This window comes from Crinia signifera, chromosome 1 (genome assembly GCF_055691185.1).
Source record: "Crinia signifera chromosome 1, ASM5569118v1, whole genome shotgun sequence".
In the NCBI taxonomy this organism is placed as follows: Eukaryota; Metazoa; Chordata; class Amphibia; order Anura; family Myobatrachidae; genus Crinia; species Crinia signifera.
The window spans coordinates 318,482,022-318,554,110 of record NC_139217.1 but is presented as its reverse complement, the minus strand read 5'-3'; the positions used below and the strand labels follow the sequence as shown (position 1 = coordinate 318,554,110).

The 72,089-nt window shown below is 44.0% G+C and overlaps 1 protein-coding gene across 1 annotated transcript; it reads left to right on the top strand.

The window, feature by feature from the left end:
- The first annotated feature begins 15,833 nt into the window (after nucleotides 1-15,833).
- LOC146029312 (cryptic protein-like) lies at nucleotides 15,834-32,964 on the top strand. Its single transcript, XM_083158346.1, has 6 exons — nucleotides 15,834-16,080; nucleotides 24,908-24,954; nucleotides 25,599-25,775; nucleotides 28,068-28,182; nucleotides 29,976-30,088; nucleotides 32,814-32,964. Exons 1-6 carry the CDS (start codon nucleotides 16,058-16,060, stop codon nucleotides 32,936-32,938), a joined length of 600 nt encoding a protein of 199 aa, XP_083014472.1. The 5' UTR covers nucleotides 15,834-16,057; the 3' UTR covers nucleotides 32,939-32,964.
- Nucleotides 32,965-72,089: the final 39,125 nt, after the last annotated feature.

Sequence of the window (72,089 nt, the reverse complement as noted above, 5' to 3'; positions counted from 1 at the left end):
TATAAACACAAGGGGAATTGAACAGCCACAAACTCCCTAGTAAAAATCATCCATCAATTGTTTTACGACTTCCCGGTTCTTTGACTCCCTAAGGCTGACTTCCATGCTGTAACAAATGGTCCCACATGTAGCTCATGACACCTATTTTGGCTTTGCTTGTATCAATGTGCTGAGTTACCTCTGGCACATAAGAGAAGATGAAAAGGCTTTTTTTAAGCTGAGTACATTTAAGAATGTATTTAAAAGGACAGAAAGATCTATTGGAACAAGAATGGCAGTCTCTCTATTGACAAGGAGCTGTTTAACTTGCCTGGCTGCCATCTGTGACACAGTAATGGTCATTCGGTTTGTCTCTGCTGTGACGGCTGTGTACCTCTGAGGGCTAAGCATTAAATTCTGTTAGACTTGTGTTACTTTGTTACACGTTTGCTGTATTTTCTTTATTGGACTTCTGTTAAATAATTCTTTCAGAATCTTAATATAAGATGATTCTGTGTGCCCTGGTCTACACAAATGTTAACATGTGCAACATGAGATGAGGTAGACAGAAGTCCTAAATAAAATGTATATACACAATGACAATTCTATTTTCTTTGCTGGAGAACTGTTTCATTGTATTTACAGTAAAGCTATTTTACAAGTGAAGCACATAGAAACACATATAAGCACTATAGTCTCTATTTATGGAAATTGCAGTGTATATTCTTCTAATACACTGAGAATCAGAGACATTTTTATAAAGTAGCATTTGTCCTGTGACCACAAGCATACGCTCCACCTGTACTGTTTTAGTGGGTAGTGTGCCGTTGCTTTATGGTCTATACCGGCCAAAATAGAGTCTATAACAGGTGCAGTCTCTTCTGATTGGTATAGATTTCTATAGCAGCGCTGTGAGTTCCTACCTCTTTTCCCATGGGCAAGACCCCTTTCCCAATCTGTACTGGTTTTAATATCAGAGATGTTGGAAGTTATGCACCAGGGCAGGATAGCGTGGGAGGAGTGGCTGTTCTAAAAGTGACTTGTCTGCATTTGAAAGATTAAGTGGTCTACAATGTGGAGAGAGAAAATAGTGGACAAAGATAAAATACAGAGAGAAAAAATGTAACATGGCAGTTAGGGGCTGATTGGCTGGTACTTTATTTATGTCCACTTTAACTCTCACCAAGGCTAAGTACATAGTTCCCCAAAATCTCAAGTACTAGTCTCATACATTTACTGAAAACACTGACATTTCTTTTTCTCTAACGTCAGTAAGTCTTAAATATTAATTCACAGGATTTAACCCAAGATCTAGCCAAAAATGTAATCCAGGTTTAACCAAAAATCAGTTTAATGGTGCCCATACACTTATGCGATTGGATGCGATGGGACATTGCACTGCACACGATGTTGCATGCTGTCTGTGGTGCCACATAGTGTGCTGGAAGAGTGCGGGCGGCGGAGTAGCGTAGCGATGTGAAATGCAGCAAAATCAGTGGCGGGGTAGCGGCGGCGGCGGCAGAATTTGAAAAAAATTTAAAACACTGGGCAGCCCTCTGATTGGCTGAGAGAACTCTCTCTCGACCAATCAGAAAGCTGCCCAGTGTTTTAAACTGTTTTTTCAAATTCTTACGATGCTGCTACCCCTGCCACCACCAGTGCTCATTAACAGCTCTACGCTACATCAACAGGTGCCGACAGTGCTCCCTTCGGCAGCCTCTCTGAGGGGTAGATTTATTATAGCAGCGCCTATCGCGCCGCTATAACAGTTCCTGCTTCGCCTCATTAGCGAGGCGAAGCAGGAGGGGACACCGACAAGATCTACTAAGATCTTGCCGCCGGAGCGGGGGAGCGCTAACTCCCCCCTCCGGCGATGTCCCCTCAAGCTGACAGCACGTCAGTTAACACTGACGCGCTGTCTGCTTCTCCCCGGCCGGCTGGACTGCGCATGCGCGGGATAGCGCTACTCACGCGAGATCCCAGCGCAGCTCAGAGCCAGCAGCAGGGACAGCGCTGTCCCTGCTGTAGACATAGGGCATCGCCGCCTGCAGCTGTCGAAGTCGATAGCTGCAGGCGGCGGAACGGTCAGCGATGCTGACCGTTCATAAATTAGATATGCAGTATGCGCCCTGTACTAAAACTAGTACATGCGCTATGACGCCGTCCCCCCACCGCCGCCGTTACTGCACCGTGTGATAGATCAGGGGAAGCGCTATCCCCTGCCATAAGGCACGGGGATAGCGCATATACCCCTGATCGTCAGATCATAAATCTACCCCTCAAATCCCGACATCTGCTGAAAGTGCTCCCTTCACCCACTGTTCACTGTTTGCATTTGAGCGATTGCATGTGGTTAAAAACCACATGCGATCCCTCCTGTGAGTCGATAGATATTATGTGCAGCACTATTCAATCTTTCGATGCAACATTCGACTGGCGGGCCTGCAAACTGCATAGTATGGGACACAAAATGTGCATACAACATTTGATTTATCAAACAAATGTAGTTGAGATGGAATGATTGTAAGCAATATCTCATAAGGGTTCATCTAGATCTAACTATAATACTACAGTAGCTCAAATTCAAAATGTTGAAAATGTGATAATCCCTTACAGAGATTTACTCTACAAAACTGGAATTATACTTTTGGAAAATTGACATAAGATTAGCCTTATGTTTTGCCCTTGATCCATTAATGGGTTTAAACAGGCTGCTGTTAACACACTTACATCTGCTTAAACCAAAGTAGCACAGGTCTAAATGGAAGAAATAACTCAGCCCTTTTGGTATACAGCAGTGGTTCTCAAATTGTGGCTTGCGACCCCAAAGTTGGTCACAACCATCGCAGCAAGGGGTCGTGACTCCATGCTGTGCATGTGCAGAATTGGTCTTGCAATGTTGGGGTCTGTGCATGTGCAAAACGGCTCAGCTATTTAATAGTGTGCAGATCCGGACCCGCACGGACGTCCTGAATCCGAATCCGGATCCAGGACGTCCGCGGACTCCCGCGCAGGCCCGGATCCGAAATCGAGGCCCGACGTCACGTTGGTGACGTCGGATTCTCGCGAGATCCGGATCCCTTAAAAGCCGGGACCCGCCGCCGCCATCTTCATTCTGTGGGGAGACGCAGAGCAGGGAGCAGTGCTGCCAGAGAGGGGGGTTTTTTCCTTTATTGCTGGAGCATTGTGTTTTGTGTGTCACTGTGCTGCTGCTACAGAGCTGCTGCTACAGAGTACAGAGTCAGACAGAGGGGGTTTAATAATTTTTATTGTGCTGCCGGAGAGTGGTTTTTTTTCCTATATTGCTGGAGCATTGTGTTGTGTCACTGTGCTGCTGCTACAGAGTACAGACAGAGGGGGTTTAATAATTTTTATTGTGCTGCCGGAGAGGGTTTTTTTTTTCTATATTGCTGGAGCGTTGTGTTGTGTCACTGTGCTGCTGCTACAGAGTACTACAGACAGAGGGGGTTTAATTTTTATTGTGCTGCCGGAGAGGGGTTTTTGTGCTGCCTGGCTACCTGTTATACGGTAGTAAACACCTACCAGGCAGTCACCTCTGTTGTTGCCAGTGCCACTACCTAGTACCTACCTCTCAAAGTATATAAAAAAAAATAAAAAAAAAAATAAAAAATATATAAAAATATAAAAAAAATAATTATAAGTTGTTGTTGTTGCTGACACCACTGGCTGCCGTTAGATATCGCAGTAATTAAATTTTTAACTCCGGTTTGCTGACGCCACTTGTTGTGTTACCTACCAGTATATCGCAGTATATACACAAAATAAATATTGTATCTTGCTGCTGTTGTCACTGGCTAGTGACAACCAGCTGATATCTCGGTATCCAGTTTTCTGACACCGCTGCCTACCGGTAGATATCGCAGTAAATAACTCCGGTTTGCTGACGCCACTTGTTGTGTTACCTATCAGTATATCGCAGTATATACACAAAATAAATATTGTATCTTGCTGCTGTTGTCACTGGCTAGTGACAACCAGCTGATATCTCGGTATCCAGTTTGCTGACACCGCTGCCTACCGTTAGATATCGCAGTAAATAACTCCGGTTTGCTGACGCCACTTGTTGTGTTACCTACCAGTATATCGCAGTATATACACAAAATAAATATTGTATCTTGCTGCTGTTGTCACTGGCTAGTGACAACCAGCTGATATCTCGGTATCCAGTTTGCTGACACCGCTGCCTACCGGTAGATATCGCAGTAAATAACTCCGGTTTGCTGACGCCACTTGTTGTGTTACCTACCAGTATATCGCAGTATATACACAAAATAAATATTGTATCTTGCTGCTGTTGTCACTGGCTAGTGACAACCAGCTGATATCTCGGTATCCAGTTTGCTGACACCGCTGCCTACCGGTAGATATCGCAGTAAATAACTCCGGTTTGCTGACGCCACTTGTGTTACCTACCAGTATATCGCAGTATATACACAAAATAAATATTGTATCTTGCTGCTGTTGTCACTGGCTAGTGACAACCAGCTGATATCTCGGTATCCAGTTTGCTGACACCGCTGCCTACCGTTAGATATCGCAGTAAATAACTCCGGTTTGCTGACGCCACTTGTTGTGTTACCTACCAGTATATCGCAGTATATACACAAAATAAATATTGTATCTTGCTGCTGTTGTCACTGGCTAGTGACAACCAGCTGATATCTCGGTATCCAGTTTGCTGACACCGCTGCCTACCGGTAGATATCGCAGTAAATAACTCCGGTTTGCTGACGCCACTTGTTGTGTTACCTACCAGTATATCGCAGTATATACACAAAATAAATATTGTATCTTGCTGCTGTTGTCACTGGCTAGTGACAACCAGCTGATATCTCGGTATCCAGTTTGCTGACACCGCTGCCTACCGGTAGATATCGCAGTAAATAACTCCGGTTTGCTGACGCCACTTGTGTTACCTACCAGTATATCGCAGTATATACACAAAATAAATATTGTATCTTGCTGCTGTTGTCACTGGCTAGTGACAACCAGCTGATATCTCGGTATCCAGTTTGCTGACACCGCTGCCTACCGTTAGATATCGCAGTAAATAACTCCGGTTTGCTGACGCCACTTGTTGTGTTACCTACCAGTATATCGCAGTATATACACAAAATAAATATTGTATCTTGCTGCTGTTGTCACTGGCTAGTGACAACCAGCTGATATCTCGGTATCCAGTTTTCTGACACCGCTGCCTACCGTTAGATATCGCAGTAAATAACTCCGGTTTGCTGACGCCACTTGTTGTGTTACCTACCAGTATATCGTAGTATATACACAAAATAAATATTGTATCTTGCTGCTGTTGTCACTGGCTAGTGACAACCAGCTGATATCTCGGTATCCAGTTTGCTGACACCGCTGCCTACCGTTAGATATCTAAAATATGGAGGATAAAAAAATAGGAAAAGATGAGGAGCCGCTTCATCGTGCTTCTGAAGCTGATGCCACTAGTCATCATGACATAGACGATGAAATGCCATCAACGTCGTCTGCCAAGGCCGATGCCCAGTGTCAAAGTAGAGGGCATGTAAAATCCAAAAAGCCAAAGTTGAGTAAAAGGCCCTTAAAAAGAAAAAGCAAATCATTGGAGGAGAAACGTAAAGTTGCCAGTGTGCCATTTACAACACGGAGTGGCAAGGAACGGCTACGGCCATGGCCTATGTTCATGACTAGTGGCTCAGCTTCAGAAGATGATCAAAGTCCTCCTCCTCCTCCTCCTTCTCCCACTTTAAAATTTAAGAGAGTTAAGCTGTCACCAACAAGAATCCAGCAAACAACTCTGCCTTCCAAAGAAGACATGGTATCACAAATCCCAGCGGAGAGTCCAAGGGTGTTGGTGGTTGCGATGCCTGACCTTCCCATCACTGTACGGGAAGAGGAGGCTCCTTTCAGCATTCGCAGCACACCCTCTGCATGTGCTGGAAGGATCACAGACAGTGCAGTTGCAGATGTCGATAATGAAGGTGTCAGTGTTGTACACCAGGAGGAGGATATTGATGAAGCTGGTGCTGAGGGAGAAATTGACGAGGAGGACGATGCTGATGTGGTTTGCTTAAATGAGGCACCGGGCAAGACAGTTGTTGTCCGTGAGATTCCAAAGGGCATCACCATGCCTGGACAGAAGACCAATAAATCCACCTCTTCGGTCTGGAATTATTTTTATCCCAAACCGTCCAACAATTGTTTTGCCATATGTAGCTTATGCAAAGCTCAAATAAGCAGGGGTAAGGACGTTTCCCACCTAGGGACATCCTCCCTTCTACGTCACTTGAAGAGCGTTCATAAGTTGCTGTTTAGTTCAGAAACTGTGGCTAAGAATGTACACAGTCCAGGGACAACTAAATCCCTTTGTCCTGTTGTGTCCACGTGCCCAACCACACCGCAAAGTCCCTCCTCGTCAATTTCATCCTCAATGAGGATTGGGAGTAGTCCTATAGGCCATGTTACTTGCCTGACTGACTCCTCTCCTATCCGGGATTCTTCTGGAGGATCCTGCATTGCTACGCCTCCTACTGCTGCCGCTGCTGCTGTTGCTGCTGGGAGTCGTTCATCATCCCGGAGGGGAAGTCGGAACACTTCTTTCACTAAGCAATTGACTGTCCAACAGTCCTTTGCCATGAAGATGAAGTATGACAGCAGTCATCCAATGGCAAAGCGGGTAACTGAGGCCTTAGCAGATCTGATTGTATTAGATGTGCTTCCGGTGTCCATAACTGCTGGAATAGGATTTAGACGATTGATGGACTTAGTGTGTCCCCGTTACAAAATACCGTCAAGATTCCACTTCGCTAGACAGGCGATACCGAAGCTGTACAGTGAAGTGCATAAAAGTGTTCCCAGTGCCCTGAAAAATGCGGTCATACCCACTGTCCACTTAACAACGGACATGTGGACAAGTGGAAAAGGGCAGACTAGGGATTACATGACCGTGACAGCCCACTGGGTAGATGAATCGCCTTGTCCAGCAGCAACAACAGCAGCAGCACCAGTAGTAGGACCTAGGAAATGCCAGCTCCTTCCTAGGCAGGCTACGTTGTGTGTAACCGCTTTCCGTAAGAGGCACACCGCCGATAACCTCTTACAGAAACTGAGGGTAATCATTGGGCAATGGCTTACCCCTCTTAGACTCTCCTGGGGATTTGTGGTGTCAGACAATGCCAGCAATATCGTGCGGGCATTAAAGCAGGGCAAATTCCAGCATGTGTCCTGTTTTGCTCACACGATAAATTTGGTGGTCCAGAGTTTTCTAAGAGACAACAGAGCTGTGCAGGAGACTCTTTCGGTGGCCCGAAAAATTTCTGGCCACTTTCGGCATTCGGCGGCTGCATGCCAAAGACTGGAGCGGCAGCAAACACTGTTGAACCTGCCCCTCCATCAGCTGAAGCAAGAGGTTGTAACGCGGTGGAACTCAACCCTCTATATGCTTCAGAGGATGGAGGAGCAGCAAAGGGCCATTCAAGCCTATACATCCACCTATGACATAGGCAAAGGAGGGGGTATGCACCTGACTCAAGCACAGTGGAGAATGATTTCAGTGTTGTGCAAGATTCTCCAACCCTTCGAACTTGCCACACGTGAAGTCAGTTCAGACACTGCCAGCTTGAGTCAGGTCATTCCCCTCATCAGGCTTTTGCAGAAACAGTTGGAGAAAGTGAAGGAGGAGCTGAGACGGAGCGAGTCCTCTAAGCATGTGGGACTTGTGGATAAAGTCCTTCATACGCTTTGCCAGGATTCGAGGGTGGTACAAATGTTGAAATCAGAGGAGTACATTTTGGCCACCGTGCTCGATCCTCGGTTTAAAGCCTACGTGGTGTCACTCTTTCCGGCGGACACAAGCCTGCAGAAGTGCAAAGAACTGCTGGTGAGAAAACTGTCATCTTCTGAAGTGGAAAGTGACTCAGCAGCACCTTCTCCTTCATTTTCTCCAGCAACTGGTTCTGCCAGGAAACAACTGCGATTTCCTAAACCCCCCGCTGGTGGTGATAAAGGACCAAGTTTGGACATTTGGTCTGGGCTGAAGGACCTTCCAACAATTTCTGACATGTCTACTGCCACTGCCTATGATGCTATCACCATTGACAGAATGGTGGAGGATTATATGGGTGACAGCACCCAAGTAGGCATGTCAGAGAGTCCTTACCAGTACTGGCAGAAAAAAAAGGAAATTTGGAAGCCCCTGTACAAACTGGCTCTATATTACCTCAGTTGCCCTTCCTCCAGTGTGTACTCCGAAAGAGTTTTTAGTGCAGCTGGGAACCTTGTCAGCAATAAGCGTAGGAGGTTGCTTCCAAATAATGTGGAGAAGATGATGTTCATAAAAATGAATTATCAATTCTACGAGAAAGACCAGCGTCCACAAAGTACACAGGAACCTGTGGTGGTGGATTCCAGCGGGGACGAATTAATACTCTGTGAGGGTGAGGAAGAACAAGATACTGATGGTGGTGAGGAATTGCTGGATGAGGATGAGGACGACCTTTTGCCTCTGTAGAGCCAGTTTGTGCAGGGACATATTAAATGGCAGCTTGTGATGTGGGGGCCCAAACGAACCAATCATTTCAGCCACAGTCGTGTGGCAGACCCTGTGGCTGAAATGATTGCTTTGTTAAAGTGTGCGTGTCCTGTTTACACAACATAAGGGTGGGTGGGAGGGCCCAAGGACAATTCCATCTTGCACCTCTTTTTTTCTTTTGAATTATGTGCTCTTTGGGGTCTAGTTTGGGTGGGAGGGCCCAAGGACAATTCCATCTTGCACCTCTTTTTTTCTTTTGAATTATGTGCTCTTTGGGGCCTAGTTTGGGTGGGAGGGCCCAAGGACAATTCCATCTTGCACCTCTTTTTTTCTTTTGAATTATGTGCTCTTTGGGGCCTAGTTTGGGTGGGAGGGCCCAAGGACAATTCCATCTTGCACCTCTTTTTTTCTTTTGAATTATGTGCTCTTTGGGGCCTAGTTTGGGTGGGAGGGCCAAAGGACAATTCCATCTTGCACCTCTTTTTTTCTTTTGAATTATGTGCTCTTTGGGGCCTAGTTTGGGTGGGAGGGCCCAAGGACAATTCCATCTTGCACCTCTTTTTTTCTTTTGAATTATGTGCTCTTTGGGGCCTAGTTTGGGTGGGAGGGCCCAAGGACAATTCCATCTTGCACCTCTTTTTTTCTTTTGAATTATGTGCTCTTTGGGGCCTAATTTTTCTATCTGCCACTGCAGTGCCACTCCTAGATGGGCCACGTGTTTGTGCCGCCCATTTGTCTTGCTTATCATAGTCATCCAGCTACCTCGGTGCAACATTTTGGCCTAAAAACAATATTGTGAGGTGTGAGGTGTTCAGAATAGACTGTAAATGAGTGGAGAAGAAAGCTATTGGGGTTAATAATAGCATAGGAGCAAAAAAACACCTAAATTATGCGATTTTAACCATTTTTATGCTTTTTTCAAAAAAATCAGAACCCAAAACCCAAAACCTTTAGGGGGTGTTTTGGCAAAACCCATTAGAACCCAAAACCTGAAGGTAATCAGAACCCAAAACCCAAAACGCGAAAAAGTGTCCGGTGCACATCACTAGTTTTTAGTACCCCAGCCCCCCAGTCTTAATCCAGCTCTGGTAGAACGGTTTTTGCAATATTGGGGTCTGTGCATGTGCAGAATGGGTGTTGCAATTTTGGATTATGGGATCTGTGTATATGTAGAACAGGTTTTGCATGTCAGGTCTGTGCATGTGCAGAATTGATCTTGCAATGTCAGGACTGTGCATGTGTAAAACGAGTCTTGCAATATTTGGTTTGTGCATGTGCAGAACAGATCTTGCAATGTCACTCACAGCCCCCTGTAAGCTACAGCATGATTGACATGCTGCAGCAATTAGTATGGTGGAGCAGGGTGGCACTCAGTGCCTGCTTAACCAACAGGCTGAACCTGTTTAACCTGCAGCCTAGGACACCATCTCATGCTTGTTTTCCAATGTACTATGGGAGGCAAAGTTCATGAAGTGACTGCCATATGGCTATGCCAATGTAACTTAGGCCCTTATTCTGATCAGTGCGGCCGGATCCGAATATGCGGCCAGGACCGTGCGTGCGAAACCCCGCCTTCCATACGGATCGCCAACTCCGTCCGTACGCCGTAAGAAGCTGGCCGAACGGACCGCACATGTATTTTTCATGGAATACGCCTCCTCCATCTCAGGGAACCTCCCCCATCAGTCGATGGTCGCAGAGCATTGAATGCAGGACCGAGTGGTCCGCCAGCTCCCGCAACCTCAGACCACACGGACATTTTTCCGTGCAAAAGCAGGGATCTGGGCGGGCAGCTGACATCCGGCGATGTCATATGTCCGCCCCCTACACGTGCGTCACGGCCGCATTACCATACGTACGCACAGCGTTTTCATGGGAACGCCCATGAAACGCGGGGCGTATGCATATGGTAATGAGCCCAAATAGCCCTTCACGCCCCTCTCCACCCCCTGTTCGGAGTGTTCACATTTCATGCGGGATTTGGCCGTACGCCCCGCTCGCACATGCGCAGAGACGCCTCTGCACATGCGCAGACACAAAACATCGGCGGGCCGAACGCACGCGGATATTACCGCACCAACCAGAATAAGGGCCTTAGTGATGGAACCATTCATATATGTACATTGTGGTACAGTGCCCTCTGGGCAGCCTAAAGCCAAAGACTCCTTCTTCTAATGCCATAAGAATTAGATCTTACATGCCAGTTGAATAACCTTCAATAAATGCACATGCATACACGTTTGTTTAGCATCATTATAAGGGGAGTTACATGTGTATTAGCCTAGGGCACCTGGAACTTGCAATCAGGTCCTACTGGCACTCGCCAACTTTCTTCAAAACAGGGGCACGCTGCACCTGTTTTGAAGACGTGCTGGGTCTAGGATCGGGTATGGGTCATTGGGTCAACCAATATTAGGTCAACGTGCATTGGGTCGACCACTGAAGGTTGACACATGAAATAGGTCTACATGGCTAAGGTTGACATGGTTGGAAGGTCGACACAAGCATTAGGTTGACAATGGCTAGGTCGACAGTGAAACTGTCTACGAGAATTTTTTCTTTTGTCCCGGATGTCGACATGGTTGACATGGACACCATCAAAGTGTACTGCAAAGAGGGGACCTTGCATGGCTCTCTGCACTTGCCGTGCTTCAGGTACGGTAACTGTCTGTTTTCGGCACACTATTATATTCTATAGTGAATGGTGGGGCAGGATATACCGCCTGTCAGCACATTTCGGCTCTAAAAATAGAGAAAAACCCATGACCTTTGACTGTCGACCTAATGCTTCCAACCATGTCGAGCTTAGCCATGTCGACCTATTTCATGTGTTGACCTAAGCTGTGTCGACCTTCAGTGGTCAACCCAATGCATGTCAACCTTATATGTGTTGACCTGGAATTGCATAGCCGCTTAGTTGCAGCTATGCGATTCCATACAAACATGGTGCCCAATTCAGACCTGAGCGCACAGTTGCAAATTCACACAGCAGTCAATTATCGATACACTGCACATGCCATGACGTGTGGCCAATTTAAAGTCATTTGTTGGTGAGCCTGTTACGAAGAGTTTTGGACATATTCACATAATTGCGAATGGATGTGTAGCAATACACATCCATGCACACAGCCTGCACATTAATTCACAAGGTGTGATTTCACTCTAGCGGGACAATGGCTTAACTGAACTTTGGCCGATGCAAATTCACGCCTGTATCGTGCCCATGAACTAACCAAAATTCAGAGAATGAGTAAGTGGTGTGGGTAGATAAACACTATGGCCAGTATTCAATGCCTCTGATTCGCCATATTTTCTGGGGAATCAGGCAATTCGCCGGGTTTACAGGGAATATTTTCACAGGAAAAACAATTCGCCCTATTCAATGGACACAATTCTCTGCAAATGAAGAGCGAATGTCTGGCGATTCTCTGTTTGTGATTCTCCGCGATTCGCCAGTGGTTTTCAATGGGGTTTTTAGTGGAATTCGCCGAGAGTGTATTCAATGCTGAAGTGGAGAACTGCTTTCTCCAGTGATTTTCCCCGGATTCTCCATTTTACATTCGTCATCTTTTTCTGGAGAACTGGAATGTGATCTTTGAAAATAAATCGTTTTTTATTTTTATTTTGGTGTCAAAAAATCAGATTTTTTTTCTGTGAAGAGGCATGCTATTTTTATTCATGTGTTTGCTGCACATGAATATATTTTAATTTTTTTTTTTTTTAAACAATATATATATATTTTTTGGTACTTGTTTCCTAGCACGGCCACACCGATTTACATCGGGGTGGTCGTGTCGGAAAAATCGGGTCGATCGCATCGCATGCGATTTGGTCGCATGCGATGCGATCGACGCGACCGACCGATTTTAGACCCGATTTTTTTATTGAATGAAATGTAAATCGGGTCCCTGGGACCCGATTTTACATTGGATTCAATGTAAAATATTCCCAACCCCCCCAAATTTAACGGCGTACACCCCACCCCACGATAGACACCAACCGGAAGCGTGGCGAGCGCAGCGAGCCCGCGAGGGGCGGCGGTGCGCGTCCTCCGACCTTTTCATTCCCCTACTATCCACGTCGGCGTGGAGTTGAGAATAGAATAGTGTGGCGAGCGCAGCGAGCCACCGAGCCCGAAGCGTGGCGAGGGGACGCGTATACCTGTGAAGTTATACACGTCCCCTCGTGAGGCTCGCTGCGCTCGCCACGCTTCGGGCTCGGTGGCTCGCTGCGCTCGCCACACTATTCTATTCTCAACTCCACGCCGACCTGGATAGTAGGGGAATGAAAAGGTCGGAGGACGCGCACCGCCGCCCCTCGCGGGCTCGCTGCGCTCGCCACGCTTCGGGTTGGCGTCTATCGTGGGGTGACGACGGGGACATCTATAATGTGAAATGGGTCATATTGGCCCATTTCACATTTTTCACATTTTTTCAAGATTTCAATGTTAAAAAATATTTTAACATTGAAGCCTATGGAAAAATCGGGGGCATCGCGTCGGGACCAATGTTAATGGTCCCGACCGACGCAATGCCCCCGATATTTTACCTTTCCCGACACAATTTCAATGTTAAAATATTTTTTAACATTGAAGCCTATGGAAATATCGGGGGCATCGCGTCGGTCGCGTCGGGACCAATGTTAATGGTCCCGACCGACGCGATGCCCCCGATATTGTGTCCTAGCCGGCAAAATGGACCTGATTTCAAAGGAAATCGGGTCCATCGTATGGATCGTGTACCTTAACTTAAAGGTACACGATCCATAAGATTGTGGCCGTGTTAGGAAACAAGTACCTTTTTTTTTTTTACACATTCACCAGCAGGGGGCCGAGCCGGGAGCCGCTCATTAATATTCATATATTCACTGCACACTCGTCCCGATCATTACACATGCACGATCGGGACCAGTGTGTAGCGGCTCCCTAACACAGCCCCCTGCCAGCTCTGGGGGCTCTCCCTCTGTCCCCCACAGCCCTCCTTCACATCCGCAGTGTCCGGCGCAGGCAGGGAGGCTTCCATCTCCCTGCCTGCAGCCGTCCCCCAGCTCCCCGGCGGCATTCGCCGGGGGGTTAAAATTTGCCGCCAGGGGCAGAGAGCCCCTGAGGCATTTGAATAGGGAGAACGGGCGGCTGCCCGGCGAATCTCCCTACAGGGAGAATTGGGGAGAAAGTGCAGCGAATCCTACACAGGATTCGCTGCAGCTCCCCAGAGATAGCATTGAATACCTGCCTATGAATCCGCTGTGATCAGCTTGGACAGTTAGAAATAATTTATTAATCATTCTTTATATGCCTTGATAGCATAAGCATACTGTATACAAGCTTTTTCACAGACACTTAATGCACCATGAACATGCCTGGATTTATTCTAGAAAAGTGTCACTTGGATTAACATTAAAAATAAGTTGTCTCTATTTTTTGAAGGGGTCCATCTCATATACACTATGCAGTTACCCCAGGTAAATCCTTTTATCCCGGATGTGTAATAAAATGAAACAGACATTCTACATACAGTATACAATACAGTAAAAAAGCAGTGGGACTGTGACATAAAACAGAAAATGTATAAAATAACTGTAAAGTTCGTGGGCTCCTCTAACAATCTGGGCACAACAATAGGGAATAATTGAATCAGCTGTACTGTAGTCTGTTCTGCCCCTGGTACAATCCCACTGACATGTCCCTGTGACTTCTACACAGGCAGCAATAATATACACTGTTCAGCCATCAAAGCAGGAACCTGTACAGAGAAACAACATATTAAATACTTATATTGTTTTTTTGTGTGTTTTTTTTTTTTTTACAGAAACTTGATTTACTTAATATGATAGTAGGTAATATAATTTATAAATGATAAAAAAAATGCAAGGATAATTGTAAAATCATCTTTTTAATGTTGTTAGCAGAATGCTACATTCAGCACAGTTAGCATTCTATCACTCACTCCCATGCCAAAAACACAGATCATTATTTGCTTGTGTACCCAACGGCTCCAGCCATTTTGTAGTAAACAACTACAGTAAAAAAAAAGTAACAAACACGTAACCAAGGTAACACACTAAGCTTCAAATGTACCAATCAATTGTAATTGTCTGGATATTTAGAAGAGGGGAAAATCTTTACCATTGTTGAAATACACATCCCCTTCCTTAAATATTTGTATACTGAGAAAAGTCAAACGATAGGCACAAACATACTCTTGTAGTGGAAGAGATACAGTCCTTAATATGTACTATAATCAGTCATGGAATTAAGGTCACATATATTCTGGGTTTCCAAAACCACATGGAATGAGACCAAATTCACATTTTGCCACATGGAATGTGACAAAATTCACATTCTGACACAATGCATGAGTAGAAAAATAACATTGTCACACAGTATGAGACAAAATTCACATTATGCCACAAAGTGGGGGAAATTTACTAAGGTGTGTATTCTATTTCACATGTGCTGTTGCTATGGGCAACCAATCATAATCTACTTATTTATTTAGCACCCTCTAGAAGATAGTAGACAGGATCTGATTGGTTGCCCAAAGCAAGATAACATGTGAAGTAGAATAAATATCTTAGTAAATTTCCCCCCGTACTGAATGTGCCAAAATTTACATTCCGCCACATGGAATGAGCCGAAATTCACATTTTGCCAGATGGAATTAGACAGAATTCACATTCTACCACACAGCATGAGCAAAAATTCACATTATGCCACACACAGTATGAGCCGAAATTCACATTTTGCCACAACGAATGTGCCAAAATTCACATTTTCCCACTTGGAATGACCTGAAATTCATATTTTGCCACACGAAATGAGCAGAATTCCACATTATGCCACACAGAATGGTGCAAAAAAAAAAAGAGTGATCTCAAATAGGTCTGAGACACAACAGACAAATAATTTGTTATCTGCAGAGAATCCAAACTGCGAAGTATGCCTTGTGCGAACCTGGTACTGCCAAGCATCATAAGGCAAAAGTATGCAGAATGCATAAGAGAACGTACCATCCTTTATTAATGATTTTGAGTGTTGATTTGACTTTAGACAGTGTCATATAACTAACATTGACTAATTGGGTTACATTGAAAAGACAGCACCATATTACACATTTTCTGGGAATACCAACTTACTGGACATCATTACCAATGCGCAGCACAGAGGTAATCTGTTTACATGGTTTACACAAATTGAAATCCCTGTGTGGCCTGCTCCACCTATTGCTAATTAAATGTTGGGAGGAGCAAGGAGTGCAGGGGACATGAGGGATATTTTCACTTGGGCCAGTGACCAAACAGGAGATTACCTTAAAGCTGTACTGCATGTAAATGTATGCGATGGAGATAAAGGAAATATTCTTTTTTTTATCAATCGGACTTAAAGATCCCTACATTGCAAGGCCTAACAACAACATGGATTAGCTCTAACAAATTGGAATAGCTACAGAGAAACTTTTATCTCTAGTTATTTGTATTGACTGGAAATCAGCACTGTGAGAGCCACAGGGAATTTCTCATCAAGATTTAGCTAACAGGAAAATGTACTGGAGAAAACATGTGAGGTAAGAGTTTACTTTCTATTTCGACCTAAGGCAATACAAATCAATGTTCATTAATCATATGTTTTACTAATAAAAATGTAATTACTTTCTACAGTATATGTTGATATAAGGCCATGCTCCTATTTTAACAAGGTTATAAGCATTTTTGGGAAATTATTATTACTAACATTTACTTACATACTGCAAGCATATTTGTTGTGCTCTACAGTTGATGAAACAACAATGTAGTCATTTTTCACACACAGGATTCGTGCACGGGTCCGTCCCAGGTGCAAGCTGGCATTTGCAAAGTGAGCACTCCACAGATACTCGGCAATAAGCTGGGTGGCTGACGTCAGAAAGCGGGCTGGGGAGGAGGCATTATATATATATATATATATTTTGAACGGTACCCGGGTTGCTCAACCTGGGTAACCCGTTCTTACTGCACAGCAAACCAGGTCCCTTATTTTAACCAGGGTTTTTGCATAATGCCAGAACAAACAAACCAACGTATTTCATAAACAGTCCCTAGGAGTCAATTTCTCAAAAATAATTCTATGTACAGTTTTATTATATGTATAGATAAATAAACCCAACTGCCTACTTTGCGGTTTCTATTTGGCACAATACTAATTTAACGAGGCACATGTTATCTTTTAGAACACAGCAAGGCATACAGTAAGATTTTGTGCAGCTCAAAAAAAAATTTTTTTTAAACTGTGGGAATCTACAGATTTGTATGTCAATTGCTACATTGAAAATGTCAATTTCCAATTAGGCACACAGATAGAGGCCTGAGCAGAGCCTAGAACGCGGCCAGGAAGAAGCAAGGAATGATTTGGTATTGATGTTTGCTGAGACAAAATTACTCTGTTAAGCGGGTGGATAAAAACAATTAACTTTTCTGCCAAATCAACTGTGTTGTGCTCTCATGCTAATACTAATTGTTTCAGAGTTTGCTACAACAGTGTGTTAAGAGCCACGCTTTCTGATGGAGTTTTGCAATGACCTGTAAATATAGCCTTGGGCTTTTAAGATTTTCATTTTCACACATGAGTGCACTAGCAAGAAGCTGCTACACCACTTTAGCTGCTTTTCATTACATACGCCTCTAGTTCAGGTGTCTTGGCTGCTTTTGCTGCTTCTCTGTTTCCCGATTCTTTGTCAACCTGATTAAATGTTTCATTGTCAATGTTCCAGCAGGTTAGCATTATAGGCCTTGATATCTGGGATATCCAATAATCAATGCTCCCTGTAGCACTGGGGTGGCTACTACATGCTATTATTGATGGTTGTGCCCTGGGGAGAAGAGAATGCAAATAATGTGTTGTTGTTTTTTTTCCTGTTATCTTCTATTATGAAATAAAACAACAGCATGAATGGTAATATGGTTTCTTTAATACATTTTCTGTTCTGTTCGGTTGTAAATGTAAATGCAGAATGCTGATCTGTTACTCAGTGCACTGTTAAGAGATTTTAACTACATCATCAAAATCGCTTAGAAGGTTTGCTTGAATCGCCATGTGTGTACATGGCAGACGATAGGGATGCGTGGTCCCGCAGCGCCGCTATAACCCGTAAATTGCCCATCAAAGTCAAAATTTGCCCAGCCTCCAGCCTGTGTGTACATGCCTTAAGGCTAAGTACACATAGGTGGGCCTAATTTACACATGCCCTTTCCAGCTCCCATTCCCTACAGCTGCGAAGTATGACTTAAGCCCCCCATATACTGGTCGATTTACCTGTAATTTGGATTCTGTTCTTGTGATTGCAGCAATTAAACACAGGAAAAGAACTCAAATTGCAGATGACTGACAGGAGGACCAATGCAATGAGAGGTTCCGTGCACATTGCACTGGACCCTCTGAGTCTCTCCTGCTGCAGAAGCCATATTGTTGTTTTTAAAACATAGCCTGTAAATTGTATGGTACAAGCTGATTGGTTGGTTCTTTATCTCATAATTTTATCTCTTGGAGCTTTTATAAATGCCCCCTTAGACTTTACATTTCTTAGTTAATCAATGCTATACAGGTCAATTAATTTAAGAAATGTGCCCTTCTAGGTCCTTAATATGCCTATTTATCAAAATATTTTTTTTGATAGATGAAATAACAGAACAATTTACCATTACAGTCATTCCAGTAGGGTGGATCTGGTTGAAGGCTTTCCCAGTGATAATTGTGCCTCATTAAAAGTTCCTGCTTGCTTATGGTAGAGGCAAATAACTAAATCCAGGCCAAGTGTCATTATTGTGCATGAGCACATGGTCTAGTCTGCCATTTAGAGGTCTAAGGATATCGTTGGGCCATCAGCCAGTGTGTACCAGCGATATGCATGTGAACGTTGTCATTCACAGACATATTTTATCGTCTGTGCAACACAGCCAATATATCTATATATCACCCATACAGGCTCTGGAGCCACTTCTGCTGGAGCTGGGAGGAGGCAGGAGTGAATGACAGCTCAATGGGTGGGCAAATGCAGATGCACTCAACCAGTTGTGATGTCAGTCCCGACAGATCAGGCACAGGGGATTAAGAACACACTGGGCAGGATATTCTAAAATAGAAATGTGGTTAAAAACTCCCTTATTGGGATTTTTAACCGCATTTCCATATGCTCTAACCCCCCTCTGCCAGCTCAGCGTTGTGGAGGGAATCGCCAGCTTCTGCTGGCAATTCTTTATAGAAACCAATGGGCTTCTTACTGCAGCACTGTCTGATGGATCCGTAACGGATCCCTCCCATCATGCCCCGTGGTCAGCCCCAGTGCTCTGTGGCCCAGAAGTCAAGCGCCGGAGCTGCATCGCAAAGGACGGCTCTTATCGGAAGAGCTGACATTTGCGTTAATAATCACATATATTAGAGAATATGCAATTATAAGGAATGCGATACCTAAGTTATATAACGTTGGAGAATTAATTAGGAGATAGGAATCAATCAACTTTGTATAAATATATATACTTTAGATCAGGGCTGGGCAACACCGGCCCTCCAGATGTTGATGAACTACACATCCCAGCATGCCTTGCATCAGTTTCAGCATGGCCATATAGCAAAACTAATGCAAAGCATCCTGGGAAGTGTAGTTCACTAACATCTGGAGGGCCGGTGTTGCCCATCCCTGCTTTAGATATATCTGACTCGAAAGAGAGCGCCACACATCTGAAAAGTTAGTTTAAAAAAAGCCACGCTACAAACATCACAGGCTCGCTGTTATCAGCTGGAGCCAGGCGGGTTGAAGCGAACCCACACCGAAGGCTACCGCAGGGATCGCATAAGTGAATTTCATCACATAAGAGGTACCGGTCTCATGCCACATACTAATGCTAATTATCTCCTGGGAGCCCCTAATAAATTAAGGAACATTCTAAATGCTTTGGATGCTCACAATTTTCAACTAAAGAGCCATAAGGATCTCCTACTTGGCTTAACAAAAATTTAATCCATTTACCCTGGATTATATACAGGGCCAACACTGACTGACTTTGTACATGCAAATTATTCCACATCTATCCTTTGTGCAGGAATATTGTTTTAGAGCTGGGTTCATTAATAATCTACAAAGAGGAATTATTGGCTAATGCCCTTATTGTGTCCCCTTTGGGATAATTTTTACTTTGATATTGTGTAATATAATTTTATATGCATTTTTATTGTTTTTCTTTTTAAAACATAATAAATCTTTATATGAATTTTTTTAAACTAACTTTTCAGTATATATATTTATACAAAGATGATTGATTCCTATCTCCTAATTAATTCTCCATCTTTAAGTGGCAATCTCCAGAATTGCCTTTGGGAGCAGCCGTAATGCATTCTATATAACCAACACAAATTGGTATAAAGATTGATTAGTGGAGCACATAGAGTATTATTGCGCCCGATTGTTTTTCTTACATTCTTATAAGTTATATAACACCCACAGCCATACCTAAGAAACAGGGACAAAGAGGGTAATAACGCTATTGTTATACAAATATCAGCAAGTTCTGGTATCTCAATGTAAAATGCAAATGTATACATCTTCCCTCCTTTTACTCTGACTATAGATATATCCGCACATCAATTGCAGATATAGGGGGAAATTTACTAAAGGAAATTTGTAAAAAAAATAGGTGTATTTGTATCCAGAAATACACTTATTTTTGACATTTACTATCCCGAAAATACTGCAATTCGTAGTCGTATTGATGTGCTATCAATACGAATACGAATTGCCGTATTTTCGGGATAGTACATGTCAAAAATAAGTGTATTTCTGGATACAAATACACCTATTTTTTTACAAATTTCCTTTAGTAAATTTCCCCCATATTGTCTAGTCACGTGTGTACCTAGCATTCCAAAGGGTCAGTCTTAAGCTTGCGAGTGTTTTGCCTTTCTGTAAATACTCAGTTTTTATCACTGTTTCCAATTGTAAAGTGCAACAGAATTTTTCATTGTTATTGCATAAGAAACTGTAAATACATAAGGGCCACAAGGGCCTATTATGTGAGACCGGTATAACCAGTGGTATGTGGGTGTGAACAGTGCTGTGTGGGAGTGGTCAATGCCATGTAGGAATGTACACTATCAGCTCCAATGTCTTGAAAAAAAAATGTAAATACAATACTTATGATTTATGTCCGACTATGTGGCCAGCTGCTGCCTTATCATTATGGTCTCATGATGATGGGCCTGTTTTGTATTTGGAGGCCTGGAGCCTGCATATGGTTAATCTGGTTCTAATCTTTCATTATCCTCAGGTGGAGTTAGCGATCAATTTCAAGCTTTCAGAGATTGATAAACTGTTCGACACTGCAGAACCCTTCTAGAGTTCTGGCTATACTCTGTTCTCAGCTGAATGCCGAGCTCCTGTGTTGAGTTATTTTTTTTTTTAATAGCAACAATAATTCACATTGCTGACACCACAGGGAAATGGCTGTTTTCCCAAGATATACAGTTTTATATGTAAGCCCCTTTCAAATTCTATACATAAACTCATGAACGTTGTTATTAGTAGCACATTCATAGTAGCCAGTTTGTATATTAGACATAGTGGTCTTTCATTTTTTTTTTTTGGTCTGTATAATGCTATATATATAATAATCGTGTAATATTACACAATGTTTGTGGAAATTTCTTTCTTACTAGCAACAGACATTTTCATCACTATAGAATGGAAGCTTTAATTATAAAGAAAAGCTATTTTGTGTGTAAATAGGTCAATGTAATCTACTCCACCTTTAAGATATAACACTATTAAGTTCACAACTTCAGCAGACAATATGTTTGCACCATTTATGATTATAATTTTTCGTGGCTTCGAGATCTCAGGCATCCTGTGAAGCCATTCCCCTTTTGCCCACGCCCATTTTCGGGCCCACTCATAGCATCCCGACTAGGGACCATCCAAAGTTGGGAGGTATGTAAATCTCTTGCACAAATCCCTACGTGTGTAGGCCCATAAGTTTAGCTGATTCACTTACTGTGTCCGGAAATGGGAAGTTAAATTGTATTGTTTCTACTACTCATGTAATACCTTGCAAGCCTTGGTGTGTGTATATATATATATATATATACATATATATATATATCTTGTACTCCAGCAAGCGGGGGAGGGGGAGCGGCACTCCACGGTCTTCAATAGTAAAAGTAATTCACAGCAAAGATGCAGCAATAACGATCAACGTTTCGGTTTTATTAAACCTTTGTTAATAAAACCGAAACGTTGATCGTTATTGCTGCATCTTTGCTGTGAATTACTTTTACTATTGAAGACCGTGGAGTGCCGCTCCCCCTCCCCCGCTTGCCGGAGTACAAGATATATTGTGGCTGCTTAAGCTATTTTGGAGGTGGCACCAGGGCATCTTCCTGCCAGTGATTTGGAGTGCCTGATCATCTCTGCACTACATATATATATATATATATATATATATATATCCCCACAGTAGTGTTATATGGCGCCCTTGACTACTTCAGAAATAGGATTATTCTTGTTTTTACTTTGATTAATTTATACACAATAGAAATTTTCCATTATACATAAAACATTTATTTATACAAGCATATAGAACAATAAAACAAACTTTTCACAGTTATTCTTGTCTTTGGTAGTGTTATCCTTTGATTATAGATGATATCTAGTACCCGACGCGTTTCGTCTCGTCAAGAGACTTCATCAGGGGTATGCCAATAATATTGTTACAATCTTATATTTATGGTGGTATAGATTAAATAAGCCTTCCCACTTTTTTGTGATATTCCAGAAAGTATTTTTGATTGGTTTGTTTTTGTCTATGCAAACTGTTATTAGAAGCTCTTTATCTCACACTCTTTAGACGTACGTCCTTATATGTCCATTTTTCATGGATTACTATCAAGGATATGCCTATTATAAAAGGTTATATTCGCAATATGTAACTGTTATTCACTCCTGTGTACAATCATATTCCAGAGATAAATATATCCTTGAATAAAGAATACCATCCTCAATTATTCCTCAAATATTTGATATAAAATCCCACTTTTTAGGATAGGGTCTAAGGAAAAATATGAAGGAGATCACTTCTTGCTGGAACTGTGCCTGTGTGCTCCTCAAAGACCATATATATATAGGAGAGATCATACATACATTTTTGAGTCAAAGTCATACGAGCCTAAGTACACGTCATATACAATGTGGTGGAGTACAGAGAGTAATTACATTACAGTATATACACTATATACATGTATATACACAGTGGCGTAGCTACATAAGTGGCAGACCCTGCGGTGGCTTGGGGGAGTGGCGCCAGCGGGGTCTGTGGTGGGCGCCGCTGGCTGAACTGACAGATGACCGAGGCAGCAGTGAGCGCTGAGCTGATCCCGCCCTGTACATATCTAATGAGCGGGGACGCAGTGCATATTGAATGAGTGTGTCCCTGCCCCGTTCATATGTAATGAGCAGGTTCCGCTCATTATATATGCACGGGGCAGGGACCCGCTCATTAAATATACACTGCGCTGGGTCTCTGCTCATTAGATATGCACAGAGCGGCACCAGCTCATCGCTCCCTGCTGCCTGGATTGCCTGTCAGCTCAGCCAGTGGCGCCCATAGTCAATCACCTCGCCCCTTCTTTGGGTGGGGGTGGGGGGGGGTTGGCCAGAATATTTCTACCACATGTATATGCACACACAGACAATCTAGGGTTAATTTTGTTGGAAGCCAATTAACCTACCAGTACATTTGTGGACTGTGGTAGGAAACTGGAGTACCCGGAGGAAACCCACGCAAGCACGGGAGAATATACAAACTCCGCACAGTTAGTGGTCAAACCCACTAACTGATGACTTTAGTGCTGTGAGGCAGTAATGCTAACCATTACACATCCGTACTGCCCGTACTGCAGTATGGAATTCACACAACTAAAGCATGAAGTCTGCTTATTCTATGCAGGCTTGTGTAATCTGTAGATATCATTAAATACTGCTAAATATATTCCTTTTGCTGTAGCTGTAAGTCCCCTCTATCCTTAAACTATTACAGTGTGTACTGTGTAACATGCATTGTGTATGTTTTGTAATGCTTACTGTTCGGCTTGGCAGATTTTATGTATCCTAAAGGCCCATGCACCCCTGTTGAGATACATGCTAAGCAATGTTTTGTATGCACTTGCTAGGTGATCTATCTAGCTTTTGCTTGCATGTGCCAAAGATCTGAGCCGACGATGGTGATGCACGAGACCATGCATCACTATCGCAATGAGGAGTACACACGGGGTGATTTATGCTTAATTTCTAAATTGATCTAGACAGATCGCGTAGAAAATATGCAAAAATTGCACCATGTGTATGCCCCATTTAAAATAAACAATGATGTTGTCTTCAGTACCCAACTGGAGCCAAGGACCACTATGAGGCTCTCTAATAATTCAACTGTGTTCAGGGCCATTTATTTTTAAATATGGTTTAGGGACATACTGTAATTTGTAATACAGCAAAACTGTTCCCTGGGACTGTCTTTCTGTACTTTTATAATATGTATAGTCTATCCATGGTTCACATGATGTGGATGTATGCATATATTAAAAATTTTTATACATACAGTATACTTTTTGTGAGACCCATAAATGAGTTTTGCCACCACTGCCATGTACCATATACTATATGTTAAATGTGTAGAGTATAAAAGGCCAAAATGGGATTTTGCCTCTGAAAATCGTTGTCCTATTTTGTATGCTTACTGTGACCATTTTATGTGAGTACTTAGCCTCTGTAAAGCCATGTGTACATTCTTATGCTGTACAATTTGTCAAAGTTATGTAGCATGGTACCAAATATACTGCCGCTATTGGTAGCCTTTGGTTTGCCGTCAGAGTCCATTAAATGAAAGCCTTATAGCAAGTATATAAATTGCAAAGCAAGTCCCTCTTTCTTCTCTGTGTTCATTAATGCCCAGTCTTGTTTTATTACTGTCTGTATTTATTTCCAATTGTAAAGCACTGTAGTGTATACTGGCATTATATTATAAGTTAACATTGATAACAATAAATATACTGGAGATTATGGGTGAGATTTAATATGATGAGAGATTCAGAAAGTGAGAGATTTTGTGAGAAATCTCCAATTTTTTTAAAGCGGCAATCATTTACACTGCGAAATCAAACTGGTTTTGCAGTGTAAATGATTGCCGCTTTAAAAAACTGGAGATTTCTCACAAAATCTCTCACTTTCTGAATCTCTCATCCTATAAGTCTCACCCTATAGCTGTTTATCATACAGGGTTCAGTATCTTTAAGAATCACAGTTTCATTCTGTTATAAAGTTCCTTCTAATGTGTTGATATAGAGGGTTGTGACCCTTGTTTCTCTTTGTTTATCAGATTCATTCTAATCGCATTGATAGTGTGGGCTTTTCACTTCGAAAGAGGTAAGAAATGCTACATTCTGTGTATATTCATGCTTTCTCATTTCCATAATAATAAAGAAAAAGGTAATTTAAATTGTTGAGCCTGGCAATATACCTGTTTTTTTTTTTTTTTCATTGTTATTGTTTATTTTTATTTTTTATTAATTACTCAGCACTGTACCACTTGTTTTGATAGCTGATCACAGTTCATTATTTTAACCCTGGGTGGAGATGGACAGGGGGCTATTGCATGGGGACGCCAGCATTTCCTGGGCGCACCCACAGAAATGGGGGGTGCGCCCAGGAAAACGCTGAATGTACCCATACGAACACAGGCGAGCAGCTACCTGGGGGCAACACGATCTTGTACAAAACACCCTTTAACTCCAATTACACCCCCCACCCTCCAGAATCAAATGTAGTATAGTGTGTCCCGCACTCCTTGGTGGAAATGTCTGCCACGTACTGTATGTAGTACAGTTTAGGACAAGGAAATAACTGTAAATAGAAGTAACACCAACTTCTTGTTATCTGTGGAAACAATGTTGTCCTAGAAACAGCTTTTAAATATCAAACTTTTATACAATGGCGTTTCAATATCTTCTATAATGCCAATGTCTTCTATAATTCTATTTCGAAAGTCTGATAATTCTTTTCAATTGTAGGACGTACAAATTGTGAAGCTTTTAACAGAGACAACTTAAATACAACTCAAAAGTCCAAGACCCAACTTATAAACGGTACCAGGGCCATGGATACATTTCTAGAAATGAACAGGAGCACTGAAGTCAGAAAGCAACAAAATACTGCAGCACTTATTCCTTTCAGCGGTCTCACTGACAGTGAGTATATTACGTGTGTTATATCTATTTATCTAGCCCACTAATTACTACTCCGTGCTTTGCCTAGAATATTTGGGCATTCACATCAATACTTGTCCCAGTAAAGTTAGAAGCCACTTACCTACTGTACCAGTGTGTTTTTGGATAGTCAAATGTGTTTGTAGTAACTAGTGAATATATGACCCAGTACTGAGAGGCAGGGTAGTCAAGAGCTGTGATGGGGCCCAGGTAGGGACGTAACTAGAAGTTTGTGGGCCCTGTAGCAACATCTTCATAGGGGCCCATACCTCTGTCATTAGATGGAGAGTGCAGGGAGTGAGAGACAGCGGCTACAGGGGAGAGAGAGGAAAGGGGTCAGGGTGTCAGGCTGTCACTTGGAACGGGGGGGGGGGGGGGGGGTGTCAGCAGCCAGATACAGGAGATTGCCAGGGGGGGCAGGCTGTCACTTGGGGGGGGGGGGGGTTAGCAACCAGATACAGGAGATAGTGGGGGGCAGGCTGTCACTTGAGAGCGGGTCAGCAGACAGGGGAGAGGGGGAGGGTGAGGTATGAGAAGTAAAACTTGCCCAAGTCCTGCTCCCTCCCCAGCCAGTTACCTACTTCCAGCTGAGATTAGGGGCCATCCTGAGTGTGCCCAGCATTGCTGGGCAGTGTTTGGTGGGGAGGACTGCCATTGGCCTTCTGGCTGCATGCTGTGCTGCCCGCCCGCTGAATTGTGCTGGAAAAGAGTCTTTCTCTGCCCCGTACGATGTCTCAGCTCCTCATGTGAAGGAAGGAGTTGCCGGCGCCGGGTGCCTGCTGGTAATCTCAGCTACTGCCCAACTATGAGAGCTATGGTGCAGCACCCTCTAGTGTGCTGAGGCTCTGCACCCTGCCTCCTGCTTTTTTCCCTACCACTGGTCCCATGGCAAAATTTGAAAGGGAGTCTCTATGATGAATGCCTTCACCGTTCTGTTATACTGAGGGTGTATGATACCTGCATGTGTACAGAAAGCCTTGCTATGGATTCACTATGCTTGCTCTCAGTGGGTGCAGGCAATAACAGAATCACAGACTTCGCCCATTTTGTGCTTTGTTTACATAATAGATTTATTTGGTTATAGCAAATTTACTCTATGCTTAAATAAGTACATTACGGTACTTGTGTATTATCACGGCGCCCGTCGCATCGCATGCCACTAATTAAGGTATGCGATGGCATGCGATGGATCCGATTTCAGCCTTTTCCCGGGACTGTGTATACAATTTTAATATTGCGTCGCATAGCATGCCATTATAATGGCATGTGGCAGCGGTACGCGTCCTACGACCTTTTCATACCCCCACTATCCACGTCGGTGTGGAGTTGATTTTTGTAAAGTGTGGCGAGCGCAGCGAGGGGACGCGTATACCTGTGAAGTTATGCGTGTCCCCTCGCGGGGCTTGCTGCGCTCGCCACGCTTCGGGCTCGGTGGCGCGCTGCGCTCGCCACACTTTATAAATTCAAATCCACGCCGACGTGGATAGTGGGGGTATGAAAAGGTCGTAAGACGCATTCCGCCGCCCCTCGTGGGCTCGCTGCGCTCGCTACGCTTCGGGTTGGCGTTGATAGTGGGGTGGCGTTAACAATGGGGGGGCATTTTGCATACTCATGAGCCATGAGAGTGGGTATACAATTAAAAATCGGGTCTGGGGGGGCATTTAACATGGTCAGAAGCCATACAATTAAAAATCGGGTAAAATCGCCTCGCGTTGCAATCATATCGCATGCGATGCAACGCAATTTTTCATTGTACAATGCCCTGTGATGGAAATCGTGGGCGCCGTGATAATACACAAGTACCAAAATTACACCCGCTCTCAGTTTTACCCATATTATACATGGTGCATGGCAATATTAATACCATAAATGAATATAAAACAGAATCCTTCACATTAATCCATCACATGAATCCTTCTCTTTTGGAGTTTAATGGCTATGAAATCTTTTCCTCTTTATGACCCACATAGCTCCATACAACCTCTCATAAATGGATATGGAAGAGTATCATAAATACTTAGGACCATGTATTACCCCAGGCTAGGATCCTAGTGTGTCCACACGAGGCGTACTAATCCCTAGTAGTTGTCCTTTAATCCTTGTGCAAACAAAAATGTCCTAACTGAACAAACACTTCTAACAGGCAGCTAATTTTATTGCTTTACAAGACAATAAAAGTAAACCCTTTAAAGATGCTTGATGGCTAGAGACAAAATAAGATCTATGGGCAGAGATGCTAAGTGTGTCTGGGTAACGGTTTCCTTTTTCTTTAAGGCAGTAAACTCAGCAGAAATTGCTGCAAGAATGGAGGAACCTGTGTCTTAGGAAGTTTTTGTGCCTGCCCAAAGCATTTTACTGGACGACACTGTGAACACGATGAAAGGAAAAAGTAAGACTTATATTGAGAATAAAATATTTTGCTTTCATGAAGATAAATCATTTAAAATAATACCAGTAGTATTTTAATTGACACACATGGGCCCTTATTCTGATTCATTTGCAAAGGCAAATTCCTTTTCAAATGGACAAAACCATATGCACTGCAGGTGGGGAAAATGTAACTTGTGCAGAAAGAATTAGATTTGGGTGAGGTTTCACTAAGTTCAAAGTGAGATCTATATTGCAGTGTGAATATAAAAGCAGTCAGTATTTTCCCTGCACAGAAACAAAATACCACCCCCAAATCTAACTTTATCTGTACATGTTACATCTGCCCCACCTGCAGTGCACATGGTTTTGTCCATTTGAGAAGGAATTTGCCTTTGCAAGTGAACCAGAATAATGGCCATGCGCCATGCCCATAAGTTGTGTATTCATTTTATTGGTACCATTTGGATTCATAGTATAAACCACCATGGATGGCCTCCTATTTAGTTTATTGTTTGATCATGTCATGCACCACCAGAGGTAAGGGACGCCGCCCTCCGGTGCCACCCAGTACTGACACTCACCACCCACCAACGGATTTCCATCTGCCCCCGCCACTCTTGCAAACTTCCACCAGACCATATCTCCACTCCAGCAAAACCTGCATCCAGAAGCTGGAGCAGAGAGACTTTAACCTTTACTGTTACCAACGGTCCTAACCTTTCCATTTGACCTCCAGACTGTCCCCTCACCAAGAGCAGCCGACTGATTACCGTCCGGACCCATTACCATCCAGACTTGACGGAGTTAGTTAGCCTCAGTGAGAGAACAGTGTTAGGTAACTGGAAACGGCCCTTCTGACCCACTACAACAGCACATCACCAGTCGCATTAGTGTGACCAGGATTTGGAGAACCTACCCTCCTGAACATTCCTGTTAAATACTGCACTTTTTTAATGAATTTTTTTTTGTGTGTGTGTGAAACAAATAAATAAGGTTTTCCAAAACCAACACTGAGCCTCCATTCAGCATCTATCTAGGGGTAGAGCGCAGAAAGTTTTCCACTATTGCTTATTTCTGCAGGCTGATCACCTGCCTTTTCCTAGCAGCTAACCCTGCACAAACGCACTTAGTGCGCGGCTTCACAAAAACCCATTCACCATCTCACAGCATGTACAGAATAAATCTGTTATATTAGCGCTGTGCTCTTTGGTAATGCCTTTCCATCATCTGGCGGCATTATTTATTTCCTTTCTTTTGAATATGACACAGTATTGCTCTCTGGATACAGCTCACCCAATGCAAAGTGTACAAACATTGGAAGAGTTTATCTACGTACAAGACTATTGTGGGAGTCTACGTACAGTGCAAGACTTATGCAGGATCCGATAAGTCTATAGTGCAGGCCTTGCGACCTCCAGCTCCAATCCGATGCACACGGAACCGCACATTATATTATTACCTAAAACACATGGGATTTGACATTTTTCATCCGATTTCTCAGAACGATCCGTTGAAATCTGATTAAAAATCCCCAAATCGCACTAGTGCATTGGCCTCTTTAATCAAGACAGATTTAATTCCTATAAGATCTAAAATTTCTTCATGGATCACCACTGACATTGAATGGCCCCACTATCTCAAATAAATCTTGTAGGTTACAGGGCCTGTTAACTTTGTTATACATAATCCATTTGAATTGTTAAATTCTATTGATGATGAATAAAAACAATGTAGATTTTTTTCTTAAATCTTTAGATAACTATTTCTTGAGATACTTTTATTTTGTTTTAACATAACTTTTTTTGCTCTTAGGAATTGTGCCACCAAAATAAGGCATGGAGACTGGGTGCAGCGTGGCTGCAGGCTATGTCGCTGTGCATATGGAATTCTTCACTGCTTGGCGGAATCCATGCAAACTAATTGCGGTAAGCTTGTTTTACTTTATTCTGAGGAGAATTATTCAATTATTGACTTGATTTATTTACTCATACCCCTTTCAGACCTTTTTACCGTTTTAAAACTGTAATTTGTGCAGTCCGAAAGGTGCAGAGTGAATTTACCGGTTCTATTGAACTGGTATTTCTAAACGGTAATAAAGCAGGGTCCTACCCGTTTCAGACCCGTTTTTTTTTTATCCACTATTTTATATGGGTTAAAACAGGTTCAGTGTTGTGAAGGGACAAAAACTGCATTGAAATACCTTTAAGGACAAAAACTGCACTGAAATACCGTTTAAAGACATGCGGTGTGAAAGGGGTTTTAGCTGGCAGACCCGTTTTTAGAAACGTTTTAAAATACCTGGTCAAAGCCAGTTTTGCGGTCTGAAAGCAGCATCAGAAACCTGTATCCAGTTTAAATAACTATTTCCATAAAAGTGATAAAAAAACATATTATAGACATGTAATTCGGGGTGACATTAGAGGCCATTGTTTCCAAAGCCTGCATACCCACTCATGTTTTTACTGCATTATATAATGCCGGCTCTGTTCAATAAATTTATCAGGGTAATGTCCAGTGACCTTGTAAAAACAATAAATCCTTAGCATGTCCAATGCATTTGATTTGATATATGTCATAACTTGGGTTTTTAAACCTAAATAGAATGCCATTTGGTAGTTGACCTAAGCCTAAGGCATGTGACTTTATTTAGAACACATCAACTACAAAAGGACATTTTCATCCCATATGTGCACTTTTTTTTTTTTTTACTTAATACTACCATCACCTGTGAAACACTGTGGGACCATTCATTATCATAAATAGGCCCACTACGCATATGGAAACTCTACTTTCCACATGTTTTATGTAATGTGAGTATTAATTATTAGGGCCCCAATGGTGCCACCAAATATTTTACTGGGTTATCATAATAATAATAATAATAATAATAATAATAATAATAATAATAATCTATACACTATAACTGTAGCTATTCGGAATTTAATAAACAAATCCATCTAATTGTAGTCTTGTAAAGGTTTACTTTGTAGTCCTTCTACAGTATATTAACTAGGGCTGTAAAATCTAACAACATGGCGGTGCAGCAATACATTCCAAATAGAATTACAGGTTGATTATCCTTTATCCAAATATCCGTTATCCAAATTATTCCTGAAACCATAGTCTCCAAAATGTACTTTTGTTTTTTAATTTTTGCTAAAAACCTACTGGCTACACATGTAACTGGCACTACTAGGGAAATAACATTTAACTGGCACTAAATATGTGCAAGAACATGATTGCTTGGCATTAAAATTCAGTGTCTGAGATAAAACATGAAACAAAGTTTGTGTAATAAAACCTTGTTTCATGCACAAATAAAATATATTTGTGTGTATTTCATGTGTTTGATGTGTTTGTACAACATAAATGCAAGATACCTCATTAACATATAAACATATTCTAAAACAAGGAATAACCCCTTATCCAAAATTATTCTGGTCCTGACCATTTTGGATAAGGAATACTCAACCTGTAGTAGTTACAGTTATATGGTAGCCCCGGGACAAAAAATATTTTGGTATTGTGAAAACATCCTATAATTATAAAACTATTAATAACATTTTAAAATTATATAATTTAACAAATTTATTTTAAAATTCACATAGAATAGAATTAATATGGTCACAACTGGCCACCAAAGGTTACTTAGGGGGCAGTCATTCCACACTTGTGAATGACTATCACAACACTGAGAAACTAAAGTTTAGGTTGAATTGTGTAGTAGTTTAGCATACAGTATCAGCAAATAATTTTGGATGTAGTATTTATTCTAGATTAAGTCTGTTGCAGATAATTGCCATTATCAGTAACTTATCAGTAGTCCCTGCAGAATGGACACATATGGTATGACTTTTGTGTTCATGTTTACATTTGAATTTTAACCACCGCTGACTTATTTCTTACCAGTTTCTTATATAGCGTACACATATTCTGCATCGCTTTTACAGAGAATATTTTAACATTCACATCAGTCCCTGCCCCAGTGGAGCTTACAATCTATATTCCCTACCACATGTACATGCACACACAGACATTCTAGGGTTAATTTTGTTGGGAGCCAATTAGCCTACCAGTATATTTTTGGACTGTGGGAGGAAACCGTAGTACCCGGAGAAAACCCACGCAAGTACGGGGAGAATATACAAACTCCACACAGTTAGAGCCATGGTGGGAATCGAACCCATGACAACAGTGCTGTGAGGCAGTAATGCTAACCATTACATCATCCGTACTTAAGGGAGATTTGCTGAGCGTTCTGAGTGATGCTAGATCGCAAGTTTACTCAGCACACAGCGATGTATCAGCACTGTGTGCTGAGCGATCTCAGGGTTAGTGTTCTCCAGTGAGAACACTGGCCCTGACCAGCAATTAAGTAGATTTATCCTGCATACTGGATATTAATTGCCAGTCGATTGTGTTGCGCAGACCCGCGCATCGCTATTGCTACGGCCCCGACACATGGAGTGATGTAGGGGAATTTTCAAAGAATCAGAATCAGAATCAGAATCAGAAAAGCGATCTCAAAATGCCCTGAAATCGCCCCATGTGTGCTGTAGGCCGCTTTAGAAACATTATTACTTAGAAGTTTTATTTTGAAACAAATATACCACAATAAAATGTATTTATTTATTTATTATTATTTTGCAGATCCTACAAGTGTGGACAATTGGATGGAATTATATTCACATGGAGCAATATTACATCCATTGACATATGTTATAATTTTTCTAACCTCAATTGTACATATTTTTAGTATTTTAATGTTAATGTAGCAAACCATTGGTTTATTTACCCCAAACTGAATGCAATTAAAAAAAATATATATATATTCCCTTCCTATGGAAGAATTAAATTGTTTAAACACATATTTATCAACATTATATTTAACTTAATATAACAATTTACTAAATAAATTGTATTGCACTACTGACTAATGTTATAAATTGTCATAAGCAAATAAAAAAACTATTTGTTTTGTAAATTTATAATGTGTTTTTTTTTTAAAATAAGAATGTTGCATTCTTTACTGATTTATGCAATAACAACATATAAGGCTGGTATGTGTGTTATCTTTTTTTAAGTTGATGTATATCAACTTTTATTTAGTTATTTGTGTTTTTAAATTAGGATGTTATCTTTGACAAAATAAAGGAGTATGTTGTTACTCAGAAAACAACTGTATTTTCACAAGTAGACTGATCAGCTTGACAATAAACAGTAACACCAGGTTCTCTGACCTTTGTGTGAACTGGACATCACCAAACCATTAAGGTTCACAAGTCTCTTTGTCACTAGTGTGAAATGTAAACGTTAATGCTGTGCAAATGGGACTAAATTTATGGGGCCTACACACAGGGCGATTTCTGGGCATTTTCTAAGTGATCTGATTAGATCGCTTAGAAAATACCCTACAGTACATCGCTTTGTGTGTAGGGAGCATGGTGATAGCGATGCGCGGCACCATGGCCGGTTGCCATCACAAACACCGGCTTCCTGTCAATCAACTTGCGAACACCTAGCGATAAGAATAGACACAGAATTTTGCCACAGTTTTGGCTCGTACTATGATCTGTACACATGTGCAGTTGTTAGATAATTGGCAGCCTTGGGAATTCGTACAGAAGCGATTCTGTCTGAATCAGGTCTATAGTCCATGACATATATCAATTAGCCTGCAAATCACAATGCCTACTGAGACAGTTTAATCACAACTGTGATACAAACATTCCAGAATGAACCAGTCTATGATCAGCAAGATGTCTCATTGACATCACTTAGTTAACGAGTTCCCCGCACCAACAGTAAATGAACCCAGCACCAGTACCTTGCATGCATTTCTGGCAAATATTTTTAGCGTGGCATAAGCTCCCCCTACTTGTGCCGAATCATCTCCATGGGGTCCAGGAGATTGACTGGCTGCACTGGCAGCTCCTTCAGTTTCACAGGAGCCAAGTGTTGCATATAACCTTTTGTTGTAACATGGAAAGGAACCCACAGCCTCCACAGCCACCACCTCACAGTATAGCAAAAGGAATAGAACTTCCTGACAGAACTTCAAAACATGATATCCAGAAAATCAAAGGTTGCATATTGGCTATACCTTTTATTATGATAATATTGAGGTTAGTTAGCCATTCAAGTATTCACTAAAAACTCCACTTCTGGCAAGCTTATGAAATGTTTTAACCTATCCTACCCAATTACAACATCTCTATATAGACCACGTATAACTTCTCTATCTTCACATTGATCTCAGAACAATATTGCTGACTGAATTGTGCATCTGGACCAATAAGCAGGGTACCACTTATCCTTGTGTTATCATTGTTTATTTCCCTGGATTGTAACATTGCAAACAGCGCCCCCTTACCTCTTTTTATTATCCAGTCCTGTTTTATAACTGTATTGTTCAATATTGTAAAGCTCAATGGAATATGATGGAACTATATAAATAACTGTTAATATAAATACATACTGTATATACATTATATGTATCTATATGTATGTGTGTGTATATGTATATGGGGTTATTTCAGGCAATGTTGGCCAAATGTTGGATCAAGTATTGAAACTTTATGTGAAACCACATATATATATATATATATATATATATATATATATATATATATATATATATATATATATATATATATAAATATGTGTGCGTGGAGGGAGGCAGTTGGCAGTTTACCCTAAGGCGGTAGTCTTTTTAATACGTAAGTACCATAGTTTCTTTTACATCTAAGATTACCATGTTTCTCTGTATAGGGTACTGTGATCAAAGCTTTTCTTTGATTAACATTTTATTTCTTTTTTTAAACCTTTTATTTCATATACAAGTAATCCAAACCTGTGGTGACATATTTCTTTTTCTTGCTCATTATATTACCCCAGGCTATCCTATTTCCTTGCATTTCTGGCATATATTTTTCATGATGTTGATTTATAGTTTGAATACTTTAAATATCTATCAGGCTTGCAGTGAATTTCAAATACTTTTCAGCTTACAGGTCATTACAGGATTGTTAGTTACATTTCTATCATTTCAAATGCTCAAGGGAGACATACAAGCTAACACATTATGAAATTAAACTTGAAGAGGCGAGCTGCTGTAATCCCATTAACCTCGTGTCATAGTTGTGTTTTTGTATTCATTTACAAATAAATCCCTTTACAAAATGTGTGATTACATTACTGATTATTTTGCAATGTATTACTGAATTTAATTTAAGGGAACTCTGCAGATCCATATAAGAACATGTGCCACCCAATATACACTCACATTATGCACAAGGTTTCACTGCTCTTTTTAATAAGGGAACACAGGAATATGAAAGTAAGAAAGGGATGCATGGCATTTACCTTTATGCAATTACAACTCAATTTAGGAACTGAATTTAAGCTGTAGCCATTAGCAAAGAATCATATAGTATGTTGGAACCAGGGGCCCTGATTCTAATTGACATGATAACCTGCACTGCTCGCAGCCTATCGAGTCCTTGTAACGCCGCCCAGCGGCAGTGGAGAATTCATGCCCCCCGCTGCCGTTTCCCCTTGCAATCTTGTGAGGGGATGTGTCTCGAAGATGCATCCCCTCGCTTGTAGCCAGAAAATTAATTCAGTGGTCGGCGACCATTGAATGAATTTTCCAGGGCTCGCAAATATAAGTCAGTGGAGACTAACTTATATTTACAGGCTTCTGGTCGAAGATAGGACGGGTGGCTGACGTTGTGTGATGTCAGCCGCCTGACCTCAGCACACCTTCTCCCGCCCCATCACATGTGAACGCCCAGTGTTCCCATGGGTGGCACCCAACTCTGACTACCCACGCCCCCAGCCCGCATCGCTCTGTGTGAACAGCTTGGCAACTATGCAAGTCACCCAGGAACCCTGCACATGTGCATAAATCATTATGTGCATGCGCAGTCAAAAAACATCAATGCGAGGGGAAACAAATGAACCAGAATGACCCTCATAGTCATGTGCACCAAATGGCACACACTACTGCTAGACACCATCCCCTTGTGCAGAAACCATTAGTGCTGTCACCATTATGATGAATTTATTTTATAGTGAGTGCTACACAGTGTGCCAAGTGATGAGGAGCGTGCTGATATGTCTTCTGAGTACTAGATGGAAGCTTGATTAAAGATAGGATCAGAATCTACTTATTAATTTAGCACCTTCTAGTAGATAATATAATCTTATTGGTTGCCCATAGCAACATCCCATCTTCAATTGAAATCACAACTTAGTAAATAAACCCAAAATAGTCACAGACAAAAAAGGCCACGTTATTGCACTTTTCCATGAAATCTTTGCCATGTAAGGGAGGCATTGTATAGGTAAGAGGCTTGTCCAGGAGATATAGAGAGAATAGGGGGTAGATTCTCTAAGAATCTCCGCCCCCCCTTCGCCGCCCATCGCATTTATAATTATCGCATATGTTGTAACATATGCGATAATTATAGCAAAGGACAGCTCTTGCGTTAAGAGCTGTCCTTTGCGGTGAGAGTCGCCGGGTCCCAGCAGGTCCCGGCGGCTCCCCCCTCCCTCACACACCCGGCGCTGCTGCTGCTGCGCCGGGCTCTCCTCCTCCCTGCACCTGGAAGAGGATCAGTGCAGGGAGGAGGTCACAGGTCCGGGCAGCACAGCTCTGTGCTGCCTGGACACAGGTGAGGGGGTGATGCGGGGCGGCGTGGGGCAGTGAAGGGTTGCGGTAGAAGCCCATTGGCTTCTATGGGGCATCGCCAGATTTTTCTGGCGATGCCCCCCGCCGCGGTAACCCGGCGGGTGATGCTTACAGCATCCCAAAATGCGGTAAAAACCCCGTTAACGAGGTTTTTACCGCATTTTTCGCTTAGAGAATCTCCCCCTAGGAGAGGGAGGATAATTAGTCATGGTAGCCTTGGGAGCTAGAGATGGAGAAGCAGAGAGGAAAAAGTTAAAATAAAGCAGGTGATGTCAGATAGGTGGAATGGGGAGTTGGAGAAGTTAGAAATATCACAACAGTGCATGAAGACTAGATCAAGTGAGTTCCCATGGAAGGGTGAACAGGTTGGTACAGTCATATGGCTTGGACCACAAATGTAGAGAATGTAATGGATGGTTCTTGAATATGGGTTGATAGGAGTAAATGGATAAAAGAAAACCAGAAGCACAGTGGCAAAACTCCTAGAGGCATTGGAGGTTGTGGCTGCCGGGCTTCAGCTATCAAAGGGGCTCCAGAAAAGGGGGCTGCTGAACTAGGACAGATCTCCCTTCACTCATTTCATAGATATTTTATAAAGTCACAAACCCCCTTTGCAGCCTCCTTGAGCTGCAGGTGGTTATTTACTAAAATGGGAGATCTATTAAAGATCGGATGTTGCTATGGGCAACCAATCAGATTATTTCTATTATCTTCTAGAAGGTGCTAAATAAATATAGGTAGATTCGGATTGGTTGCTATAGGCAACATCCCATCTTCAATAGAAATCCTATCTTAGTAAAAAAAAAAAAAAAAAGAAAAGTCTTCAAGTGTCAGATAACAGATCGAAGTGTTGATATAGTGATCTACTGCTCTGTTGCTGTGTATTAAAACCTATACACACTAGAAGATATGAAACACAAAATATATTGGTGAATAATTTACCTTGAGCTGATCATGAAAGATATTGTGCATACACACTGAAATATTTTCTGAAAGATATGAAAGACGAAAGATATCGGCTAAATTCCACAGTGTGAGGCAACAGCCGGCCGGGGGGTGAGGTGACAGCTGGCGAGAGTAGGGGAGGTGATGGAAGATGAGAGGGGTGGAGGTGATGGCAGATAAGAGGAAGGAGGTGAGAGGGTGTATGATGATGGGGGTGAGGTTATGGGGGGCAAGAGGGGGTGAGGTGATGGTACAAAATGGGATGAGGTGATGGGGAAAGAGGAGAGGTTAAGGAGAGGAGGCAGGTCTATTTTTACCAGCATCAGTGGCCTCCCATTCACCGGCACACGGCTCTCCTTTGGATAGCTTTCTTACTCCCCTGTGAATCTCCATCTTTAAGCGCCAAGTCCTGCCGTGCGTGTTCCTCTCTCCAGTCTCCACCACACCGGCTGCAGCTCCAGTTGTGCTCTCCACATCGGCCACTGAAGTTGTTCTCTCCCTGGTGCTTTTATGGTGGTCCCAGGCTGCTGCTGAAGTTCTCTCTCAGCCTAGCACTGCTGCGGTTTTAGCACTGCTTACACGTAATGCCCACACCAGTTGCCGACAGTAGTAGCGCTGCATACACATAAAGCCCACACCAGTTGCCGATACTAGTATCGCTGCTTACACATAACGCCCACGCCAGTTGCCAACAGTAGTAGTGCTGCATACATGTAGCACCCACGTCAGATGCTGACAGTAGTAGTGCTGCTTGCATATAACACCCACACCAGTTGCTGATAGTAGTAGCACTGCTTACAGATAACGCCCACACCAGTTACCAGTTGCCGACAGTATTTTAGTCTCTCTCACACATATATTTACCTCATTCTGGCAGATCATCCTCTCCTTCCTTACATCAGCCCTTAGTCCTGTGCAGCTCCACCCCACTGGCCTATGTAGCTCCTGTGGATCTTCATGCGCTGGGACCCGGGTAGGAGCAGTGGCTACTGCAGCTGAAGTGACAGGAGCTGGGGAGGTTCCAGGTAGCAGTTGCAAGTCACTATCTCTCATGTCACTTGTCACTGCCACACCCTGAACAATGTGCACAAGCGAAATGAGCGAGATTGACCTGATTGAGCTGCATGTCCAGAAGATGCCGACGGTCATTAACAATGCACGAGGGCATATTGCTAAAAAGTCCCTTTCTGACCGATATTGATGCTAATATCTTCTAGTGCAGGGCTGGGCAATTGCGGCCCTCCAGATGTTGATGAACTACACATCCCAGGATGCTTAGCATTAGTTTTGCTATGTGGCCATGCTGAAACTGATGCAAGGCATGCTGGGATGTGTAGTTCATCAACATCTGGAGGGCCGCAATTAACCAGCCCTGTTCTAGTGTGTATGGGCCTTTAAAGAATGGAGACCATAAATTGTTTTAATGAAATGCACTATTATAATAAACTTTTAGGGGGCTCCTTATCAATGCTTGGAGAGAGATAATGTACCAATCAATCTGCTCATAAATGAGGCATCCAATGGAGAGAGTAGAAGGTTTTGTGGTGTCATAGAGGCAAATCCAGGTTTCTACAATGGACAGGAGATTCAGGGAGTTGGAGATACAAAACGGGTCATGGGTATAGATTAAATGTGACTTTCATAATGATATTTGAATCTTATTTGCAGTGTTCTTATTTTCACTAATGATTCCCAGTGGCTGGAGACAACTCAAGCATTAAGCATCTGTATGTGTGATTAGTGTTCAGGTTTTAGTAGACTTGAAAGCCAGAGTTATCAACTTTTTTATCATCTGTATATATTGTTATATATTGTTCCTTCCAATAGATGTCTCCATTCCATTAGGGCTAGCTAGTTATCAATTGGCCATCTCCTGAATCATTTAGCTCGGTTAGAGATAACGTCTAGGAGTAGGCACCAGGGTGTAATGATTGTTTATTATGTTGTCTAGCTCAAGCAGTAGTTACAGAAGCATCAACTTTAACCACAAAAGCTTGAACAGGATCTTGCTTGAAAAGTTGAATCTGCGAAAAACGGATGCTAAATTGTCAAATTCACGATCCACAGCTGCATTGTATAGGTGTGTCCTGATATTTTCACATGAGCACACATTGAATACATTGAATAACCCATTAAGCAACCTCCAAGCTACAGGTTGATAAAGATTGAAATTTTATGTGAAAATATAAAGTGTGGAAGTTAGCAAACCAAACTATAAACCTAATAAATCTATAATCCTAAACTAAGTTTATTGAAATCCAGACTTTGACATGAATGAAGATGACAGTTAATAATTTGACCGCTATCAGTCCACATGCATTAGGTTGACGAGAACAACAGGTCAGCACAAGAAAAAAAGGAAAAAGGGGGGTTAAACTGCGCTAGGGTCATAAACATGCAACAGGTGTAGAAAAATGACAATTTTATTAAACCAAGAGCACTTGGTATTAAAAAGGCAATATTATATTGTTAAATGATAAAAAGGTACTGCTATTATTAAGCAAGTTCCAATGTTAAAAGATATATAGTCACCCACAGTCCAATGCTGTTTTCCTGTCCAGTGTCCGTTCCTAGTGTGCTTCCCTTATGCCCCTTTCAGACCGCACTAAAAAAACGGTATATTGCCGATTTTTAACCGTTTTGAAACAGTATTCTGTGCGGTCTGAAAGGTGCAAAGTGATTTTACCATTTCCAAAAAAAACGCTTTTTGGAAACGGTAAAAAAGCAGGGTCCTACCCGTTTCAGACCCGTTATTTAGGTGTCAAAATGGATCTGAAGCGGTATTCTACCCCCCCCCCCCCCCCAGCGCAGGGAAGGGAATGGTCATGCTGGGGGTCCCTGCAAGTGTCCGCCGGAGCACAGTGTGTCCTGCCCCGGCGAGAGCGGGGGCTGCTGCTACTGCTGACGGTGCAGTCCTGCGCCGAGGAGGTGAGCGGGGACGGGCAGCTCAGGCTGGGGTGCAGGCGGCTGTCTGCCTGGACTCACCGGTTCTGGAGCAGCAGCGGTTCAGCAGCGGAGTGCGGGCAGCGGGAGCATGACGTGGATGTCCCGCTGCCTCCTCGCCCTCTGTGGGGGTGGGAGAGACGGCGCTGGGCACAGGCAGCAGCAGCGCAGCAACAGTGTGAAAAGCGGTAAAGCACCCCCCTTCCAATGCTCGTAGAGACAGTCTGACACAGGCAGCAGCAGCGCAGGGTGTGCTGATGATGAGAGGGACGGAGAGCAGCCAGCGGTCCGCAGATGGAGAGCGGGCAGGGGGGCGAATGGTGAGGTGATGCCCCCAATCACCTCACCATGCGCCCCCCTGCCCACTCTCCATCAGCTGGACCGCTGCAGTCCCTCTCAACATCAGCACACCCTGCGCTGCTGCTGCCTGTGTCGGACTGTCTCTACGAGCATTGGAAGGGGGGGGGGGGGGCTTTACCGCTTTTCACACTGTTGCTTTCACACCGCAAACCTGCTTTAGACCAGGTATTTACATGCGGTGTGAAAGGGGTTAAACTTGTTCTGACCCGTTTCAAAAACCATTTTAAATACCTGGTCTGAGCAGGTTTTGCGGTGTGAAAGCAGCATTAGTGTCCCAATGTTTAAGGCAGATGATCTCCAATCCAGGGACTCTATTTAGGGAGAGACTGCGCTCTCCTGCTGAAGAATTGCTGGCTGTTTGTAGTCCCAATGGAAGGTAGCTGCTGGAGTAGTATGGGAGCTGGTCCGGTCACAGTATGTATAAGGCAGTAGGTGGGTTTGGCCTGCTGTAAGTGACCTATTATTATTTTATTTTTTTTAAAGTGTGGTTTTACTGTGTTTTTGACCTTTGTAAATCAGAACTCCCAGGAAAATGGTGACATCACTGCTGTTTTGTAAGCTTGCCACCTAGTAAATGTCCTGCATAGTCCAATCCTACCAAGAGCTAACAATGACAAATCATTTTATCATTTTCTGGAGTTTAGCCACATTCCAGACAATCAGTCCAGATTCACCCACACTTCACGGAAAATATTTTTTACCCTGGAGTATTATGTCAATCACATTGTTTACAAAAAAAAAACTGGGGTAGATGTATGAAGCAGTGATAAAGGAGAAGTAAGCCAGAAAAGTGGTGCATGACAACCAATCAGCTGCTCTGTATAATTTTCTATTATGCAACCTATATTTGTTAATTCAGTGCTGATTGGTTGCCAAGGGCCACTTTTCCTCTAGCTCACTTCTCCCTTATCACTGCTTCATACATCTACCCAACTGTAACAAAATCAGATCATGGTTTTTATAGCATTTCACAATTATGTAATGATATGGCATGTTAAACTTCCTCGGGACTACAGTTCTATCATATTTCCAATGTAATTTATTAATTCATATTTGAAACCAAATTTGTACACTGAAATTGGTGTCACAGGGGAAGCTAATTAGTGCTTTAATTATGTTTTGAAGACATACCCTGAAATGCAAAGGACCTATTTTTCTTGTATCGCTGTGCAGTTATAGAGTCTAACTTATGGTGCAACAGGGCCTCATGTGGAGAGAAGCTGGGTGGCACTGCCCTGCCTGTAACTACCGAGTGCCTGCTAGCTAAGAGGAATACTTAATTAAGATGAATATCTTTAAACTATACCGGTACAGTAATTAAAATAAATTTAATTCTGTCACTGATAGTTAATTCATTTTACCACAAATAAGCAGCAAACCAATTAAAATGATATTACACAGAAAGCATTGCTTACTTTGGAATAATACATCTGAGAGTTCTAGGTCATTTGTTGTTGAGCGAAACAAGTCTTATATCAGTACAGGGGCGGATTGGCCATTATATCCACCGGGAGGTTTCCCGGGAGGCCGAGGCCAGTGAGGCCGAAAATGAAATACAGAAAATAATTCACCTACTCTCCCCAAGTCATTCCCTGGCCGGGCCGTCCCCTCCCCATGTATTATTCATAAGCATTGATTCGCCGCTGCTGGATGTAGCTCAGCCTCCGCCTGCCCACTGTCCTCCTCTCGCACAGCTGCCCCGCCTCCTCCTCTCCATATAGTACATTAGACAGGCCCTGGGGAGGTGTGCACCAAGGGACACATGCCAGGACCTACAGAATACTCCCCAAGCAGGACACTCCCCCCTTCCGCACAAGCAATGCACTCCCGCCCCGAGCAGCGCACTCACCCTCCCGCCTCGATCAGCGCACCCCCCCTCCCGTCCCGAGCAGTGCACTCACCCCTTCAGCCCCCTAGTCGGATTATGAGGGGAGACGCAGCCGGGACCGAAAAGGGGCGGGGCTTCGGTCGGAGGGGGCGGAGCTAACAGGGCTACAAGGGAGCTGGCTGATGATGGAAGACTGACTGACTGATGGAAAAAGCAACAGGTCAGGAGAGAATGAGCTGCCTGCCACCTGAACTAGGTGAGTAACATGTGATTGTAATGCAACTGGTGTCGGCATATGTACAGGAAGCTCTACTACTGTCAGCTACTGGTGTCGGCAACTGGTGTCGGCATATGTACAGGCAGCGCTACTACCGCCAGCGGGAAAAAGAAGTTATTCACTAGGAATAATCAGGCGCCTGGTACTGGTGTGGGCATATGTACAGGAAGCACAACTACTGTCAGCAACTGGTGTCGGCATATGTACAGGCAGGCATGCTACTACCGTCAGCAACTGGTGTGGGCGTTATATATAAGCAGCGCTACTCCTGTCGGCAACTGGTGTGGGTGTTACGTATAAGCAGCGCTACTCCTGTCGGCAATTGGTGTGGGCGTTACGCATAAGCGGCGCTACTCCTTTCGGCAACTGGTGTGGGGTTACATATAAGCAGCGTTACTCCTGTCGGCAATTGGTGTGGGCGTTACGCATAAGCAGCGCTACTCCTGTCGGCAATTGGTGTTGGCGTTACGCATAAGCAGCGCTACTACTGTCAGTAACTGATGTGGGGGTTACATATAAGCAGTGCTACTCCTGTCGACAATTGGTGTGGGCGTTACGCATAAGCAGCGCTACTCCTGTCGGCAATTGGTGTGGGGGTTACGTATAAGCAGCGCTACTCCTGTCGGCAATTGGTGTGGGCGTTATGCATAAGCAGCGATACTACTGTCGGCAATTGGTGTTGGCGTTATGCACAAGCAGCGCTACTCCTGTTGGCAACTGGTGTGGGGGTTACGCATAAGCAGCGCTAATACTGTCGGCAGCTGGTGTGGGGGTTACATATAAGCAGCGCTACTCCTGTCGGCAATTGGTGTGGGGGTTAAGTATAAGTTGCGCTACTACTGTCGGCAATTGGTGTGGGGGTTACGTATAAGCAGCGCTACTCCTGTCGGCAACTGGTGTGGGGGTTACGTATAAGCAGCGATACTAATGTCGGAAATTGGTGTGGGCGTTATATATAAGCAGCACTACTCCTGTCGGCAATTGGTGTGGGTGTTACGCATAAGCAGCGATACTACTGTCGGCAATTGGTGTGGGCGTTATATATAAGCAGCGCTACTCCTGTCGTTAATTGGTGTGGGTGTTAAGCATAAGCAGCGCTACTCCTGTCGGCAATTGGTGTGGGCGTTATATATAAGCAGTGCTACTTCTGTCGGCAATTGGTGTGGGCGTTACGCATAAGCAGCGCTACTCCTGTCGGCAGCTGGTGTGGGGGTTACGTATAAGCAGCGCTACTCCTGTCGGCAATTGGTGTGGGCGTTACACATAAGCAGCGCTACTCCTGTCAGCAACTGGTGTGGGTGTTACGCATAAGCAGCGCTACTCCTGTCGCCAACTGGTGTGGGGGTTAGGTATAAGCAGCACTACTACTGTCAGTAACTGGTGTGGGGGTTACGTATAAGCAGTGCTACTCCTGTCGGCAACTGGTGTAGGGGTTACGTATAAGCAGCGCTACTCCTGTCGACAAATGGCGTGGGCGTTATATATAAGCAGCGCTACTCCTGTCGGCAGCTGGTGTGGACGTTACACATAAGCATCGCTACTCCTGTCGGCAATTGGTGTGGGCGTTATATATAAGCAGTGCTACTCCTGTCGGTAACTGGTGTGGGTGTTACTCATAAGCAGCGATACTTCTGTCGGCAACTGGTGTGGGCACTACATATAAGCAGCACTACTACTGTCGGCAACTGGTGTGGAGGCTACGTATAAGCAGCGCTACTCCTGTCGGCAATTGGTGTGGGCGTTACGCATAAGCAGCGCTACTCCTGTCGGCAAATGGCCTGGGGCTTACGTATAAGCAGCGCTACTCCTGTCAGGATCTGGTGTGGGGGTTATGTATAAGCAGCGCTCCTCCTGTTGGCAGCTGGTGTGGGGGTTACGTATAAGCAGCGCTACTCCTGTCGGCAACTGGTGTGGGGGTTACGCATAAGCAGCGCTACTCCTGTCAGTAACTGGTGTGGGGGTTACGTATAAGCATCGCTACTCCTGTCGGCAATTGGTGTGGGGGTTACGTATAAGCATCGCTACTCCTGTCGGCAATTGGTGTGGGGGTTACATATAAGCAGCTCTTCTCCTGTTGGCAACTGGTGTGGGGGTTACGTATAAGCAGCGCTACTTCTGTCGGCATCTGATGTAGGGGTTACGTATAAGCAGTGCTACTACTGTCGGCATCTGGTGTAGGGGTTACGTATAAGCAGCGCTACTACTGTCGGCAACTGGTGTGGGGGTTACGTATAAGCAGCGCTACTACTGTCGGCAACTGGTGTGGGGGTTACGTATAAGCAGCGCTACTACTGTCGGCAACTGGTGTGGGGGTTACGTATAAGCAGCGATACTACTGTCGGCAACTGGTGTGGGGGTTACGTATAAGCAGCGATACTACTGTCGGCAACTGGTGTGGGGGTTACGTATAAGTTGCGCTACTACTGTCGGTAACTGGGCATTTTATATATATATGGAGTGGTCTGGCACTCTGGATGAAATTAACAGCCACCAGGGTGCCTTCCTAAAGGGTTAATAGTACTGGCTTTGGATTCAAAAATGTGGAATCACGAGGCGCACTCTCCGGATTTTTTTGAAAAAAATGAATTCAATCGCAGCATGCAGGAAATAGAATAGCTATGACCTGAGTTTTTCACCTATTTTCTGTATGCTGCGATTTAATACATTTTTTTTCAAAAGTGCCGCCTCATGATTCTACGTTTGTGAATCCAAAGCCAGTCATATATATATATTTGTCCAAATATCCCTGGTTGGGGATAAAGGGGGTTATTCACATTTGTTCGATCCTCCGTTCTTTCGCACGGAGGACCGATGTTGCGTTTCTGCGCAAGTGCAGACGTAGGGTGTGTGCACCCATGGCAAACTTTCGGTTCGGGGGGGGGGGAGAAAGGTGGGGGCGCTGGGCTGCCCCATGGGTTCCATGTTATGCTGGCTCCGCCCATTAATGATTTGCTACCGCCCACATGAGGCCACTTCCAGTTATTTTCCAGGGCCACTTTTATTCCCCAATCCGCCCCTGTATCAGTATATATTGTTGAAAGCAAGTTGTTAACATTCAGTTTGCCAGAGATTGGCAGCTACATATTGAAATCATCCAGCAAAGTAATCACTGTGGTAACTTCCATTAATACAATTAAAGACCTTGAGTCAACTACACACTGGGGAGGATGTTGTGGTACGATGAACCAATATCCATAAGAAAGCAATATACCCATTTAATAGGAACACATGAATATTAGACATGCTTCAGGAATACTGGTCATTAGGGGCCTTATTTTGGTTCATTCTTTCTGACAAAATCCTTCTTAGATGGACAAAACCATGTGCACTGCAGGGGGGCAGATGTAACATGTGCAGAGAGAATTAGATTTGGGTGAGTCATTTTGTTTCTGTGCAGGGAAAATACTGACTGCTTTATTTTTACACTGCAATATAGATCTCACTTTGAAGTAAAACCCCACCCAAATCTAATTCTCTCTGCACATGTTACATCTGCCCCACCTGCAGTGCACATGGTTTTGTCCATCTAAGAAGGATTTTGTCAGAAAGAATGAACCAAAATAAGGCCCTAAGTGCCTCAGCGATATCTCTAGTCATTTGGGGCATTTTTATCAAAGTTTTAGAGTGATAAAGTGAAGAGGGATAAACCACTAACTAATCAGTTCCTAAATATCAAATTACAAGCTGTGTTTAAAAAACCGATAGGAGCAGATTGGTTTGTAATGTACCTCTCTCCACTCTATCTCTCTTTGAGGTTTTATACATACACCTCATTGTGTATTGATAGGCTCTACTATTATGATTATTGGTTCAGCCAATAAAAATGTCTTAACTTTTGTAAAGCCTTTGAAATGGGGGAATATACAGGAAATACTGGGTACACTGACCAATATATAGTATTGAGTACCTGACAGTGGGGGTGTATTGTACCCACCCTCCCCCCGATATGTGTATGAACAACATCGTTCAGAAATATATCACATTGGCCCTGCAGGACAGCTGATGGTTATTATAGCTGCAGACCACCTGTACACTTTCTTGTACGTAGACTTTCTACCGATGACATCATGTGAACAGTTAATGATCGTCAAACAGGTCCGATACATTGGTCTAGTGTTTACCCAGCTTAAGTGTCATCATTTGTTATTTTGTTGAAAATTTACAGAAAATAGAGAATAAGCATTGTTTGAAAAAGAGGTAAAATATTGATTGTTAATAATTATAATAAAAATATATATTATTACCACCAACACGGTGAACAAGCATTATTTCACTGAAGTGGTTGTTTCACTTCAAAGTGTACCATTACTGTAACTTTTTTGTTAATTTTATGGTATTTGATTTAGTGTGTGCAGTGTTTCCCGCACATAAGAACAGGAGCAAGTGCAATGAATCATACAACACAAAACTTCAAAACAATCTGACAGCAGAGACACAAAAAATTGAAATTTTCTTAGTCCAATGATAAGAAAAAATAGTCAACTACTCTAAAGTGCTCAGTGTGTCAGTTTTTATTTTGTACCACAACAAGAGTAAAACGCTTACCCACTCACCGTAGATTAAAGTGAATAACGATCTTTATAAGTACTCACTTCTCAGGACCATCAATAAAAAGTTTGACGTAAAATATCTAACTTATTTTGCAGCTACATAAAATGCAATAAAATTGCTCTCAGGTGTACTGTATAACAGCATCTGACAGATTACATGAGGTGTTATAGTGTTATGTGCTTTAGTTCACAAAGGAACGACTGCAAAGAATGGGCCAATACCCAACACTGGAGGCCATGACGGTGACTAGTGACCTACAGTCATTCTTTCACATTCTAGTGATGAATTGTGTTTTTTGAATTATTGTACTTAGGCAAACTATTTTTTATGTTCTGTGTAGCTGACCTTTATAGCACTTCAAATAAATGTTTTTGTTAATGTTATGCAGTGCTTTGGACTTCCATACAAATAGGTTTTAGTCTACAAGCAACTACATGCAACATTTAATTAGGATAATACTAGCAGAGGTGTCCTATTCCCTTTAACACATGGTAGGCTGTATGTCCATCTTGTATGCACAGAAGGCACAGGCCAGCGAAATGGGGCTTGGTCTTATGGGCCCTTATTCTGATCGGTGCGGCCGGATCCGAATATGCGGCCAGGACCGTGCGTGCGAAACCCCGCCTTCCATACGGATCACCAACTCCGTCCGTATGCGGTAAGAAGCTGGCCGAACGGACCGCACGTGTATTTTTCACGGAATACGCCTCCTCCATCTCAGGGAACCTCCCCCATCATTCGATGGTCGCAGACCATCGAATGCAGGACCGAGTGCTCCACCAGCTCCCGCAACCTCAGACCACACGGACATTTTTCCGTGCAAAAGCAGGGATCTGGGCGGGCAGCTGACATCCGGCGATGTCATATGTCCGCCCCCTACACGTGCGTCACGACCGCATTACCATACGTACGCCCAGCGGTTTCATGGGAACGCCCATGAAACGCGGGGTGTAAACATATGGTAATGAGCCCAAACTGCCCTTCACGCCCCTCTCCACCCCCTGTTCGTAGTGTACACATTTCATGCGGAATGTTGCCGTGCGTCCGGCTCGCACATGCGCAGAGACGCCTCTGCACATGCGCAGACACAAAACATCGGCGGCACGAACGCACGCGGATATTACCGCACCAACCAGAATAAGGGCCATGGGAAGGAGTGTGGCCTTACAGCCGACCCCTGTTTTCATCACTCCTGGGGACCAGGAGTTGCTGGGCTACTTCTGGCACTGCAATGGTCTGCACTTTGATAGTAGTCCAGTGCTCCATGTAACATTACAGTAGTTTGCTCCTGGAACTGGCATTTTGGTGTCGCCTATTGGAAAGTAACAACCAGGAGAGTCCCGCACCAGACTAGAGACACCATTGAATACTAGTATACTGTTCCAGGTGAACAGAGCTGGATTAAGATCCCAAAGGGCATCAACAAAAATTTGGGCATTAAAGCAAATCCATAACAGAAATGAAGGCAGGTGTTATAGATTTGCTTAAATGGCCAAGGAACCCCACTACTTACTGCACAGAATGAGGACTCTTGCTGCTATACTTTCCATTGAGGAATAACACCTCTATTGGGACCATTGCGGTAATTATACTGTACCTTAAGGGTACTTTATACAAACATAGGATATCTAACATCTTTTCATATATGTGGATATTGACTGCACCAGTGGTATTATAAGAACATATTTGCTGTTGTTGTTGCACTTTCCTGGGAATGACACTCCCTCCTTAGCGGCTGCTTGACAACACCCCCCATGGCAGCTCCCAATCCATTACCATTGGTAACCATCTGTTAAGATCCCACAGGGCCCCATGTTTGGAGTCACTTTCTTAGTTAATGGTTGCACCTGTGAGGTACTACACCCACAAAAACCCACCACGCACATACACACACACACACACACACACACAACTGACCCAGGATACATTTCTACTACCCCCTGGGTGTTTTGAAATCACACTTTGTTGGTATCACCAGGGTACCTGAGTGATCATTAATCATTGAAGTGACTAATTAATTATTGGATACTATACTAATATTCTGTCTACATCACTTGCCTCACACTGCTGATTGCTGACAGATCTGCAGCTTTCATCTTACAGGATGTATTTTCAGAACTATAACAAGATTTCAGCATAAATAAAATAATACATGCTTTTCTTTTCTTTTTTTTTAACATCAATAGTTTTATTTAATTTTGTTTAGTTTTCACGCAAAGGGATGGGATACAGAAAAAAGAGAGGGGGGGGGGGGTGAGGCGTTGTCCAATAAAAGCATACACAAAAAAAGGCATACTGTAAGTGCATACAGTGGTTATCTAAAAACTAGGTATCATTCACAGACAAAAAGTAATAGGCTGAAATAACTGTAGAGGTTGACAGATGGAAACACAGGGAGTTATTCTCATTCACTCCTTCTGGAAAATTCCTTCTTAGATGGACAAAACCATGTGCACTGCAGGGGGGCAGATGTAAAATGTGCAGAGAGAATTAGATTTGGGTGAGTTATTTTGTTTCTGTGCAGGGTAAATACTGACTGCTTTATTTTTACACTGCAACATAGATCTCACTTTGAAGAAAAACCCCACCAAAATCGAATTCTCTCTGCACAAGTTACATCTTCCCCATCTGCAGTGCATATGGTTTTGTCCATTTGAAAAGGAATTTGCCTTTGCGAGTGAATCAGAATAAGGGCCCATGTGTGTCAATTAAAATACTATTGATATTATTTTAAATGATTTATCTTCATGAAAGAAAAATATTTTATTCTCCATATAAGTCTTACTTTTTCCTTTCATCGTGTTCACAGTGTCGTCCACCCAAATCTAATTCCCTCTGCACATGTTACATCAGCCCCACCTGCAGTGCACATGGTTTTGTCCATCTAAGATGGAATTTGTCAGAAACAGTGAATGAGAATAACCCCACAGTCTCTAATAACAATCAGTACTCCATGTCAAGCAGGAGATCAGCTCCTTCTGGAGAGGTAAAATGAGTATGCCAACTATACCCACTTAACTAATGGGGATTTTGTAGAAAATTTATAGGGTAAACCTTGAGTCTTAATTTCAAAAGCTAGGTGAGTATTGTCTATAACTTTAAGCAACAATGGAGGAGAGGGTTCCTTCCAATGTTGAGCTATCGTAGCCCTAGCAGACAGTATTTACCCTGCACAGAAACAAAATAACTCACCCATATCTAATTCTCTCTGCACATTTTACATCTGACCCCCTGCAGTGCACATGGTTTTGTCCATCTAAGAAGGAATTTGCCTCTAAGAGTGAACTAGAATAAGGCCCATAGATACATAGATTGATAGATAGATAGATAGATAGATAGATAGATAAAGTTTTTTTGCTGTATGCTACATGTTAAGTATTTAATACATTTTCATTTTTATATACTGTATAAACACTTATCTTGCACTTGACTTTGGTCATTAACATGGTTTATCCAGGTACAAAGTTACTTGCTCTTTCTTCCTTTCTTCCCAAGTCCCACTGTTCACTGGCACAATGACACTGGGCAGCTGCCCATGCCTCTGAAGCTTCTTAGGAGACAGGTACAGAAAACGTGCCGGGTTCTCTGATTGTGAATTACACAGAGTAGCAAGGCAGCATTCTCTACTTGCTGATGCATGCTGGATGATGCAGATAGGTGGATAGCTCTAGCCATCCACCAATCAGATTGCAGCATTTTTACCTGCCTTCCAGCCTACAGCCAGACAGTAAATATATCTAGGATTTGTGAGTAGCTGGAGTTATTCCACCAATCAGATATAGATGGTAGAGGAGTAGGTCTGGCCGAAACTAGGATTTTTTCACCCCGTGTCTTTGTGGCAGTCTGTGTCATCATCCCCCTCACCCCCTCTCCCCCCTCTTCACTATTGTATACGGTATGTGTATATATATATATATATATATATATATATATATATACTAGGTATTCATTGCGCCCTATGGGTGATCTTCACACTGTTGTAATAAGCTGTTCGGGTAGTTCGTTTTGAGGAGCTGTGAGTGTGAGTGAATGTGGGTGGGTGTATGAGTAGCAGGTGTGTTGGAGTGGAAGGTTAAGCTTAAGGTGGGTGAAATAGAGGGTGTTGTGGTGCTATGGAGTGTAGTGGGTTAGGTGTTCAGCAGATGAGGGTGTATGCAGGGCAGGTGTAAGCCATCTGCGAAGCCAAAAAGTAGAGAGGCCATAAGGGAGAGAGGGTTGGGGGAGAGAGCAGACCCAAAAGAAAAAAGGGGATGGGAGAGTGAAAAAGAGGAAAGAGAAAGGGAAGGGAGAGAGAGGCAAGATAGAGAGAGGGAGTGAGAGAAAGACAGGGGAAGGGAGTAAGAGGGATAAAGTGAAGGTGTGAGATAGGGTGTAGGCAAGGGCAGAATAGGATGGAGAGTAGGGGCGTGAGAGTTGTAGCAGGCATTTTACCCACCTCCCCTCCTGACCAGTTGTCAATGACGGGTCTCCATGCAGTGGCACGTGTCATCTGCTGTCCCCATTTCTGTGGGTGTCCAGCAAGCAGGCGCCAGTGACCTATGTGAGGGGTTTCTGCACACAGCGCAGACAGGCAGCACTGTCATGTGCGCTTGGGCTCCTACAGGCAGGGCCGGCGCAAGGGGAGGGGGTCCCGCCTCTCACCTGCTTTAAGGGTGATGCGTCGCTCCAGGGTGGGGGGGAGTGTGATGCAGCGGCGGCCGGTGAGTGACTCCAAGGGGGGGGGGGGCGCTGCTGCTTGGCTTCTCAGGGTGTGTGTGAATGGGGTGGGAGTTGAAATGAGCCCCCATTGCTTACCCGCTGAATGGCAGGGGGGATGTGGGCGGCTTACAATCGGGTCATGGGTGGGGAGGAAGCATGGTGGTGCAGGCACCGAGATGCTTCAAGGGGGGAGAGTTGTGGCTGCTGCCGTGGTTGCTGGGTTGCTCCTTGGGGGGGGGGGGGGGGGGGGGAAATTGATATGAGCCCCCACCATTCAGCCACTGTATGGCAGGGGGGTGGGGGGTGGGATGCGGGCGGCTTACAATCGGTCATGGGTGGGGAGAAAGGGGAGTGGTGCAGGTACCAGCCCTTGGTGTATGCACTATCTTGTGGCATGGGCCTGTTTGGCAGAAGGTAAGGCCTCCAGCGGTGAGGTCACCGGACCTCCTTTTGTGTATATTGGGCCTTATTCTAGTTCACTCTTAGAGGCAAATTCCTTCTCAGATGGACAAAACCATGTGCACTGCAGGTGGGGCAGATATAACATGTGCAGATAGAATTAGATTTGGGTGGGGTTTTTCTTCAAAGTGAGAACTATATTGTAGTGTAGAAATAAAGCAGTCAGTTAGTATCCCTGCACCGAAACAAAATAACTCACCAAATATAATTCTATCTGTACCTGTTACATCTGCCCCCCTGCAGTGCACGTGGTTTTGTCCATCTGAGAAGGAATTTGACTCTAAAGGTGCCCATACACTGCCTGCAATGTCTCGCAGCAGTGTACGGACACCGACAGCCTGCGAACCGCCGGGACCTTCCCGGTGGCAGGGGCGCATGCGATCCGTTTTGATGGATAGCATGCATCCCTGCTTCCCGCTCGCCTCGCCGCGAGGAGGAAAGGGTGGTCCGACGGCCTGCCGGTCCGACCACCTGGCCGGATCCGATGCGCATGGGACCGCGCATCGGACCCGACGGCATGTCAGGGAAGGACGATTTGGTCCGATTTTATGGGCCGATATGTCGCAATCGTCTGAAATCGGACCAAATCACCTCAGTGTATGAGCACCTTAAGAGTTAACTAGAATAAGGCCCATTGTGTGGTAGGTAAGGGTGTATGCTGACTCTGTGAGTGTGTGTATAACTCCGCCCTTGACTCCGCACAGCATTATAGACACACTCTTCACAGCATTATGACAACTTCTGTTGTCATTAGGATTTAAAAAGAGTAAACACAGTTGATTGACAATAAATGGTTTCACCCAACCACTAACCATGAGTGAAAGAAAACTTATCATTCATATTCTCTGACCAATGGCCAGAAAATCACAAGTTCTGCTAGGGTGTGTAAACGTTGGGTCATAAATATCCAGTAAGCAAAGAGCTCACCAGACTTCTTTCAAGATCTTTAAAACATCAAGACTTTATTTTAATCCATCTTTAAAAAGCTCAAGGCATAGTCGACGATTAGAAAATCACTAAAATACCTGCACTGTACAGACACATATTGGTGTACTGGCAAATTATGAAATTGTGGAAAATAAAGCGGAATTGATGTATGGGCTACATTTCATGGTGTGTTCCTAAATTCCATTTACAATAATTATATGACATCTCAAAGCTCCAAATTTAGGCTGGTGTTTATAACTAATGGTTAATAATAATAATAATAATAATATAGAATCCATAGTCTTAAAACACGCCGATTCCTTATATGGGAAAATAAAGTTCTTCTTGTTTCTAAATCCTGTAACATGTTTACGCCTTAAAGGTAAACAAGTGTTAAATTGAAGCCATTATCAGCAGCAGTTATTCATGTCAGGATATTATGCTCTCTGTTGCTGAAAAACATCTCTTTTTGGTATCACACTGTAATAGCATCATCTGAATCTGAGCAAGTTCTTGTTGCACCTGCACTTACTTTATGACTGCACTCAATCTGTCCAAGATTGCAGTTATTAAAACAAAATATTTAAATTACAGTGACTTGCACCAGTATTCGGGCCCTAAACCGATTTGTCTGTATTACAAATGACACTTAGAAACTAGGAACGTTAGTGTGTGGCTTATTTCTTGTACCCACGCGCACAATACAAAGCTGTGATTACATGCACTTTAGAGCATGAGGTGGGGTCATGACAACGTAATTCAGTGCAAGAGACTGCAAAGGGAGACCAAATGATTTTATTCTAAAAATCTCCTTTACACTTATATCTTAGATACATCCTTTATATACTATACAGATACATTTTCTTTTCAGAAATGTTTTACACAATCAATTATGCATATGTTTTGTAGGATTATATATATATAGCTTTACATAATAAGTTTAGAACTATAATCTTGATTCTTCCATTCAAAATGTAAAGAGAAAAACGATGATTTTATTTCTGTAATGTGCAATTGGTTTAGTGAGGGATGTACTGTAGTTGGCATCCTGATGGTAACAACTTTGAGCATCAGCATACCAACTGTGGGATCCTGACACAGGACAGATGACAGGGGGGGTTAAAGGGGACACTCGTACCGGGCCCGACCAGTTGAGGGGCATGACTGCCTAATCACCTGTCTGGCTACCCGTACTAATGAGTTTAATGACACAACACACCAAACCACACAACGCAAAATCCTGTGCCCTCCCATCTGCCCTTCCCTATTATATTGCATTGTGAATATTAATTTTCTGTTTATTTCTATTAATAAAAAATACATTCAATATGCAATGTAATAACAATCCGCGTTCGTTGTTGGGGGGCCTCAGAGATATCAGTGTTCCGGGCCCCAAGATTTCTGTTGCCGGCCCTGTTACCAGCTGCCCCTGCAGATGTGTTCACATAAACCTTTCCTAAAATCTAGCTTTATGGTTTGATTTGGCACACCATGGACTAGGCCATTGATGGTCTAGCTGCAATGTCTGGTGGGAAAGGGCGTTATTGTCAAGATTGTTGGAGGAGCCATGATGCACTAGGTGTTTACCCAGAATGCCCTGCTGTGAATATGCAGATTAGCTTACCCATAATGCACTCTGATTTTAAAGGATGTCAGGTTTCATTGTTATTTAATATAGTGCAATTAATAGAAACGGTGATCAGCAAACAGTACTGTAAGTATTCTACAATACCAGATATAATTAAGACCAAAAAACACACAAAGGATTACTCTCCATGACCCTAAAAGCAATTGAAAACAAGGCCTTGAAAGCCGGCGCCATTGTTTTTCACCTGGGTGTACAAAACACCCAGGGGGGGGGTGAGTCAAAATACCGACTGTGCCCCTTATAAACAACAGTAAAAGATAGAACTATATGCCAGAAGGGCTGGTGTAATGTACCAGATGCAATGTACCAGATGCTTAGTTACTGCAGCACACAGCAGCTGTTACATCTGGCACATGCCACTTTTTCTCAGGGGCGTGTGACAGTTAAAACTGCCATTGGCTGCTGCTGGAAGCATCTCATACTTTATGCGCTTTTGGATGTAATCACTGTTTTCATCAAATACCTGAGAGCTGCTCCTTTACTTGGAGACCTTGCGATGGTTAAGGGTTAAATCGTGACCATCGGAACCATACATCTACACGGGATGCAGTGTAAATCCCGGCGGTCGGGATCCCGGCGTTCAGAATCCCGATTGCCGAAATCCCGACACTTTCTCCCTCCGGGGGTGTCCACAACACCCCCGGAGGGAGAATAAATTAGTGTGCCGAGTGTAGCGAGGCACCAGGCCCACTGCGTGGCGAGCGCAGCGAGCCTGCAAGGGGGGGCGATCCACGTCCCCCCCTTGTCGGGATTTCGGCGATCGGGATTCCAGGGTCGGGATTCTGAACGCCGGGATTTAATACTGAATCCATCTACACCATAGTACCTTGTACACTGAGAAGCTGGGCAGCTGTTCAGCAGCCAGGGACAGTCTAGCAGTGGCGTGTGTGCTGCTTCCAGTGATTAGCTTCTATTCTAACTCAGGACATTTTTCTACTTGGTTCAGGCAGTGCGATCAGTGACAGCTTATACAGTCCCACACTGTGATCCTGTCATTGACAATGAGAAACAGTACCTAATGATAGTGCCAAACCTTTCACTAACACATAGAAAAAACATGTACAGAAAATGCCCCATATAATCTAAGTAATGCAAAAGTAGATTACTGTATTAGATAGATTATTTAGTCAAGGAGTCTTGATGGAAAGTAATTTGTAACTCATAATTTAATATTTTCTTTGCATTACTTACATGCCCATAGCCTCATTCCTTTCCATTTGCCTGCGATACACATTATCATAGGATGAGCATTACAGACCTTTTGTGAAGCAGATAGCTCAATTTACGGGGTAATTCAGATCTGCTTGCTAGGCTGCTTCAGATAAACGCTACCCCACCGAACGCACGTCCTCTCCGCCGACCGAATCCCCACGACACATTGCGAGCGGATGTGTACCCTTACACAACCGCTTGCACGTGTCGTGTCCGCACCTAGGAGAAATCATTCGATGGTTACTCACCATCGAATGATTTCTCCTCTCTTCGTAGATAATGGTAAGCCTGGACTTACTTTTATCTTGCCCGTTCTTCTGCGAATTTGAGGTGGGCTCTATCATCTTGTGACCTCATCTGCAAAACCCAAGCAGGCAAAGTCACACCGGCGTTCACAGGTGTCCGTGCAGCATTTCCATGGGCGCACCCAATGTTTTTGTGTTTTTGTGGGCACACCTTTGAAATGCTGGGCGTACCCCATTGACAGCCCCCTGCCTGTCAATCATATTGCAAATGCCCCGACGAGTGTAAAAACTCGCCAAAGGCGTCCGTTCCGGAGGTTTGCAAATGCGTATAAGCAGACCCCCATAATTGTGGACAGGGCTGAATTCGGACCTAGGTGAACATGTCTGAATTGGGCCCTTAGTATTCTAAATTCTGCATTAAGAGCAAATTTGTTAATAAGAATCATTTCTACAAAAGTGACCAATTGGACTGTTCGGTTTATCTGGAGGCTAAAATGTAGACCTATAATTGTGCAGATTGGTCGCTTTGAATTCACTAATTTAAAAAAAAAAACTAAATAGTAAAATATCTGGTGTTTTACTCAATTGCAGATCTGACTATAGAATGACCATTGTATCCTTATTTTGAAACCTGGACAAGGTCAAGCAAAATAACTGGGGGAAAGTAGATTAAAAATGTTTCAGAATAAATGGAGTTGCCTGAAACATCTCCAAAGTTACCACTAATTGGATGTATTTGCTTGACATCTTCCATTCAAGTCAAGGTCAGTTTTCACAACATAATAAGAGCTGTGACACTGACATCTAGTGGTAAGCAATCCTTTCTGCAACTTGTGATTTACACAAAATGTGCCTTAAGAGCAATACTGTATACCAACTCAAATGACATTATTATCCACTAGATACCTTCATATACAGTACGAAGAGAAGCAGATGCAGAGCCAATATGGACATAAGAAGCTAATGTTTTTACTACTGCCTCATGGTTGCGGCTAGAAACACTTCTGTTTATTGACATTTCCCATCATCCACTGGATCCGCGTATACCTGGATGCATACCTCCCAACAGTCCCGATTACAGCGGGACAGTCCCGATTATCAGGGCCTGTCCCGCTGTCCCTCCTGCGGCCGGCAGTGTCCCGCGTTGAGGGGGGCTGTTGGGAGTCCCCCCTATCGGCTGCTAAGCAGCGGGGAATAAACGCTGTGCGCATGCGCACAGCGTCTATTCCCACAGCCAGGGGGCTGGGGGCATGGCTAGAGGCTCACAGAGCCTCTGGGTCATGCCCCCATAGCGGCAAATTGGGGGCGTGGCCTCGCGGGAGAGCCGCTAGTATAGGCCACGCCCCTGGAATTAGACCATGCCCCCCGAAATTTTCAACGCGCCTGCGGCGAGCAGCAGCTACGTCCCGCCTCGGGGTCGTCAGAAGTTGGAAGGTATATGGATGGGGAATATAAAAGCGTGGTGAGTGAAACGAGCCACCGTGCCCAAGGCATGGCGAGCAAAACAAGCCTGCGAGGGTGCAATCCAGCTGCAATAAAATAACTAGGGATGTGCACCGGCCACTTTTCGGGTTTTGGGTTCTGATTACCTTGAGGTTTTGGGTTCTAATGGGTTCTGGCAAAACACCTCCTAAGTGTTTTGTGTTTGGATTTTTGGGGTTTTGGGTTCTGATTTTTTTTAAAAAAAGCATAAAAACTGCTAAAATCTGAGAATTTTGTTTTTTATTTTTTGCTACTACGCTATATTAACCTCAATAACATTAATTTCCACTCATTTCCAGTGTATTCTGAACAGCTCACACCTTACAATATTGTTTTTTAGGGCAAAAGGTTGCACCGAGGTAGCTGGATAACTATGATAAGCGACACAAGTGTGCGGCACAAACACTAGACTGATATGGCACACTTAGCATCCCCTCTAGGCTGATACTGCACATCTAAAATTACCCCTGGACTGATATGGCACAGGTAGCATCACCCCTGGACTGATACGGCACATTTATCATCACCCCTGGACTGATATGGCACACTTAGCATCCCCCATAGTCTGATACGGCACACCTAGCATCACCCCTGGACTGATATGGCACGCTTAGCCTCACCCCTGGACTAATACAGCACACTTGGCAGCACCCCATGAATTATACAGCAGACTTGGCTCACCCCAGGAATTATTTGGCACACTTAGCATCACCCCTGGACTGATACGGCACACTTAGCATCACCCCTGGACTAATACAGCACACTTGACAGCACCCCATGAATTGGCAGACTTGGCTTACCCCAGGAATTATACGGCACAGATGGTGGCACCCCTGACCTGATACAGCACACATGGAATTATACGGCACAGATGGCGGCACCCCTGGACTGATACGGCACACAAATTCCTGCAGTAAAAATAAAAATTTGTATTCTTTTAATTATAAAAAAGAGCAGCACACCGTACTTAGCAACAGTCCATGAATTATACAGCACTCTTGGCTCTCCCCTGGACTACAGCGCATTTAACAGCCCTTGCAGTAAAAAAAACAAAAACACCTTATTTTTATTTTCATTAAAAAAAAGGGCAGCTCCCCTGGTCTGATATGGGACACATGGGGCTCCCCTGGAATTATACGGCACACATGCGGGCACCCCAGGACTGATACAGGACACATGGGGGCACCCATGGAATTATATGGCACACATGCGGGCACCCCTGGACTGATACAGGACACAAGGGGGCACCCATAGACATATACGGCACACATTCGGGCACCCCTGGACTGATACAGCACACATGTGGGCACCCCTGGACAAATACAGCACACATGTGGGCACCCCTGGATGGATACAGTACACATGCGGGCACCCCTGGACTGATACAGCACAAATGTGGGCACCCCTGGACAAATACAGCACACATGTGGGCACCCCTGGACGGATACAGCACAAATGTGGGCACCCCTGGACAAATACAGCACACATGTGGGCACCCCTGGACAGATACAGTACAAATGTGGGCACCCCTGGACAAATACAGCACACATGTGGGCACCCCTGGATGGATACAGTACAAATGTGGGCACCCTGGACTGATGCAGCACACATGCGGGCACCCTGGACTGATGCAGCACACATGCGGGCACCCTGGACTTATACTGTGCACTGGCAGCAGTCATTTAAATTTTTTTATTTTTTTTGCTGAATTAAAATAATGTAGCCCCCTCTGTAGCACTAGCAGTAGCCCCCTATGCATAAATCATCCCCCCCCCCCCCCCCCCCAGCATGTCATCCTCCCCAGCATGTCATCCCCCCCACTCCGCTCAGCAGACAGCACGGACACATCCGTGCTGTCTGAAATCACCAGCCTGTTTGAAAATGGCACCGACCGCCGGGAACTATATATCCCCAGGTCTCGCGAGAATCCGACAGCGGGAAGATGATGTCCGGCCTCGATTTGAACTCAGAAAAATGGCGGTGACCATCGAACTCCCGGGATCCGGCCTCGGATCAGGTAAGTTCGTGGGGGTTCGGATCTCTGGGATCCGAACCCGCTCATCTCTAAAAATAACCTGCACCTATGTAAATTATACATAAAATGAAAAAAATAAAAACACTGTGAGGTTGCCTAACTACTTCACCCTTACCTAACGTCACATCGTCTTCAAAGAACTGAAGTGGATCTAGACACAACCTACTGCTCATGGACCTGACTCTCTTCGTGCAAAGATGCAGTACAGATTTGGAGATTCATGGTTCAAATGAAAGGCCCCTATACACTGGGACGATTTTGGCTGATTCTGACGAATCGGGCAGTCAAATCGTCCCAAATCCGGTCAGTTTGATGCCCCCTCAGGTCCGATGCGCGGTCCCATGCGCATTGGACATGAGTCGGTGGTTGGGCCTGCTGGCCGTGCGACTACCCAACCTGAGACCTCCCGATGGTGGGCAGGGTGGGGAGCAGAGTTGCATGCGATAAATCACAACAAATTGCGATGGATCTCATGTGTCCCTGCAGCCCAGGAAGGTCCCAGGCGGCTCGTGAAGTATGGGCTGGCTATACACTGCTGCAAGACATCGCAGCAGTGTACGGCCACCTTTATAGTGGTCAGTCCTGAGAGGTATCAGGAGTGGTAAAACAAATGCTCGCTAATGTTGCAGCCTATGGAGTTTTGTAAGCATGTTGCAGGGGTGTCACAGAGACCCCATGTACTCATAGGAGGCTATATACAGGCTACACTTGCCATAGGGCTAGAGCAAGTTTCAATGGAGCATCCCATGCTACACCAATGTTTTGTATAAAGGCTCACCAGATGCTAAGGGTGTGTCTATAGATGCTGTGATTAACCCCTTGAGTGCAAAATTGGTGTGAAAATTGCAGCGCAAACATTATTATTCATCATAATGACCTGTAATGTTTTGCCTTTTATAGGAAATATTACATTTTTTTACGCAACAGTTTTTTATTTGAATTCATATAACATATGGGAGCGACGCTGGCATCTTTAGACAATATTTTGCATATCTCTCACAGAGCTTTTGGCACTCAAAGGGGTCGATCCTATTCCATATGGATGATTCACGAAAGCAAATGCACCGGGCGCACTATATGGCGGGCTGAATTCTCTTAAAAATGCCTGCACCTCCATAGGGGTGTGAGCAATTTTAAGCAAATTCGGCCCAGCAAAGAGTGCGAGTTCGGCTTCATTCGGGTGCCGTTTCAGCATTTCATTGCATGAAAACAGCACCCAAATGGCACCTCAAACCCTTCGGACCTAATAGGATCGACCCCAAAGGGTTAAGCCTCTCAGTCAATGAAAATTCAGATGCATGCTTTTCACAGGGGAAGGAATTTGACTACAATTAGCATAAAGACACAGGCCCCCAATATTCACAAAATGCAGCCTTTCAGTTTATTATTCACCAATGAATGCAGTGGATCACTTTATCACATACCTCTGTCATATAAAGTCTTCCTATTATGATGTTGCATGATCCCAAATACAGTATTGTCTCAAGTTACAAAATAGCTGCCTCCTCAGTGCACTTCAGAACTTGGCAATATGCACAACTAAAATATACTTTGTAATTAGCTCAAGTACATTACACCTATTAACACATTTCCTGTGGTTTTAAATCTGGTCTGGATTAAGTCTTGGAAAACTCATTATCAGAATCATACTCCATGGAGAAAGGAGCTTTCAGCAAAAGCTTAAGACTATAGAGAATAGTTGAAATTGGAAATAGGTCCTCATTTAAAGTTGTACATAAAGATTTGAGTCATTTGATATACCTGTAATTCAGATCTAGAACAAAACTATGCAAGCAGTGCCATTTTAAGGTATGGACACACTGGACATGGACAGTGAGGCATGTTGGGTCAGTGTAAAGGCATTCTGAGTAAGGCATGCTGGGCTGCTGGGCCGCTGTCATCCAGTAAGGCATGCTGGGCTGCTGGGCCGCTGTCATCCAGTAAGGCATGCTGGGCTGCTGGCCTGGGCCGCTGTCATCCAGTAAAGCATGCTGGGCTGTTTCCTCTGGAGCTTCTTGGGAGGCAGGTAGAGAATGCTGCCTGCTACTCTGATTGTGAATTAGCATTCACTTTTTGCATTCCAGCCTGTCATACAGGGAATGTCTCTCAGTATGTTTAGTTGGTGGATGGCTGGAGTCATCCACCAATCAGAGTATAGACAGCCGATAACTGTATAGAATACTGGATAGATAGCATGGGACAGCAGTAGGCGAATACCAGATTTGCCCAGGGCATTCAATGCTGTTAAGCTGACCCTGTATGCAACTCACCATTATCAACTTAGTTACTGTACATCTGCAGGAAGCTTGCCATCGTTATCTTCATCAAATTCATATCCTGTCTAAGATGCCATATTTGTTTAAACAAAATGCATTTGGTGCATATATATCTATACCCAGCACAAGTACTATACAGCCTGTGCTTCCACTAAAAGAGGTGCATGCAGTGTGCAGTATGAGGAAAGTGTGCATGTGCTGGGGAGGACTTTCAACAGGCTATTCAGTCTTGCTCATACAGGTATTACCCTGTAAAGGAGATACCTGGAGCGTTCGGGCACCTAAAGGGGCCACTAGAAGTATGGGCCCCTAAACCCTTCCAGAATGTTCCTGCACCTGAGCTGTGAAGCTCCTGTAATGATTAAATGGGTCTACCATGAAGTACGGTTCCAGTATAATAGTCGTTTATTATTTATTTATTTACAGTTTCTTATATAGTGTAGCAGATTCCATTGCACTTTACAACTGTAGAAAGTGATAAAACAAACTGACAAACTTGGAGGTAGGAGGGCCCTGCTGCAAGCTTACAATCTACAGTTTCCAGTAAATAGATCTACAGAGAAAAGATAGACAGTCAACAGGTCGACCCAAATGGTTAACCTGCAAAAGGTCAATGGGTCAAAAGGTCAACATGACAATTAATGATGCACATATGGTTAACACAGGGTTTTTAATAATTTTATTTTTTCAGCATTTACCATCCACGTGGACTACGAATGGGAATATAGTAGTAACCTATTAGTACCCATGAGGTTACACCTTTCCACTAATTTGGCTGGATGTGGTGAAAAATACAAAAGGACACCAAAATAACAAAAAACTTGTGTCAGCTATTACTGTGTTTACCAAATCCATGTCAACCTTCCGTACCTGTCGTCCTTTTCTACTGGCCACCGTTTCCACGTTTTGCACCTATTGACTGTCTATCAATTTAATGAGGATCTATTGAACCAAACACCTCTAAAACTTCTCCCCCAGTTTTCTATTAGGAATAAATAAAAGTTTAATATCAGGTTTAATGACATACAATCAAATCTTCCTTGGCAGAGTAGACTTGGGGAAGGAATTATGTATATGAAAAATAAATCCCCCTAACTGGCACATCTAATACCCCTTTCACATTACAGGTAAAACACGGTATATTGCCTATTTTAAATGGCTTTAAAACATTTCTAGCTGTAATGTGAAAGGTCCAGAGAGAATTTACCGTTTTTAAAATACCTGTAATCCAAGACGGGTTAAAAGCAGTGTCCTACCCGTTTCAGAGCCAATCCATTTGTAGTGTAAATGGCTCTGAAAAGTATTTACAAGTCATGAGCAGGTCACAGAGGGTGATAGGCTATCTCCCTTGTGATCTCACCAGGCAGAGGCAGGAAGTAAAGAGCAGAGAGGAGACTTTTTTAACCCAGTGCATACTGTGCAGGTGTTGGGATCATTTGGTCAACAGTCCTTAGGTCGACACTGTTGGGTCAACATGGCAGAAGGTCGACAGGTGTCTAGGTCGAAAGGTGTCTAGGTCGACATGGGGTTAGGTCAACATGGGGTTAGGTAGACACATGCGTTAGGTCGACAGGTCGTTAGGTCGACATGGGTTTTTTCACCGTTTTTTGAGCCGACATGTGCCGACAGGCGGTATTTCATGCCCTACCATCCACTAGGGCAGGGCTGGGCAACACCGGCCCTCCAGATGTTGATAAACTACACATCCCAGGATGCTTTGCATGAGTTTTGCTATGTGTCCATGCTGAAACTGATGCAAGGCATGCTGAGATGTGTAGTTCATTAACATCTGGAGGGCCGGTGTTGCCCAGCCCTGCACTAGGGCATGGTGGGAGAATAAAATAGTGTGCCGAGCGCAGCGAGCGATGCGTGTGGCTGAGGTTTACTTCCAACTGTGTCCATGTCGACTGTGTCGACATTCGGGTAAAAAAACAGTGAAAAACCCCATGTCGACCTAACGACCTGTCAACCTAACCCATGTGTCGACCTAACCCATGTGTCGACCTAAACCCATGTTGACCTTGTCCCATGTCGACCTAGACACCTGTTGACCTTCACCCATGTCGACCTAGAGCCCTGTCGACCTTGCCCCCTGTTGACCCAACGGTGTCGACCTAAGTATAGTTGATAAAACGATCCACACCCTTTAAAATGACATCCACTGTTTTCTATGGGTGAAATGAGTTGAATGTTCAGGGGAAATGTTAGAAAAAATTACTTCACAGAAAGGGTAGTGGATAAGTGGAATAGCCTCCCATCAGAGGTGGTAGAGGCTAAGACAGTAGAACAATTTAAACATGCTTGGGATAGGCATATGAATATCCTTACAAAGAAATAAGGATTAAAAAGGGATGAGTTTACCTGAAGGGTAAAAAAGGGGCAGACTAGATGGGCCAAATGGTTCTTATCTGCCGTCAAATTCTATGTTTCTATGTTTCTAATGTGAATGGTACAAAAACGGTACTGAAATGGTAATATACCAGTTACACCATGTAATGTGAAAGGGGTTTAACTGGCTTTAAAACCCGTTTTAAGAAACGTTTACAAAAACGGGTTGAAAGCAGGTTTGAAATGTGAAAGCAGCATAAAGATACTGGAAATGATGGATACAGTATCTAAAAGAAATGCTTACTGTGTGCGCGCCCCAAACACAGGTTGTGAGATGAAGGTTATCATATCATATATCCAGCTTACCTGTACTTTAATTGTGAACATCCCTGATCTGTGTCTGGTACAATAAGAGTCCTGTGTTCACAATGCACCTTCTGTCACAGTAATTCTGTACCCAGTATACACAAAGTACATAAAACAAGTAGACATCTAGTAATACTTGCTGTAGCATTATAGTATTTGGCTCACATCTCTCTGCATGCCATTACAGCCACTCACAGGACATACTGGGACATATATTTCCACCATGGAAAGTCCAGAGGGTAAGCCAAATCATGTAATTGTAATATTTGAAATTAGAAACATATACAGCATACCTCCCAACATGACCCTCTCCAAGAGGGACACAATGCTCTGTTCCTGTGCTTCCCTCTTAATTTAGGATTGCCATCACCTGTGTGGGACTGGTTAATTGAAAAGAAAGGTGTTTTACCTCAGGTGATGGTAATCATACATTAAGAAAGAGTCCAGGAACAGAGCAACGTGTCCCTCCTGGAGAGGGTTATGTTGAGAGGTATGATACAGTAATATATATATATATATATATATATATATATATATATATATGAGCACATGTAATCCTTGGCTGGCCTCAGAGGATATCACAGGTTTCTTGGGAGTGCCTGACAACTGATCATTATAAGTTCACAGACATGGGTTATTTCTCCAACCTCCCAAACAGAGTCACCTTAGGAACTCCCTCTTCACTGTCCAATCCTTCCCTAGAACACTCTCATACGTCCACCTTTTGACCTTTTGTGCCACTTCCTCTTGTTTGAAGGAAATCCCCATTAATGTTAGGAAACAGTGTGGTAAGCCACTGCCATAAAACTGATAAAGGACTGAGGGGTGGATTTATCAATGTGTGGCAAATGGTCGTTATGGGCGCAGGTATTTTTCGCCACTTTTGCGCAGCGAAGCGTACCTGTTTCATGCCCTTATTTATGAATATGTGTGCGCACGTTATGGGAGTGCGTTATCACTGACCTGTGGTGATACGCCTCCTCCCATAACGAAGGGTGATCCTCCGTCCGGCGGTGTCTTCTGCGCATGCGCCGGATACCTTGGTCTCGCGTTGTGTATCCGGCACATGCGCAGTTTTCCGCTTGCTGATCTCCGGCGTCTGCAAATTCAAACTGCGCATGCGCCTGGTAATGTTCGCCGGGGATGCTGTGTACCCGGCGCATGCGCAGTTTGAATTTGCAGACGCCGGAGATCAGCAAGCGGCAGGAGAGACCTGCAGCGCCAGATATTTCTGGCGATAAGGACAGCGCCTCAGAGGCGCATAAAGAACGTTGATAAATCAGGTATGCAATAAGCGCCCTGTACTGAAAAAAGTACATGCGCTATCTCTCCGCCCCCGCACCGCCGCCGATATTTTACCTGTCAAGCAGGTTTGATAAATGAGGGGAAGCGCTATCCCCTGCTTTAGCGCAGGGGGATAGCGCAAAACCCCCTCTGCGCACAATGGTAAATCTACCCCTGAGGGACAAAGGGTGGTACTCGCCTATCCCCACCGAATGCCCATATACCGCTCTTCTGAGCATGTACGGAGGCTGGTATGAAGCAAAGCCCCATTTATGTTTTCGCTTCCAGAAATGAGCCTCATTTTATATGTTCTCTTCCCATTTGTATTTATGGACTATACACAGATCATATAAGCTAAATTGCTTTGTGGTGCAGATGATAAGCCCATACCACATGACTGATTAATATGATGGTTAGAAATGGTTAATACTGTAGCTGAAGTAGTCATCTCCTCTTTTACAATAATCGTTTAGTTGCAATGTAGTTATGTTCTATTGCCACTCTAATATACACACAGTATACATAGGACTAGATTGTATATCTAAATTCAATTTCCTTTTGGAAATAATTGTGTCCAAAGCAAAACCCATCATTTTTTTTAACTTTTGGGCAGATTTCACTCATATTACATTTTTTCACACATTTGTGCACAACATGCTTCTCCATAATATAAGATAAGATACTCAGGGGTGGATTTATCACGGTGCGCTGAGGGGTATGTGCGCTATCCTCCTGCGCTATAGCAGGGGATAGCGCTTCCCATTATTTATGACACCCGTTTGACGGGTGGAATAGCGGCGGCGGTGCGGGGGCGCAGGCATAGCGCATGTACATTTTTCTGTACAGGGCGCTTATGCCTTACCTTATGTAAGAAACTTCTTTAAGGCTTCGGCGATGCAGTCTGCGCCCTCCAGACTTCGCCAGTTTTATCCGGCGCTGTTAGGGTTTTTTTTTTTTTTTTCACTTCAATGCAACAAACTTTATTAATGCACAGTCCGGACGGCAGGGACTGTTTCCTGTCTGAACTTGTGTCTGTGGTGCGTGTCTTCTTATTTTTAATGCTGTTCTTGTTGGACTTTCTTATTGCATAAATTTGATTAAATGAAATGTTTTCATTAAAGTATTATTGTGTTTTAGTTTGTGTCTGGGCTTTTAGTAGTTTTTTTAATTTGGAACTTAATCTAAATGTATAGATAAATGTGTGTGTGTATATATATATATTTTTTTTTCAAATATATATTTGTATGTATTTATTTGTAATTGTAAAGTAAAATATATTATATATATATATATATATATATATATATATATACACATACATACATACATACATATGTAGGTGTATGTATATATATATATTTATATATATATATTTATGTATACATAAATTCAGATGTCGAAAAATATGTGGAACTGGGGCTTGGTTTTATTGTAGTGATGTTCAGAGCGCTGGAATAACGGGTAGATTTATTATAGCGGCGCCTATGACGCCGCTATAACAGTTCCTGCTTCGCCTCATTAGCGAGGCGAAGCAGGAGGGGACACCGACAAGATCTATTAGGGCTGTTTCACACAGTACGGTTCCTGCCGCACGGTGAAATCCCGTACGGCCAGGGAGCCGTGCCGCACTCAGCAGTTGTGAATGGACACTATTGTGTCCATTCACACGGGACGGCCACGGCCCGGCCGCACGGCTGCAGCCGGATCCCCCCACTGGAAGGGACGGCTGCCGGGCTGTGGCCATCCCTGCCATTATAAAATTCTGAGTGCGGCGCGGCTCCCTGACCGTACGGGATTTCACCGTGCGGCAGGAACCGTACTGTGTGAAACAGCCCTTAAGATCTTTCCGCCGGAGTGGGGGAGCGCTAACTCCACCCTCCGGCGATGTCCCTCCTGGAGACAGCGCATCAGTTAATACTGATACGCCGTCTCCTTCCCCCCCTGGCCGGCTCACTGCGCATGCGCGGGATCTCGCTAGTCTCGTTAGATACCAGCGCAGCTCAGCACCAGCAGCAGGTACAGCGCTGTCCCTGCTATTCGGTATAGTGCATCGCCGCCTGCAGCCGGCGAAGTCGACAGCTGCAGGCGGCGGAACGGTCAGCGATGCTGACCGTTCTTAAATTAGGCAGGAGGCAGGCGAGCACTACGAAATATCGTATCTGCGCTATGCCTCCTGCCCCACACCGCCGCATGCTAGACACCCGCTCAGCGGGTGTCATAGATAAGGGGAAGCGCTATCCTCTGCTTTAGCGCATGGGGATAGCGCATATGCCCCTTATCTCCACCTAATAAATCTACCCCACAGTTCCCATTATGCCTCATTAATGAGGCGAAGTAGGAGGGGATACCTCCTAGATCTAATGAGATCTTGACGCTGAGGAAGTGCAGTGCAAAATCCCCTCTCCGGTGAGGTCCCCCCCCATGTGACAGCACATCAGTTTACAATGATGTGCTGTCCTCTTCCTCGCAGCTCAGAGGCAGCAGTATGTAGAGTGCTGTCCCTGCTGAGGTAGCAAAGCTGACCTTTCATAAATCTGGCTGGAGGCAGGGGAGCAGTTCTAATTATAGCCCCTGCGCTATGCCTCCTGGGCCATACCACTGCACATTACGCGGCAAATGAGTGTGGGGTGGATTTATTATAGCGGCGTCTATGGCACCACTATAATAGTTCTTGCTTGGGCCTCATTAGGGAGGCGAAGCAGGAGAGGACACTGACAAGAACTATCGAGATCTTGCCGCCGGAGCGGGGGAGAGCAAACTACCCCCTCCGCTGATGTCCCCTCTTGGATACTGCGCATCAGTTAATTCTGATGTGCCGTCTCCCTCTGCTAAGGGCCCGCTGACTGGCCAAGCGCGGGATCTTGCGAGTTTCGCGAGATCCCAGCGCAGCTCTACGCCAGCAGCAGAGACAGCGTGGTCCTAGCTGTAAGGTATAGGGCATCGCCACCTGCTGCTGGTGTAGGTTTACCACCCGTCTGGGTTTACTCAAGACAGTCCGGTAATTATGCCCGGTGTCTGGACGGGTGGTGTTCTATACTGGACTATACACTGTCCGTGATCCGCGCCGTGAGGGAGAAGCAGCTGTGTGAGAAGGATTCAATAGGAGCTTGCGATCCGGGCAACCAATCAGGACCAGCAGTGGTGGTGTGACGCTGACTGCAGGTGGTGCGAGATTAGAAGTGCCAGGTCTCGTGCCGCAGCCATCTTCCGGAGAGTGCACCTGGCTGGGCGTGCAGTGCTCGGCTCTGGCTGGGCGTACAGTGTGTCGCTGCTAGGGATTCATCTTGCAGATCTGGGTAACGTTCCAATGCGGCTTATCTATGCCCAGCACAGACATGGTGCAATTTAGACATTTGCAGGTGCAGTAAGGTGGTCCCGGGGTCCACTGATGGACACAAGTGCACCACCCATTCTTTTTCAGTAAAGTGACTTCATTTTCATCATCGCAGTAATTTGGAGAGTTCAGGGACTGGAAGAATCTATCTGAATCTGATGCTTCCATGTCTGTGGGGTACCAGCCACTTGCAGCCTCATTTGCACACAAATGTCTCTGTGAACTCTGGTGATTGCTCCGGCAGAGCTCATGAAAGGCCTCTTATACCCCTTTTACAACAAAAACCCTGGTCCGACCCCGGTCTTTGAACACGGAAGTTTCCAGGGTTGGACCCTGCTTCATACCCCATTTACACAGCACTTCAACCTGGGTCGGACCTGGGTCTGCACCAATTACACTGAACCTGGGTCAGCCCTGGTTTTCCCTATGGATGATATTAAAATGTCAATTTTAGGACTGTAAAACTGCCAGGCAACCTTCCCTCAATGATTTAATTAAAAATTAAAAGACATGAAAAGTTAGCATTAAAAAATTTTGGTAGTTATTTTTATCAAAATATTTTGTCAAAAAGTTATATTCAGTGATGAAGCGCACATACTGTAGCGGTATAAAAGTGCAGCTTCACCCATGTGATCCCCCCAGTCCTCTGCCCCTGCAGCAGCATTCAGTTGGTCGACCTAAAGATTGTCGACAGTCATTAGGTCCTCACCACTAGGTCGACATACTGCAAGGTCCACATGGGACAAGGTCAACAAGTCAGTAGGTCGACAAAAGCATTAGGTCGGCATTGGATTTTTCACTGTTTAATGAGCCGATAGGCGGTATTTCATGCCCTAATATCCACTAGGGCACTGATGGCTAACCTTGACACTCCAGCCGTTATTGAACTACACATCCCAGCATGCACTGCTACAGTTTTACTATTTGGCCATGCTAAAACTGATGCAGGGCATGCGGGGATGTGTAGTTCAACAACAGCTGGAGTGTCAAGGTTAGCCATCACTGCACTGGGGCATTGTGGGAGAATAAAATAGTGTGCCGAGTGCATGGACACGTAAAACTATGTCCACATTCTGGCAAAAAAAAAACAGTGAAAAACCCCATGTTGACCTTTTGACTGTCGACCTCGACCATGTCGACCAAATGACCTGTCGATCTTATCCCATGTCGACCTAGCCACCTGTCGACCTTGTAGTATGTCGACCTTATGACTGTCGACAATCTTTAGGTCGACCATACAATCCATACCCATCTCCCTAGCCCCCCAAAACAAACATAAATTATTTCTGTAGGTAGAGTATATTTCCCTTACAAAATGGAGTCACTCGAGTGGGAGGCACATTATGCACCCTCCTCCTTTAAGCTCTTGGTCCCACTACTGCCTGACAGCGCTGCCTCCTAGTGCCAGATAGGTTTGTGGCAGGTCCACCTGTGGAGTGCCATGTAGCAGCCTGTGTGCACTGTCCGCACGGGTTGCTGTCTTATGCTGCTGCAATGCATACCTCCCAACTAAGGGGACGGGGCGTATGCAAATGAGGGTGCAGCTTATTCTAATTAGCCGCAACCTCATTTTCATACGAGAATAAACGCTGTGCGCATGCCCACAGTGTGTATTCTTCTAGATTGTGGGGTCTCCCAACTGCCACCCCCCGCAGCGGGACAATGCCTGACGTGGGTGGGACAGCGGGACAGGACCCGAAAATCGGGACTGTCCCACTGTAATCGTGATAGTTGGGAGGTATGGCAATGCACTGTGGAACGCATGGTACTGACTTACGGAAAGGCGTCCCATGCTTCTTGTATTCTTTTAGCACTAACCAGATGTCCCGACCTGGGTTGGGACCATTTACACCACTCACGACCCAGGTCCGACCAGTGTTCAACCCTGGTCAGGACCTGGGTAGGAGACCAGTGTCAATGGACCTGGATTGGTCCCATTTACACCAACACTGACCTGGGTCCGACCTGGGTTTTTCGTTGGTGTAAAAGGGGTATTAAAAGGAATATTGCATTAACCTGGAGGCCCTTCAACC

What these genes read in the sequence shown, in the direction of transcription:
- LOC146029312 (XM_083158346.1), top strand. Translation starts at nt 16,058, where the DNA reads ATGTACTGGAGAAAACATGTGAG. An exon ending in GGCTTTTCACTTCGAAAGAG is followed by an intron (nt 24,955 to 25,598) that starts GTAAGAAATGCT and finishes TTTCAATTGTAG; the next exon opens with GACGTACAAATTGTGAAGCT. An exon ending in GAACACGATGAAAGGAAAAA is followed by an intron (nt 28,183 to 29,975) that starts GTAAGACTTATA and finishes TTTTGCTCTTAG; the next exon opens with GAATTGTGCCACCAAAATAA.